Below are 60,948 nucleotides of genomic sequence, written 5' to 3'. Positions count from 1 at the left end.
GGCAGCAGAGGAGAGTGTGTACCTGCACTGGGGGTGGCAGTCTGGCATTTTGGTCCAGCAGTCCCTCTAGAGGTCAAATGCAGTGTCCAGCATGGAGGGTCCAATGGGATGGGAAGGACAGGGCAGGCAGCTGGGAGGCTGTGTACTCCTTAAGCATCAACTCCTCTTTGCATGTGCCCAAGCCCTTGGGTGCGATATCAGAGCTGCCTTTATTATCTCAGGAGGCTGCTGTGAATGGCAGCACTTTTTTTTGGCAGGCTCCTGATGAGGTTGTGCCGCTAGGGAGGAGTCAGATTTGCTGGAGAGAGAAAGTAAGCACAGATGAAGGTGCAAGCTTTGGTAACCCAGCAGTCAGGACAGTCATCTGGGGAGGTGTAGCCCTGAGCTCTGGTTCCAAAGAGAAATATGCAGAGATGTGAGGAAGGTCTCATTTATGTGCAGCTTAAAGTGCATTTTACTATGACATATTGGACTCTTTCACTTCCCTGTGGTAGTAAATTGTGCTTCACAGGCAATAGATGTAATTGCATTGCACTAAATTATATTAACTATTTCAGGTGGTTTGCTCTACTTCATGCTTGGAATGACAGAGCTGAATTACTTTCTGCAGTATGCACCTCAAAAGAGAAGAAAATTTGTGATTATTGGGGGGAAAAATTGGGGTTTTTTCAACTGTAGAAAAAATGTTGAGACAGTGGCAAATTTTAAAGTATTAGCATTTATTATTTTCATATGATTTTTAATACTAGCTGGGGTTAGTTGCAAATTTAGTGATTTTTCCAAATGCAAGAAGCTGTTCTTCACAGTTCATTTTTTTTTAACCTAGATTGTACTCAGTCTGCACTCCAGCCTATGAACTGGGGCTAGCAGCATTGCACCTGACAGAGAAATGGATGGGTTAATTTTTAAGTACCCAAAGTGAAGAGGTTGTTTTCTTTTCTCTCTTCTGAGAGCTGGACGTTGTTGTTCATATGCAGCCTTGTTTAATGATTCAGGTGCAGCTTTTGTGCATCCAAAGCGGGAAATTTACTTGATGATGTCAAAAGTAGAGCAAGAAGAGCTTAGGAGTACCTGTTCTGTATCTCTGCCATCTGTGAAATTCCCATTGCATGAAATACTTATTGCCTACCCAGCACAGAGGACTTTAAAGCATATAAATACCTCCTTCTTCTATACAAAATTGTGATGTAATTCAAGAGACTAGTTAAGTGACAACTAAAAGAGACCCACAACAGAAGAACTAGGGTAAGGGCAAATAATATTAAGCAAAGTAGAGTAGGAGGAGGATAGAGAGGGAGTGTTGAAGATAGAAAGGCTGGGCAAATGGACAGTGGGAACATGGGAAAGGGCTGGAAAGTGAAAATAGAATGTGAGATCTGAAAGAGGGGCATACAAGATGATACTGAGAGATGTAAATGTTGGAATGGTAAGTGCAGAAGGGTGTCCTTGCCTGGAAAATTGGCCAATACTTGCATCTTTGGTTGAGAATTATAGGGGTGCTCCCTCTCAGACATTAATAAGGGGCATTTGCAGCTGTGTTGCTGATGTGAGGGAGCAGGAAGTAGGATGGAAACTCTGAATAGAGCTTGATCAAAAGGTGTTGTCAGATAAGACATTTCCAGGTGATGCAGGTAAGTTGATACAAGTTTGTTACAAGCATAAAATTATTCAAAAGTAATAGAAAAAGATCAAAGCTGGAAAGAAGGATATGGTCTCATATTTTAATTTCTTGCCCAGAATATTTAAATCTTTTCAATTTTCAGACTTGTTTTGTAATTTGTCCTCTTGTCCAACTCTCTTAGACATTAGGTGTATTCACTTTAAGGAAAGGATGAGACAGTTATATGTGAAAGTTTTAACCAATTTGGGGAACACAGAAAGATGAAACTTCAAGAGATAAATGAGATCAAATATAGCTCGAAAGAAAAGAGGAGAAACTTACTGAAGGTTTCAACAAAAACTACTGAGGAAAAACAAAGTGAGATCAGTCTGGTACGGATGCAGACAGCTAAACTGCCTGAACCTATTGTCTTACACACAAAGGTCAGGTTAACACTGACTATAAAGCAGGTTTGAATGAGAGACCATGACTTCATTTTTGCAAAAGTACTGTGTCTAAGCATATACAAAGCCTCTTGAATAACTGTTCTTTGCCATTCTATTCTCTGAGCATTTTATTCTTGAGAACCACTGTAGCTGATCAATACAAAATATTCTGAAATATAAAAAGATGGTCTTAGACATTGGATGTTACTAATAACATTTTTAATTGAGGGCCTTTGATGTTTCTGTAAGAGAGCCCATGCAACTACAGCACCTTGTTCCTGTGCCTTTTCAGCCTTCCAGCATTTTCTTAAACAGCATCTGACCTCCAGATCTCAGATTCAAAGTCTTCAGTACCCAAAACTGAGCAAACCAGTCAGTTCACCACATAGAATTAGCCACAAAGTGTTGGGGTCTTTTGGGAAGAGACGAGTTCTCTGTCTTCTGCAACTTCTCCTTCTTAAATACCCACACTGAATCTATGTATCCCTGGCATTCTCACGGCTAAAGGAGAATGTGTACACCTGTGTGAGGTTGTACATACTGGAATATCTATAGCTTCATGCACATCTCCTTCCTGTCTCTCAGAGAAACATTCCTGCATCTGCTGTCCTGCAGCCAAAATGAGGCATCTGTTAAACCATTACCCAGACCTGGCACATGTACTATTTTAAAAAGAATGTTATGGCACAAGCAGTGGAGTGCAAAAGTCATCACAAACTATGGTCCCTGTGGCGCTCTAGCCATCTGCTTGCTAATTATGTATACCACAGCCTGGCTGTTGCACAGAAAACAAACATTGCTGCTGGCAGGTTTGTTCTGCCATATAATTACTGCGACTGGCACAGGCAGAATTCCAGGAAAGTTATGTCTTTTTCTGCCCATTGCTGTTGCCATTTTTGTGTGTTCCCCCTTTAAAAGATCCACCTGTTCTTTGTGCCACCTTGTACCTTGTTCTAACCTGCTTGCATCTGCCTTTCCCAGCCTGTGCTAATCTCTCTCTCTGAGAGTCAAAGCACATCACATTACTTAAGACATGCTTGCTATGTGGCAACAACTTTATTCATATTAAGCTAGTATTGATATACCAGTTGGGTATTTAGCATCTTTGTGCATATTGAGCTAATGCTGATATGTCAGTGTTGTATTTAGCAACTTTTCTGCAACCTTTCATAAAAGTCATCTATGTAATAAGGCAGATATGTTCACTGCCTGGGGAAATGAAGCTGTTCTTTGTGTCAGATTAGATCTCCAGGTAACAGTTAATTCAGAGCAATCAACACTCCTTTGTGGTCAAAGCTCTGTGAAATACCAGATTTGCACTCATCAGCACTTTTCTCCCGACTGCGTTTCCCTGTCTGTGAGCTCACCCCTCTGCCCAAGTACTTGTTAACAGGGGACTGAATTCATCTGTTACAGACAGGCTTGAGTCAGAACAACCTGTGGAATGAGCAGTGAGGCAACGTCACAGACTGGGCTGGTGTTGCACTGCTGGCTAGTCATTCTCTTGCACAGGTGCACAAATGTGGTGACTTTTTACTAATGAAAATTCACCTACTTGGGTGCTATCACACACAGCAACTGAAAAGAAAGGTGAGCATCTAAAACTCTCTGTGCATCAGGGAGAAGAGAATATGGACATCATTCTTAGATTTATGTATATTGAAAAAAGCTACCTGCTGTCATAATATTATTTGGTTTTAAATGATATATGAAGATTATAAACATGTCTGTATGAGTTACACACTCAACTTCAGACCCTATTTAATAATTTCTGCAGGGAGAGGTATCATTTCTTATTCAGGGTCCTTCAAGAGTATTACATTATATTTGTCACATCCCAGAGCTTCTAGTAGTCCTGTTGTCAGTGTGTTCTTATTTATGAATGGATACCCAAAACAAATTGATTGATCATGTACTCCTGTTAGAGCTCTGGAAAGTTCATTTTGTCCTTCGGAGTGGTCATCAGGAGAGCCTGGTACTATTCTATCACAAAGTGAAGAATCTGTCTTCCATAGTGGCCACATTCAATCACCTTGAAAAATTGATTAGAGAGCACCCTTTATAAACCAAGCTGTTTCTCTCGTGAAGACCTTTTCATTGCTCCCATGTGAGTAAATTAAACTACATTAGGAAATGGTTGGGACTTGTATTATGGTTACCCCTAAGGTAAATTTTTGAAAATTCTCTCTAATATATTTTTGCCCCAGGCCAGTCAACAGTGTGCTGAAATGCCCCCAGGCATGGCTGAAGAATTAGCACAGGCCAGATGCTGTTCGCTACAGGCTGTGCAACTATGCTCATCTGGATTTGGAGATCTCACGTAGTACAGATGAAATCTGTAGTGTTTCATGAACCTTTAATTCACTCTGCAGAAGCAGCTTTCCATTTCAGGGACTCCAGTATTCATACGCAAGTCCCACCATATGGCATTGTTACCTTGTACTAGAGAAAGTAATCCATATCTTCCATGCATGCCTTGTGAATAAGAAGTTCTTTAATTTGTGATGAATTTGTTGAAAACTAGAAAAAGGAACTGTGTATGAAAATCCTGCAAAATTTCACAATAAAATCATGGTATGGACTTACAGCCCTTAATATTGCAGTAGCATAGTTTTGTGTTTTGAGGGCATTAAGCAGTCTAATGAAATAAGGTTAGAACTCTTTTTGGGAGCACATGTTGCCAGGGTGCTACAGCTACAAAAGCCACTTCCCATGAAATGACATTTCAGTCAAGTGTTTATTCCTCATTAACACAAATTTTATCATTTCTCAAGGGAACTGTGATCCTCTCAGAAGGCAAATAATTCTGCTGTCAAATACCATTAATCTGAATTGTGCATAAATTTGTTTTTTTCTGTTGTTGAAGAATCAGGGATCAACTGCATACCTGAAGAAACGAGGGGTACATTGTCAGAGAAGACTGACATAGATGGTTCTCTAACTGTGGTGCCTACAATTATACACAAAAGCATCCTGCTAGTTTAGAGCAATGAGCTGATCTGCCAGACAAGATTACCCATCCCAGACTACCCGTAATAAATGCCACCTACCATTACATACCCTGCAATAAGCGGCTGTGCAGAAAAGGAGCCAGACGGGTAGTCATGGATGGGGGATGCCCAGGCAGAGCTCGCCATTGCCTGCAGAAGAGCAGGGCTGGGAAGCTGGGCAGGAGCACAGGAAGGGCAGCAGGTAAATGTTGCAGACAAGTCTGCAGGAGGAGTAATGAGAAGATGGGGGTGGGCGGGGGAAGGGGAAAAATATTGCTGTTCTTTCTGTAAATTCTTGGCTTTGTTCTCCTTCTCACAAAGAGCTGGTGTGACAGGGACTGGGACCCAAAGGTATTGTATGCAGGAGCCCTGAACTAAGGCAGGCCTAGGGGGTCAGGACCCTGTGGGGAAGGCTTTCTTTCTTCTTTCTTCTTCACTGTGCACTCTTGTAACCATTTTCAATTTTTAATTGTATTTTTTTTGCTATTTGGGAGCTATGTTTTATTTCATTGCCAGAGTTGTTCAATTCTAGTACGGCTCATTTTCTTATGCCTTTTTCTGTAGAAATGAAAAGTTGCTCCCTACAGTTTGGTTTTTTTAAAGTGTAAATGCTCAACCACTTACAATACCAAACTTCAGCATTTTCACACCAAACCAAGAACCTTCACTCCTTTAAGCCTCACATTGTAAAAGTTTCCTCACAGTCTGCAGATCTCAAAAGTGGGTATGATGAACTTGTAGCAGAGTTACCAATTCCAAATATTGATGGCAAGTTTTTGTTTGTTTGTTTGTTTGGGTTTCCAGATTCTCTTATCACACGTTTATTATCTATAAAATTTATTTCCAAGGATACCACTTTATATTTGAAAGTATTAAAAAGGGGGTTTTTTTGATTTGTCAGTATACAATGTTATCTATTATTAATTTTGCCTCTGTTTAGGTATGAAGACTTCAGTAAAAAATATTATTTTGTTGTGTCTATCTGTGTGTGTGTGTATGTACATATATATTTTTATGTGTGTTTATATACAAATACACACACATACTCTTCCCTGTGCCTTCACCTATTTGATAACCTCAGCTTATTTTTCACAAAGTATTGATTCTTATTAATGCTCATTTAAATGTGATAGATTTCATGCATGCAATCTATTAGCTACTATTTAATGCTGCATGTTTATTAATTCTTATGTGCCTTTTGCATCTGGAGAAATAGAAGAAAGTTGTAGCATCTCCTGTTTGCTCAGTCTGAGAATTTTCCAAAATGTACTTTAGCTACAGAATGCTTCAAACCCATCAGGGTGTTAAAAACAACAGTTCAAGATCTTTGGAAGCTTGACATGACGTCAAATAGCCAAGATGTTTTTATTACTCAGCCATAAGGCTCACTTGAACACTAAATATTCCAGAGAGTAGTGCTTTGTGACCTCTTAATATCAGCACTCATGAAGAATGTTTCATTTAACTTCTTCACATCATTTACTTTCCTGATTTGTGACAGAGTAATGGAAATTTGGAGATTAATTTGGAAGCATACTCATTTGCCTGAGTGAATATGAATTTGGATGAAACAGTTCAAGAGTAACTCATCAGATTTAAAATGTGGTTTTCAATTAACAAAATGTGTTTATAATGTAGGATGTGTCTAGTGAACAGTCCATTTAATGAGCTGGTGGCCATCTTGAGATCATCAAACATCACTGCCTGTTTGTTTCCCTTTACTACCTCTTTTTCCAAACTGATAACTCCAACTCCAAAATTATTTTTTTACTGTGTTAATATCCCTCATTGCCTTTATATTTGAATTGATAAAAACAAATAATTAAAAATTAAATAATAAAGTTGGCATGTCAGTGCCATGCCTGGGAAAATGCAGTGACCGGCCAGGCAGGTCACCAAAGCAGAACAGCAGAAAGCATTTAATGTCAGGAGGAATTCAAGAACTGCTCTCCAAGTTATTGCACCATTTGAGTCTACAAGGGGGCTTCTGCATCACAACCATCTGTAATGCCTCATTTTAGACATGGTATACATCCTAAAAAAGCCCAGGATTTTTGGTTTCAGAAAGTGAAGAAAGTAACACTCCTCAGAATGGGCTGTACCAATACTGTCCTACTGAAATATCTGACCCAGCTTGTTACAACAACTGAGAACACACAACTACCATGAAATGCTCTTCATGATATGGCAGTCACACTGATCTGCAGGGCAGATTCTCTCTCCATTATAATTCCCTGCTCCTCTTCCTTCATAGATGTCACCACTTTTTCTTGAGCACTTTGACTACATCACCTTTTTTTTCTTTCAAATGATGGGTACAAAATGCAAACATTGTCACTGTCTGGATTTTCCCAGTAAGTTGGTTCTGAGAGGCAGGAGGTCAAAGACATTGGTACAGATCCTGGTGCTATCAAAAGAACTTCTAAAGTGAGCTATCTATTTGTCATAATTCCTACCCTGGAAATATTTCACCACAAAAGCAAGACAGAAACATCTGCCATCCTTTGAGTATGGTAATGAATCACTGTCACTATTTGCACTTCCCAGTTTTTTCTCTGGAATCTTAAATTCTTTTATGGATTTGTCACTAACAATGATAAGAGCTTCATTCACAGCAGGCTGAATATTCAAATTCATCTGTCATAATTTTATTATGTGGTCATTGTTTTTGTTTTGCTAAATACATTTCTGTTTTCTCCTAAATTACAAAAGATCATGTCTTGTTAGTATTTGATCAGATTTATGACTACATGACATATGGTGTATCTACTGACCATCCTTAAATTCATGACATAGACTTCATAATACAAAATTGCAGTGGTTTCTGCAAGAGAGTGATGCATTGGAAGAAGGCAGAAAGTTCACCGTTAAGTTTGCAATTAAAATTATCTGTCTGAAAGAGTCTGAATTTGATCTGAAACTAGTGCTCTGTGAAGATGAAAGACTAATTTTGTCTCACTTTAAAAGGAAAAGCTTTTGTGATTCAAGCCACTGAATTTCAGACCTTCTATAGACCTTAAAAATTGTTCATCTGTTCCACATCCTTTCACATAAATCATAATTTGTTCATTAGTTAAGGCAGTTTTCAAACAGGATTCACATGAATTCAGCCACAAGAAATTGAGTGGGCTCCTCTCTGCAGTTAAATTTAACTTACATAGTTTTGTTCTGTAAATTGGGTTACTCCAAAACAACAAAGCATCTGATGGATTCTTCCTGTAATTAGAGTTTTTAGTGCTTGCTTGCATGAGATAAAACATCACTTTGGGTTTGAATCAACATTTTAACAAGACAACCTCACATTCTGTAGATGTTACATGCCACCTGCTTCTGAGAAAAATTATTTATCTGAGAACATGATTTCAGCATCACTAAAATGAGTATGTAATGATCAAATCCATGTCCAGATCCCTCTGCAGAGCCTTTCTACTCTCCAGCAGATCAACACTCCCTCCCAAATTGGTTTTATCAGCAAACTAACTGAGGGTGCCTTCAATGCCCTTGTCCAAATAATTGATAAAGGACTGGCCTCAACACTGAGCCCTGGCGAGCCTCACTAGTGACTGGCCATCAACTGGATGTGGCAGCATCAGCACCACCCTCTGGGCCTGGTCACCCAGCCAGTCCTGAGAGCCATTCAGCATTATAATTTTTATTTGACAACAACAACAACAAACAAAAAAACAAAAACTCCAATAAAAAAAAAGGAAAACACAAAACACCAAAAAACCCTCCACAAACAATAGTAAATGCTGGGAGAAGCCTTTAAAAAAAAGGATAAGAAAAATTCCAGCTATACTTAATTTGTGATTTAAGAGTCCCTGATGTAAATCTTGTACCTCATAGGCCTTAATATATTGGTTTTTATTCCATAAAATTTTGAAAACATTTAAATGAACTTATATGTAATTTTTTTCCATACACAAGCTGTTTCATGGTATAGCTTTGTGTTGTCTAAATAATAGTACATTTTTGTTTGTTTTCAATCTGTGTGAGCTTTAGTTCTCTGCTGGAATAGACAGTGAATGATTGTGCCTATTCACCTTCTTCATCCCATTTCTGGCTTCAGACCTCTACAAGGTCTTCTCTATCTAAAGAGAGCAATAGCAAAAACAAACCTTTCTAATTAAATTGATTCCAGAAAAAAACCCCAAAAAACTAAGTACTTAAAGTAAGTAGAAGTAATGGCATCATTGAAACCCAGCTAAATTGATCTTTCCCACTGAACTACTTTTCTTTCACTCTTTTCTTGTCTTTTTTGACTTGTGATATTTTGCTCAACAAATTAAAAATTAGGCTTATGGCTGTTGTTTCTATGTTGTTAAGCTGGAATTTCAGCAAAATTCCTTCTCTGGAAGTATTGTGCAGTTATATGTACTTTTTGCCTCTTCTCTTGCAAGAATGTTCTTCGAACTTTAAAAGCTAGAAGAGATTAGAAACTAATTTTTCTATTATAGATTAGACATCCATATTAGCAGTGTCCTTTACGCTTTGCTAGACTCCAGGATTGTCACTAAATGCTACAAAATGGTGTAATCTGCTATCAAAAATAGCTCCTGCACCAGTACAGATTCGTGTTGGAAATCTCTCATTCTAATCCAGTGTTTGTAAGAACTGATGATGCCTCAGAGAGCCTGGCAGGGCTGCAGGCTGTTACAGTGCAAATGTAAGTTCTTTTGAGATTATAGAATTGTGTCTGTTTCCTGTATCAAACATCATCTGCAACTGCGTAATATTTTGAGTATGAGTTAAGTTTCCTAAATACCATAGTAAGCTTGCAGAAATTCATATTTGTGACTAAGCTGAAATTCTATTGCTTTGGGATATTTCATTGAACTGAATTTATCTTTTATTATCAACTCAGGTCTTTAACTTTCAAGAACATAGATACAGCATTGGTCTTCATGCACAGATTTAAATCTTGAGAATATAGCAAATTGAACAAGTCAATTTAAAACTTAATAATATTAATATGGTTAACTAATAAGATGCACTGCTGCTTTTCTCAAGAGTTTTGTTTAGCATAAAGACTGTTTTATACTTGTCTTGTACTCCAGGTTTAGACCATCATTGACCTGTGCAGTTTCACTGCTGGGCATGAAGGCTGAAACCCTTTCTGCAGGAAGAATGGCTTAAGAAAGACAGAAAATCTGGAACAAAGGGGGCACATTCAGCAGGATATTCACTGATATTTTCTGCACTTACCATGCCAATATGCTATTCTGAGATTAAAAAAATTAAGGCTGTTCTTGAGCAACTGATTTTTACCCTCTTAATTCTCTTTAATCAGATTTAGATAACAAGAATCTGAACGAGGTCCAGTAAGAATAGGAATTCAGCTGTGTCTGTCTGTGTGAGTCCAGTGTAATTAAGACTTTGCACAAGTTTTAGCTAAAACTGTATTTGTGGCTCAGGGGGCAGCCAAATATTCATACTCAGAAAAACACAAAATAAATGTTGCCATTCCATTTTTTCATCATAGACCAATTTACTGTGTGTAAACATTTAAGGCCCACTGTTGACAAATACTTAACTGCAAACAATGAGCAAATGTTGAGAACCTCATTCAAACAAATCTTGATGTAGGTATGCTCTTTTTGAACTAAATGGGTAAGCTTTGATTTTTGACTGTGAAACAGCAAAGAAAATCAAATCTTTTTTTCACTTTAAGGATGTCTCTCATCTCTCAGAAATTAAACCTGTAGTACTTGTGAAGTATATGAAAGGATACAGTGCAAGCTTTTTATTCTATTAGGTGTTTGGAATGGATCTGCTTTTCTCAGTGCTTAGCTCTGCCTCAGAAGTCAATCTCCTTTATACTTTCTTATGTAAGGAAACATAATCTTAAAAGATTTACAAATTGGAACAGGATAAAGAAGTATTGCAAGTTTGACTCCTTGCCTGCAATCTAAAATCCTCCAGCCAAGGAGCATAAGCCTACTTTTCCAATAGAGGTCTGTTCCCCTTTGCCATGTGCTTACTTCTCAACCATGTCCACTCATCTTTGCAGTGAACAGGTTATGGATGACATTCCCACACCGCTGTAATAACATCCTGGAGTTTGTCCTCCAGTCAGTTCACGTGTTCCTAGGTTTCCTTTCACCACCATGTAGCACAGCCTCCAGCTCCAGGATGCTCCCTGCTACCCACTCCCTGCTCACCTTGTCGCCTCTGGCAGCGATCAAACTCTGATCTTTGGCTCCACCTTGTGACCTCCTGGCGTGACCAGCAAAGAGAGAGCGAGGAAATCCTCAATACTGATTCCAGATCTGATCTTGACCTCCCTGCCTCTTTAGAACAATGGAAAAACCCCAGCCAAACAGATTCTTTAGGTCAAACTACTGACTTTAAAAGAAGCAATAGGGCTGAAAAGGTAACTAAAGAAAAATAGCAAGGCTCAGAGAAAAAGAATGAATAAAAAGTGTTGGAAGGAAGTTGGTGGGCAACCTGGGAATTAGCATCTGAATTCCATATAGTCATTTTGGTAAAGAGCAAACTATAGAATGCATAAAACTGGACACAGAGTTGCTTTTTTGTCAAATAAATTTGAAAATAAAGAAAGAATAAGGAAAAATATTTTGGTTCACTGTATAACATGGCAAATTGTTAACATATATATATCTTTATACACACATACACATATATATTTCATATGAAGTTATTTTCCTTCTCATTTTCAGGAAAATAATTTTAATGTAAGAACTGACGACACAATTATATTTTGGTTCCCAGCAGGAAAATATAAACAAGTCAAGTATTAACGTCAGTTTCTGCTTTGTGGGAACATAACTGTGGCCAAAAAGATTTTGAAATAATTTGCACTGCTAAAGCTTGAGTGAGTATCAGTGCATAAAGCTGACAGCATAAACTGGGCCCCTGGAAAGTACTTGGCTTTCATAATTCAGAACAGTTACTGCCATCGATAAAGTACAGAACTGTGGAAGATAATCTCCTCAGCAGACAAAAGGTCAGACAATAAACTTTTGCTTGACATTTTCCAGAAGAAATTCATCATATTAACTCAAGAAATGTAAAAGGAAGGGGTGTTTTCACACTGAATTTCTATGGGGAATATAGTTTCTCTGAATTTTCAGACTTGATTTCTTTTTTAATTTTGATAGGATATGGAGCTAAAAATATTTCAAATCTTACAATTTCCAGTCAATATAGTGCATGTGAAAAATGATACCTCTTGGAGAGTTTATATATTTGCAGTGCTGTAAGAACTGCCAGTGTACCAGTACTGAAATGGAGAATGCAGCTCACCTCAGCAGAGTGAGCATATTCACTGTGCTGCTTTGATACCAGTTATCTATGGATAGGAGCATAGGTTGGGGTCTGACTAATTGTTATTGGTTTGGCCATTTCATTATCTTATGTGCAATCATTGATTTACAATCAAATCAGTCTAGTGCACAGAGAAGTTCAAAATGAATGGGGGTAAAATGTTGATGAATTTCTAATGTATAGCCTAAGTGCTGCTGATATTGTGAGAATGTATTATGTTATAAAATAAAATTATGTGTATCATTGTGCTAGAAGCTTCTCAAAATGTAAAAGAGTGTAAAACAAAATGTAAAAGAAAAGTAATAAATAGGGAAGAGAAAAAGAGAAAGTGAATTACTTTGAACTTCAAAAAATAGTCAGAACATGGTTGGAAATCTAATTTTAAAGTAAAATTTGCCATATACAGAAAATTATTTATAGTCTGGCTTATAATTAGAAGATGAAGGCATATGTATTTTCAACCGTTATCTCTTCTTTCTTGTAGATGAAAGTTTTCATTATTTTGGGATTTTCAGCAGCTATAGCCTTCACAGCTGTTTTCTTTTCTTTCCTTCAAATAGGGAAAGACACCATCTTTGGTAAGTAACAGTAAAAATACACTTTTTTTCTTATGTTGACTGTTAAGCTGAAAATACACGGATACTGCAGACAGTTTAGCAACAGCAGTATAGCTCAACCTCTTTTGTGTGCAAAATACACTATCTGCCCTCTCTGAGAATTATTCCATGGAGGTGTTCTTTTGAAGTGTAGTTTCATAAACTCAGTAAGTAAAACTTTGTATGCCTAGTGTATCTCAATCACTGCTTTGACTAGGAGTGATTTTACTTTCTTAGTGGCATTCATGTGTCAGAGGACATCTTGCCAAGCATGATTGCTGGATTTCTTTCCCCATCTGCTAATCATCCTGGGCTAGAGGCAGCTGCCATATTCCCCCTGGCACCCTCCTGCTGTCCCACAAAGGTGCTTCTCTCCTGTGGATCTGTTGGCTGCTGAGGATTTTAGAGCATCTCAGATTGCATTATTCCTTATGTCCAAAAGATGTAATCTTGTAATTTTTACCAACATTTGCATCTGCTCATTTTAAATCAGTTAAATCTAATAAACTAGAAGAGTAGCAGATACCAGACTGAATTTTAAAAGATATCTACAGAAACTGATTTTACATGAAATTAGGGCAGAGATAGTAAAGAAACAGGATTTCAAACCACAATCTCATATTATATAGCTATATGCTTGATTCATAAGGTTTGGTGATATGATTCCCTAAGAAAGTTTTCACCTGAGGTTAGTGTAGAATCACAAATAAAATAAAATTATATGCAAAAAAAAACCCTTAAATTAAAAACAAATTCCCAAGATATTACTTCTTATGAGAAATATTTTTTGTACCATCACTGCAAAACAGGAGATCAGGTTTTCTTTCCATAGTGGATTCCTTACTTTGAGCTTCCACACAAATTGTTTGGAAAGATGTGATCTAAAGTGACCACATTATGTTATATGTTAGTTAATACAAAATATATCCAAGAATAATAGAATGGTTTAGGTTGGAAAGGACCTTAAAGATCATCTAGGTCCACACCCTCTGCCATGTGTAGGGATGTGGTTCACTAGAATAGGCTGCTCAGGGCCTCATCCAGTCTGGCCTTCAACACTTCCAGGAACGAGGGATCCACAACTTCTGTGGGCAACCAGTTCCAGTGCCTCATCACGCTCACAATAAAGGATTTCTTCCTAACATCTAATCTAAACTTGCCCTCTGTCAGTTCAAAATCATTGGCTCTCATCCTGGCATATAAGACCCTTTCCCTCCTTTTCATATTCTTCCCTAAGGCACAGGAAAGCACAAATATATATTTTATATATATATATATATATATATATATATATATATATATGAAATGTTATTCTTTTTATAGTAAGTGTTCTTGATCTAATGAGACAGTACGAGATAATATTTATTACTCAAGAAACACATATTTGAAGACACAGTATAGGTACCAAATTCATACTTCTTAGAAGAAAAGGAAGAGAGACAATGGAATTTAAGTATAGCAAGTGGATATTCTCTTTTACATCAGAGTATGAATCAATATCACAGGATAAGAAATACTTCAAGCATGCTATATTTCTCAGAGCTAAGCCCCCTAAAAGTAATTTAAAAATATGCTATATTAAATTCTAAAAGAACTATTTATTGTATTGCCTGTAAAAATAAAACTTGGTTTTTAACATAGACTCAAAAAGGTTTTCAGAAGTAGTGGAAATCCAAATTATATCACCAAATGAATCATCTGGATATTTTATTATGCATAGGTGAAAAAGAGAAATAACTACTGCTATACTTAGATACTGAAAATTTTAGTAGAGCATAATTTAGCCTAGGAGAGATTACTCCTCATCACACATTTCTCTTCCTTGAGCCGAGTGCCCTATTCAACAAATAGATTATAGAAATAGCACAGACTGTACTACAAATAAAACCTGCTCCTCTAAGATTGCACTGTACATAAATGATGAATAATTGTACATAAATGATTGTTATTATTTTTTATTATTTGTTTCCTAAGAAAAAGAAGGGCTATTTTGCAAAATTCAGATAAAAATAAAGCAATTGGACTTTAAACATGACTGGTTCTTTTATTATAAAGCAACATGTACACAAAACAGGAATAAGCTAAGCCTCATAATAGCATCATACAAAATAGTGCAGCTGAAGTATTATTATGTTCACATGTATCTTTCCATCAAACATAGGTGAAGAAATGAGAATAGGGTTTTTATGAACTGGCCCAATCTCATGTCTTACTTTTACTTGAATATGTTCTTGAATTCTTCATGTGGCTCAGGCCAGCTCATATTACCTATGAAGGAGGGTCAGGTTTGTCCTGTCAATCCAAGGACTGTTTGATGAAAAATGCATATGAACCTAAGGAACACAGCTGCATACAGAGAACACAACATGTTTCAGCTGGACCTATTATGTTTGGTCTTATATGACATGTTCATAACTGGATTTATATTTCAAGCAAGGAAATCTAAATCCCCAAGCCTTATAAATTATGGAAAAATTTATTTACCACATCTACCTTACCTTTTAGAAAGCTCAGAAGCCATAACACAAATTTCAGGAATAAAATATGGAATGGCTTTAAAGGGAAAAAAATATACCTTAATATTAGAAACTTGTATATTTTCCAATTATAAATATTTTAATAAATATGTTATTTATTAACATATTTTTCTTTCTTTCTTTCTTTCTTTCTTTCTTTTTGTTTTTTCCCTGTTAAGAACAAATTGAAGATAACTGCATTACTAAGGCTATCCAGAAGGGTTCTAGTCTGGTGGATTATGTTTCACATTATGAAATTAAAAGGTAAAAAAAAAGAAGTGAACAATGTATTCAGGAAAAAAGCTTTCATTAAAAAAAAAATTTGATGTTAATCTTTCTGTTTCTTTGAGAACCCATATAATCAAAAAATCACTGCTCCCCTTTGAGGGCTCTGGTCTAGAGGAAGATGACCCTGCCCACGGCAGGGGGGTTGGAACTAGGGGATCTCTAAGGTTCCTCCCAACCCAAACCATTATGTGATTATGTCACTGATAAACTGATCCAATAGGACCTTGTGCATTATCAACACCTAAGCTGCTCTTTTAAAATGTGGGACAAAATAAATTACACAAAAATAAATACAGATGTTTTTCTGAACCAAATAGCTCAAAAATCATACTTTTGTCAACCTATTTTTGGACACATTGATTATGTTTTTTCAGTGCACTGAGACAGGAACAACTCCTATGGCATCAGAAGCCAAACCCTGTTGCCTTAAATTGTTAAAGTGAATTTCATATTTCCCCTTTCATCTACAATAGATGCAAAAAAAGATAAGGGAAAGGAAATAAAATATTTGTCTTGTACTGTGGATAGGCAACAAATTCGGGGAAAGCTTGTTTGTGCTTGAGTTACAGTGTGAGAATGAGCTCTTTCAACCATTTGACTAGATTTCTGTGCAACACAAAATTAATTTCTCTCCAAAATTTGGAACACATCATCTAAGTTTTACAGGGCACAATCCCCACACTGTTGCATAGACTTTTCCTAAAAACTTACCCCTGTGATTTGAAAATGAGTCATGATTTTCAGAGCTCTTTGAATGTTAACTGTTTATATGGACAGAACTTGTCGAGAACTGTTGCCCCTCTGTATGTAGAGACTGAGGTCACTCTTGGCTTTTAGTGATAGTATTTTGGTGGAAATCCTGAGGCATTTAAAATTTAAAAACTTAAGTTTAAAGCTTTCAGTGGCTCAACTGACTCATGTAATAGATGGAGATACTGATATTTATGTCTCACAAGATATTGTGGCAATTATTTGGTCAATATCTTAAACATGATAAAAGCTAAGAGATGCTAAAGATAAATGCTTAACAATGATTATTTCAATTAGGAATTGAAATTTTATTAGGAATACAACTGAGACCACTTGCCCCAGACACCCGACTATAATGCTTCCTTTGAAATACTGTATATGTGGATGTATAGACTTTAAAGAGAATTGGTGCTCAAAAGTCCTATTGATGATTGAGGAAGGGTCTTCGATATTAAATGCTACATGAAAACAAAGCCTACTCACAGCAGTGAGTTGGGAGACCCCTTTTGTGACTATCCTGCACAATGTCTTCCACTTGGTGCTTCAAGCTCTGCTCATGCCAGAAGTTTCTTTCTCATAATAAAGACATGCCACAAACTGACCTCTTGTTGTATGTCCAACAGAAGCGCAGTTTCTCTTTTAGAATTTTCCTTTCAGAACAAGGTCACAAAACAGCCTTCCTCTTTGCTTTCCCAGTGTTCTCTTCAATCAAAATATACCTTAATACCTTAAATACCTTAAATTAAAACACATCCAGGACAGACAGCTTTATTGTTATGAAAAAGTTCCAAAAATGCATACATTGTAAAACCTTTTGTATTTATCTCAATTATAGAAAGATCCATGGAAGTGGTATAGCAACGCCTACCTTACTGCTGGCTTTCTCAAAATTTCCTGAACAAGAGAGTCAAGAGATTTCCCAAGCAGCTGAACGAATGGAAATGTCAATTCAGGTGCTGAAACAAAAAGTTTGCCGGAAGCACAAGCGTTCATTGCATCCAACTGGTAAATACAGTTTATTGACATTGGCAAACAACCCTATTGATATGTTGAATGCTGTCTTTTAGATTAGAATTCAGCTAAGTTCACTTTTATTTTATTTTTCACTTTCTTTTGTTCTTGAAAACACCTCAGATAGGTTTAAATTTTTCTTTGCTGGAGTGTGGGTGGTGTTATTAGAGTTGAGGAGAGCAGTATTTCAGTATTGGCACCCTGTGAACTCATGACTTTGTATTTGTATTGCCTATAAATCAGCCTGCATATCCTCAGTGTTTCAAGCTTCTTGTTTGCAGTGAAATATCTATCTTCCCCAGCAGTTTGGGTTTAGTGCTTGATCTTCTATCACACTATGTCATTGGCATTATCAAACACATTTCCTCTCAACATGTGCATATCCGTCTTTTAAAAAAAATATGTTATTTCCAAAACTAATTTTATAATGCACTGCTGTTGCACATTTATTTCCACTTTAACTGGGTTTTTTTAATATCAAATGGGGAAAGGAAGAGAAAGCTCAATGTTGTCTAAGTGAAATACTTACTGTTAATTAGATATGAATTTCAAGATGTCTGTCTGGTGTCTGCAAGGCTCAAAATATCAGAACCATTGACTTTTTTCTCCCCATAATTTAATTCTGTCACTTACACAAAGTGTTCTATCTTAGTATTAGAACATTTTTTTCCAAGATATAGAACCATTAGAGTGCTGTAAACAAACACAAAGCATTCACCCCAGTTATTATTTTATTTCCTTGCAGAAATATCTGGCTTACTAAACTGACAGGACATTTGTAAAACTAAAAATATACCTTTATCTATATGGATATGTCTGTGCATATATTTACATACACACACATATACACAGATGCAATTATTTTTATGCTGTGTGATTTCAAAAGAAGTTCAATTTCTAAACTGCAGAAGTGTACAAAGTTCTTGTTAATTTTCAGAACTGAAACAATGTTAACAGAATGTGAATAGATACTGTACAGTCTATGTGCCAAAACATAATTGTTTTACATGAATTAAAGAACTAAATTGACTTTAAAGAAAACATGTGAGTCTCTACCTAGGCAGCTCATAACTGGGGAGCTGGACTCTGAGTATAATTTCGAACCTGAATTAACATAGAAGTACAGCTCTATCTGCAAATCTGGCACAAGTTACTAGTACACAATGACAAGATTATGTACCCAGTTTAACAACCTATTCTCCCTCTGCTCTCACTACTGCCTTGTACAGGTTCTAACTGCTCAGCAGAACACGTTTTGAGCTGATTTGGTTCTTGTACCTTTGTTCTTTGTTTTTGTGGCTTAATATTTTGGTTTGAAAAATGGACTAAAGCAGCTTACTTCAGAGTTGAATGGGCAGAACAAATAGATATTGGGACTGGGTGGCATGCATTAGCCAGTGGGGAGACAAGGGCAAGAGTTATATGTTACCTCTACCCTCATCTTTCATCATGGGATGATTGTAGTCACTTTGAATGTCAAGGGTTCTCTGAGTTCAGAAAGGATATTCATAGAAACATAGAAAGGTTTGAGTTGGAAAGAACCTTGGAGACACCCAAGTTCCATCCCCCTGCCATGGGCAGGGCCACCTTCCTCTAGACCATGTTGCTCCTATTTCATGGGTACATCCACCTCCAACTGGCCACAACTATTTCAATACCTGCAGAGGTGAGAATAGGTACCAGCTCCCTACAACTTACACAATAGTGAGGCTTTGTTCCTCATAATCAGATGCTCACTGGGAGACCCATCTTGGATTGCATCAGAAATATATGTATAACATGCTGTCTACTGGTATAAAGGGACTTGATTTTATCAAGCTTCCAAATTCCAGCTAATAATTCTGATTCTCTTCCACTCAACACTGAATTCTATAGTCAGCTGCAGGGTCTTTAAATTTCTGCGTCTTTCCAGTCACATATTTTTCTTCTTTGGCATATACTTTTGTCCTTGAATAACATTTTTTACACATTTGTTTTAAACACAAAGACCAGGCAAGTAAAGGACTACAACACAGGAAAAGAAGGAAGCATAAAGCGGGTCAGCCTCAGATCTCACCTATTGCTGGACCTCTTTCTTCTCATTTTCTATGCATCGGCTAATAAAACCAGCTCTTCCTCTAAGTCTCTGACACAGCCTGTTGCAGCACTTCTCACTAAGAGCTCTTTCCAAGGAAGAGGGGGAATTCTGTAGATGCAGCTAACCATAATGCCTTTTCTACTCTAGTAGATACAGCAAATTTCTTGTCTGGGTTCTTCCTTTCAGATCATTTCTCAGCTGATCTGCTTACTATGATTGCTAATATTTCTGGATGCCTGCCTTATATGTTGCCACCAAAATGTCCAAATAATTGCTTAGCTAATAAATATCGACTCATCACTGGTGCCTGCAATAACAGGTATGTATGATAAAAATTGTGTCCTAAAAATCCTTCCTTCTCATTCTTTAAACCCAAGAACCTGTGTTTACTTTTTCCAAGGGGGACTGGTATTAATCAGTTAACTTTAGCATCAACGTGGCTGTAAATGAGGTGACTGTGAAAGTTCCCGAAGGAAGAACTCATAATTTAAACTTTGGTGCACTACTTCTTGTAAACAGGCTTTCCCTCTGAAAGCTTCTAGGATTATGTGAGGAGCTTTATATTTTGGGAGAACTGATTTAGTAGATGCCTTCTTCTATATAAAATGAAAACTTAATTCTAACCCAGCATTTATTTTTGATTGAATTAGATAAAATTATAGAAAGCAGGAAAACAATATTACTTCCCAAGGAGAAATATTTTCATATTTTCCCACAACTCTAAGAGTTAGCAAGCATGAATCTAAAAATTCTAGGTGTTATTTTTAATTTCACATATCTGTTTGTATCTGTTCAGTGGCTATTTTTTATAGGTAGTATGTACTTGTTGCCTAATCTATTTGGCAATTTTTTCCTGCAAAACCCCACATAATAGATGTGCCTGTCTTTTCACAACCCTCCAATGCAATGAGTGTAAAACTGAGAATGAGGGCCCTTTTAAGTACAAGGGTAAACAATATTTGTACTCTGCAGCCTCTGGATACACAGACCTAAGGTCATAAACTGAAAGGTGGACTGTAAGTTTACAGGTGAAGTGCTACAGAGATGAAAATGGAAGGCCATTATTATTGTGCAGGTTAAGGTACTCTGCAATCTGGTGAATAAAAAGCAGTACAATTCTGCAGTTTTATTATTCAGTGAGTCTGGTTTTATGAGATTAATCTGTTTTGCTACATCACAAGTCATTTGCAAGGAACATGCCTGATAGACTCTTTCCTGAAAGGACGCAACCTGATATGCATCAGTGTTATAAATCTAACTATGTGGATATCCATAATTTCCCCCAGGCATGTTCAGAGTTGCTTTGAATCTGAGCTAGCAGCTAGTACAATATTTGCACTGACATCTCCATCACAGCTTGAATACATTGGCCAAGATTTGTGCAGCTGAACACAGACATATGGATGAAGCTCTTAATGTACAAGAGTGGCTATTTAGTCTTTCTCCCTAGAGATGGAGAGAAGCACTCTGCTATAGGTAAAGGTAAAAGACCTTTTTCTCTTCCATGACTGATAATACCAGGATGTGTACAGGCATTTCAGTCTGATATATCTAAAGCTGTGTAGGGTAAATATGATTCATTGAGTCTGGTCTGGAGTCACTCTGTTCTGCTTTGTATACTTTTATGCTTGTACCACATCGGAACATAAACCCACCACTCATATTAGGTATTATTTTAGACTCTTTGCTCTAAATGTCTGTAAAAGGTGTAAGGCAACAAAAAACCCTCCAAAACCAAAGGCATTGAAACCAGTGAATCAGATCTTAACTGAGTCTAAAAATTTGTGAGCCCCATGAAATACCTCTAGTTCTATTGAAATACATCAGCCTAAAAAGCCCATAACATTGTAATGTAAATAATATATTCTGTGATGTGGGCCAGCTTCGAGGACTCCAGACATTAAATGAAATACCAGCCTGTGCTTCTCCTTGCTTTACAGCTTCCACTTTCAAGCACAAATTATGTCAAGGCCTATGTTGCATTTGTACTTTTGTTCACTCTCTTTGAATACATAGATGTACTGTAGATCACAAAATTCTGCATTTCATGAGTGAAATTTAGAAACAAAATTTTTAGTGGAATGAATTGTGTGTCCACAATAAAAATATTTTAAAATCTATTTAGAAGGGAGCAATTAAATGCTGTACAGATGTTCTGCTAAATCGGTTTGTGCTTTTGGGAAAAATCAGATCAATTGCAAAGGATTTTTTCCTTAGCATTGAGATTGCTTTGTTTTAGTTTGCACTTTCTAGAACAAAGGTGTAGTAGAATAGCATAAACATGACCTTTCATAGAGAATATCAACATAATAGCAGACATTCCCAGCAGAGTTATTATTCACTTTTACTGGTAAGAGATATTCACAGATTTTAGTTTCCTTTCAGCCTAAACAAAATAAATTTTGCCTAAGCAAAATAAAATTGAATTATTTTAAAATTAAGGATAAGGAACAGAAGGAAAATCCATAGAGTTGTTTTTCCCATTTTTTAATCCCAACCAGATAGCATTGATTCGCGTATTTTTTAGTGTCTAGTACAATGAGAGGAATTCAAGGGTGAAGGAATTACAGGTACTAAAGGAAGGGACTCTCACGGTGCAATTACCTTCACCTAATCTTAGCTGTCAGTTATGTATCTACTGCAAGGGTGCATCTTTGGCTGTTCCTGGTAGTGAGAAATAGAATGGAATGATAGGATGGCCCCCAGGAACTGTCTGTCCTTCTGGCTTGACGGACAAGTTGTTCCATAACTACCTTACTTTTTGTACATCTAATATTTGGGGCAAATTTTATCTGGGAGGAATTTTATCTGCAGCATTTCATTGCTGTGTCATTAACCATTCTCTCAGGTGATGCTGATGCTCAGTCTAGAGGTCCAGTACCAGCAGAGATAGGAGTGTGTGTGGATCACCCAATGGAAAGAACGGCAATCCTGACTGAATCCACTGACTTCCAGAAAAAGGAATTGAGATGAGATGAGATGAGATGAGATGAGATGAGATGAGATGAGATGAGATGAGATATGTTTTCTTTAGGTTGGCTACTTCACCTCAATGCAAGCTAAGTGTTCAACTAGCAGCAGACCTATTTTCCAGAAGTGTCCCATGTTTCCAGAAGTTACACGCATGATAGCTCAGCACAACATAAAACATCACAAACTCCAATTATTAAGTTGCCATATGTCATTCCTTCCATCTACTTGAAACTAGGCAGAACATTAAAATAAGATTCAAAATATAAAAATCTGTATACTAAATGGCAGCTTAATACTCCAGGTTGCTTCTCAGGCAGCCAAAACAAAATCCAATCAATCCAATACAATTCCAGTGTTTCACAAGTAAATGAAAACTCCCACTTTCCATAAACAGAATATATAGTAATCAAATTTGACTACTTTATAAAGCTGTATGGTAGCAAAATCTCATTATTTCAGCTGCCTTTTAAACTCAAGCAAGATTCCAAGACATTAACATGTTTAATGCAATAATAAAAAGGCATGTGAGAGGGGTTTTACTAAAGTAGCATTCCAGTGATCTGCTAAAATACAAAAGCAATCAGGAGACAAATCACTGGTTAAGCAGTTACATTAACATTTCATTATTTTTAATTGAGTGAAATAGCACTACACTATGTGCAGTATTTTATGCAATTTCAATAAAAGCAAATCAACTGTAACTAATTTGAATGCTTTAGTAAAGCATACTTCAACCTTCAAGTGTGAATTATTGTTGATAATTAAGTGTATTACAGCACCATATAGCTGGCAAATTGAGTCTCTTCAGTGTGCTAGAGATCAATGAAATATTAATATAATTGTTTAGCATCCTGATAGACATGTAAATGTATGTTTTAACACTATGTATTTCTGCCAACATTCCAGAAATATTTCTGGTTCTTTGTGGCGTATTTTACAAGTTTAGTCAACTGAATGCATTGCAAAAAAAATATTTCTTCCTTTTAGTGTTGATATATATTTAACAATTATGAAATATATCGAACAGGACAAGTGAAAAACAACCAACAGAACCAAATCCTAAAATTTCTGATATTCATGATAGAGGGAAAATTAATCGGGTCAAACCCAAAACTCACTGAGTATACTAATAGATAGAAATCTCCAAGAATCATTTGCTGACCCTCAAATTAAATATGATCTGATTCTTGACACCCTCTTACTTTTACATGTATGACTACACTTTTTTACTCCCCTTCCCCCTTCCAGGTAGGCTGGCTGTGGGATGGCAAACTGGTATGCAATGGTGCCAAGATGTGCTCAGGCAGGTGACACTCAGAGAAAAGCAAGTTGTTGTGAGTTAAAAATACACTACACCTAATGCTGACAACCTGGCAGCATAGTTCAGTGCCTGGGCTTGTGCACAGGTCCTCCCAAAGGGGGACCCAAGAAACTGGTATAGCTTCAACCAGAGGCAGCAGTGCCATTGGATTCAGCTCCCATCTCCTCAGCCCTGGCTCCTTTGGTCTTGCTAAATGATTTCTTCTCTATGACTTGTGTGCAATTTTCAATTAAGTTTTCTTCACCTTCACACTGAAGGGTTTCTTCATATTTTCCTAAGTTTTTATTTCCTCTCTGTTGCTCTAAACAAATATTTTTTAAAGATGAAATATTTTTTTCAAAGGCTTTTGACAGTGTATCTGACTTTATGGGGAATAAGGACACTATCAGGCTCACCTTCACAGCAAATATTTTAAAAATATCAAAAATTTACCAGCTTAGATTACAAACATGAGTAAAATAGTAATAATTCATTAGCAATTTAAATTTTCTTTGTTTTCATTTTGAGTAAAATTAATATTGGCCTACCTGAAGACAAGTATTTTACACACTTTCAAAGATTGCTACAAGAGCATCTTATTGTAATGACATTTTGCTATGTTGCTGATGATTATTTCATATTATTTTATTAATAATAACATAGATTTTTCATATTTTATTAATAAAACCATTTTTATGAATAATGGCCATTTCTATGGTCAGGTATTATATTCAGAACATTAATAGAATATAAATAGTATATATACACGTGTGTGTGTATGTATATATATACACACACACACACACACACACACATATATATATATATATATATATATATATATATATAAGATTCAGAATATATTCAGAGGTTCTGCTGCTGCTCTTGCTTTTAGGGGATTCTTAATTTTGTTTTTCTGCTCATAGGGAACATCCTAGATGGGGAGCATCCAACACAGCTTTGGCTAGGTGGCTTCCAGCAGCCTATGAAGATGGCCTCAGCCAGCCTCGAGGATGGGATCCCAGTGTCCGATACAATGGATTCCAGCTACCCTCGGTTAGGAAGCGTACCTCCAGATCACTTGAAACACTCACACTGGGCCATTATCTCACCTGCCACCACAGTAGAGGAAGTATCTGTGTAAAATACTGCAAAAGTATCTGTGGAGCTCAGTTAAGAAGCCAGGGGCTGTGCTAAAGCATAATTTCAGCCACGTGGTGAGAGGTTTCCTGCCCCTGGCTGGGGTAAGCTCATGGAGCAGTGCAGGGGGCACTGACGTTCCTGAGGGGCAGCCCAGTACTCCAAAAAATGCTGCAGGGGAGAGAGGCAGGACAAGAGCCAGCCAAATGCCTGGCCTGGCAGGCACCAGGCAGCCAGCAGACACAGGGTGATGATTGCTCAGGTAGAGAAAAGGTGCACAGTGGACCTAATTCTGACCTTCCCATGATGAAATTGTAGATACAAGGGAGGCCTACAAGGATGCATGCTGCCATGCAAGAGGGAATGGTCACAAGTTGCTCAAGAGAAAATTTTGTCTTGAAACAAGAAATTAAATTTGTTGTGAGCACAATAAATGTTGGCAAAGGTTTTTGTTGGAATATAGATTCCAGCCTAGAGAACTTCTGGCATATCCCTCATGGGAAATACCCAAGATCTGTCTTCATAGGGCTCTTAATAACCTAATCCCTGCTTTCAATTTAAAGCTGCACATTGTGGTCTCCAGAGTTTCCTTCTAGCCTAAATTTTCCAACGATTTTATGATTCTTTGTTTTAATAATACCACCTTTATTCAGGGAAGGAGGAAGAAAAGAAGGTTGGATGTTAGCTAAACAGGTAAAAAGCATGTAGACATGCTAGCATGTGTGTAGGTGTGTGCATGTATGCCATTCCTCATAGTCTAGCAAGCCCTAACTGAACAAGTATTGCTGTCAAATCATTACTTCATTTGTTAGCTAGTCTAACTCACTGATCTTAAAAAGTATTGCAATATTTATGGATTTTAGCGCCTCATATACTTAAAAAATAGCAGACCTGCCATAGAGGGAAGTTTGAAAAAAGAACATTTGCACAGAGGACTGGGAGAAAAATTCCCCAATGCAGTGTACAATGATTTGGGCTGGATTTACAATTTGTGATTTGTCATCATTGCTTTGAAACCTGACTTTTAATGGACTCAAAGTCTTGTTATTTTAACCATTGTATGTTTAATAAGGATAATCAGGAGAATTTAGTGTTAATGTCACCAGCAACTCATGTTATTAATTAAATAACATTGTCTCTAAGTTGCACAATTTAGCACTCAGAGATGAAAACCTGACATTTACACAGGCAAATTTCCAGTAGATAGTACAAGCTGCCTTTTTCTAGAATCATTAGGGTACATGCTTGTAAAGCAAAACACTCTTAAAAAAAGATTATATAACTGTACTGAATCTGATCATAAATGTCTGACCATCAGCAAGATTCCCTGCTTTGTTTTGGAGTAAGGGTAAAACTAATGTCATAATTTTTTTTCCTCATTTTCATAATTATTCTTTTTGTTCTTTTAGCTATCTAACTATATTCTTTCAAAAGAAACATGAAAATATTGTGAAAGTGATAGATAAGTGTGAGGATTACTATAAAGCAGAACAGTGACAAGAAAATTTTACTAACTTCAAGAAAATGTTTGTGGCCACCAAAGCTATTAAAATACTGATCTAAAGATTTGGATTCCTGATGAGCTGTAGATAGCTTGCTCACAACTATTTCAGTACAAATCCTGATGTTCCTAACAAGTCCCATGTTGTCTGTTGTCCTTACCAATTCTATTTAACTGAACCTGCCTTATACATTTATTATATAGCCCTTATATTTATTACAGGCTCTGTGAGTCAATTTTATGTGCTGCCCTTTCAGTTGCTAGACTTCCAAGGCAGCTGCTACTTGCCAGGGAATATTTTGCAGCATGAGGGAGGAATCTGTGAACAATGATACCCTTAACATCTCCACAAACTGAGTGCTGATTTTGCCCCTATGGTTTTGCTTGGTTATTAAAATGTAGCATGGATGCCTCTATGTGCTCCTCCTAGAGCATCTGTATCTATGTGCATCTTGCACAGAATTGCATCAGAAATATTTTTTTGCTTCTCCTTGCCTGGGAAAAGGAAGCTGAACTTTCAGCTACCATGTGTTTGCAGCCTACCTCATGTCCTGAGCTGCATAAGCTCCTTCATTTACATTCAGAGCTGCTCAGTCTTTCTGAGTATCAACAGTGATTTGAGATTTCCCAGCAAATCCTTTTGTTTAAGGAGGAGAAAACAGAACAAATAGAAACAAAACTTTTAGACAGTCTAAAATAGATATGTGGTTTTCAAAATTCTCTGGAAAGGAACAGATCAAAGATACACTGCTCACTGGCAAGCAGATAGAAAAACTCAGTTGAAACATCCTTGAAACTGCTCGTAGCACCTTGGTCCCAGCTCCTGAACAGAAATAAGAACCTGGTAGAAGATGGATTTTATATTGTTTGGTTTGGGGGGGGGGGGGGGGGGGGGGTGTTGGGTTTTTTGGAGATTTGTTGTTGTTGTTGTTTTTGTTTGGTTTGGTTTTAGTCAAACCATTAGCAACACTCTACAACATAAAGTTAGGGAGGGGTAAGATAGATTTTATTACTGTTGTCCTTACTTTGCAGTGTTCTATCACTTTGGGAGAAGTAAAAACTGTTTGACACTCAAGGTAAATTTGTTCTTTTCTCAGGTTCGTGAAGTGACAAGAAAAATTATTCATGCACCTAATGAGGCTGTTACTGAAGACAGCCTGTATTCTGATATCATTATGGTATGGGGACAGTACATAGACCATGACATTGCATTCACACCCCAGAGCACAAGTAGAACTACCTTCCTAAGCGGGATGGAGTGCCAGATGACCTGCGAAAAACAAAATCCATGTTTTCCAATAAAGGTAAGATGCTAACTTAAATTCTTCAAGAGAAATTCCAAGCTCTAAACAAGTGAGTATAGTCCAGAAACATTAGAACAGACAGTGGTAGAAAAAAAGAATATAGTACAACTATTAAATGAAACAGGCAGACTTTTTTTTTTTTTTGGTAGAAATAATAAGCTATAGTTAATAAAAACATCAATTTTTTAACCTAAGATTTATGTTGCAGAGAAACCTTCCTAGTCTCTCCTAATGTTGTTGTTCTCATGCTTCAAGGTTTTGAGTTCCACTGGGGAATATCGAAAAGTAATAATTTACATTTTCAGTTAGATAAAATGAAAGGATCTTAACATTACTCATTGAAAGCAAAGATACTTCTTCCAGTTAATGCAAACTTTCAAAGAGAGCTATCTTTTCAATGTATGCATAAAAATGATCTCCAGGGAGTTGCTGAAACCTATATACATGACATCTTTGCTTTGAGCAGATGGAAAAACATGAGTTCAAAGCTTGTTAGAGGGCTAGAAGAAACATAAATAGGTATAAATTTAGGATACTAAATTTTTGATCACTTAATTTAAAAGAATAGTCCTTTCACTCAAAAAAATTGAGTAGCAAAGTAAAACCATGTTTTTGTTTCTCAAAGCACAGCCTGTCCAGCTCAGGCTGCAAGAAAGTTGCATGCCCACCACAGCCCTTGGTGATGTTTAAGTCAGAGCAACCTAAATTTCTTTACTTAGCATTGGAGCTTGATTATTGACCAGCTTCTCTATGTACTGCCATGTAGGGCTCCTATCAGAATAGAAAACCTTTCTTGCCTCAGCAAACTGTAGTTGATAAACGTTCTACAGTTTCCTTTTGCTTTAAGTGCCTCATTCCTCTTTCATTAAATGTAGAGGAAAAGATTTGGCTAACAGTAAAGAGAAACAAATCAGGTTGTGTTAAAAGATAGTTTGTCTTCCATATGGTGGGAGAATTCAAAATACAGGAAAGGTTAAGTGAAAATAATGAATGCCTACAATTTTACCACACGCTGGTAAACCTAGTCCCTCTCACCCTGGAAATATGGATGAGAGGGACTATTTTGAAAGTTTGCAAACATATCTTGAGAGAATTCAGAAAGAACAGAGGAGGAACCACAGTCTTTCAGATAGTGAGAAACTGAGGGCACTGAGTAACCTGAATCAACCACAACAGCCCTAATTACTGAGAGTATGCCATAGTTCTGACAAAAATCTCTAGTTTGCTGTGTTTCAAATTTCCATCTCGGGCAAGAAATTGGTTTTATTCTGTATATGTTTTTAACTAATAGTCTTAGAAATATTCCCATTCCCAAAGTCTTACCAAGAGAGGCTAGGACAGACACCCACTCCCTGAGCAGCAGTGCTTTGTATGATGTGAAGACCGATCCATTTGAAACACATAACACAGTATACGGACTCCCTGTTTTAAAGAGTCCACTTTCTGTAGCTATAAAACTGCAAAAGTCTTCAAAAGTCATTTGTGTTTGCAATAAATTCTTTGAAATAGCATGACTAGCATTGATTTTTAAGTGCAAAACCCCCACATTTTTTATTACTACGTGGATTTTTTGCTTGAAAAGAGACTCATACTGTTTCTCGTAACTTGAATGAAATGAGGATCACAGGGACCACAGTGGTCTAATTACTGAACCCTGACTAATTCAAGTCTCGAAATCCCATCTACTTAAAAAAGGAAACAACATAAGGGATCTTTGAAAAACTCCAAGGCTAGCATTATTCATGTGATAGAGGCATTCAGTGCAGAGGGATAAAAGGTGAACAGATTGCCATGGCATAGACTTGCGAGTGCATCTTTCAGTGCTCTAAACAAAGCACAGACTTTGGATTTCTGTCTTGGAGTTGTGATAAGGTTCAGAGAGCATGCTTCAAGGATGCTCTTGAAGGCAAGTTATGTGAACAGGTACTAAATCTATCACTGAGTATTTAACATGTAGCTAAATCTAGCACTGGATACTCCTCCTACTCAGCAGCGTAGCCCAGCAGGAGGACAGCTCAAAGGCTACCTTCAATGTAGCCACGACTGGCCATGGTAGGGGACATACAAAGAAATTCAGTCACAACCCTGAAAGTATTAGATAAGTTCCCCAACTTGTGACCCCTTCACATGGTTACAGTCCCATGAATTTTTCAGCTCCATCTTGTTATTAACCTGTTATTCACAGCTTTGATGGACAGATACAAAGATGTTCTTTTGCTTTTATGTGTTCAGTATTTTGTAACTCCTTTTTCTCAAAGACAGAGAACAGAGTCGGTATAAAAAAAAAAATTAAAATTAAAAAGAAAGGGTTGTTGCAGTAAATGCAGTAAATAGTGTGATCAGAGGAGCTAATTTTTGAACACTGAAACAAAATCTATTACCCTCTAGAACTACTCTTCTTTCAGAATTATTAACTAAATAAATCTCCACATAGTAAATATTTGGAAAACTGCCACAGTCAGTTTTATACATTAATTTTTTGTATGAAGAAACTGTGGCTGGTTTCCAATGGCAGTGAAATCAATAGCATATTATACAACAATGTAGACATAGAGGCTGCAGTTTACACTCTTGCTGCTCCTACAAAAGCGACACCCAAGAGAGAATCCACCCATAGGAAAGGACAACTGTGCCTGCAGCTACACATCCTCTCTGGGGGTTTCAGCAGGGAGAGGAGGCTGCACAGGTTAGGGAATCTGCCTAGAAAATATTCAGACAGTGCAATTCAATGAAGGATCAAAAGCTGCAATAGTGCATTGATATTAATAAGAAGTGTAGGTAAATGATTCATAGGTTCCCAGGAACCATTGTGATTTTCTGTTCTGGACATTTTTATAATAAATATTATAGAATTTCTCTCAGCAATTCTCACATTGAGCCTGTAACTTCTGGTAGAGCCTGAACATTCTTTTTGCTCTATATTTACAGGGTCCCCTAATGGGAAAAAAAACCCCCAAACCCACTAGCTTTAGTTTACAGTTCTTTTATAACAGCCTGACATGCAGAACAGGAGAAAATGTGTCATTCCTCAGATTATTATTTCAGGTTAGGGCTGAGACATAAATAAGCATTACAGAGACTTTCATAAGAGAGCTACTGACTTCATTCAGTATTAATTACGTTGCTGCCAATAAGAAAGACACGACACATACAGTTAGCATGATGCTATCCAGAAAAGCTTACAGTTTTACCTGAGTAAAAAAAGGTGGAAAAGAAACAGTCACAGAAAATTGAGGTGATTTGAAAAAGGTGACATGTAACATGACAGGTTACTGTCTCAGCTACAAAGAGATCAGTCATCTGCACTCAACAACTAGCAAAGTGAGTTTCTTCCTTTATCTTCTGTTACAGAAGCAGCAGCTTGCTGTCAGATGGGATCATGGACTTTTCTCCAAGTTGCATGTCCACAAATAACCATTAATATTTTTCTTTTTTATAAACTTTCAGAGACCATAAGCTAGGTTTTCTTTTAAATCCACAGGAAAAAAAAAAAAAAAAACCTTTACAGGGTCGTTTCCCACAGGGTGAATTCCCAGTAAGCAAGATTTTTCTTTAACCGAATTAACAGTTTAGAGATTGTGGTACACTTAAACAATTATTACCTTTCATTTTCTTTCACATAGAAGAATTTCACCATGACCAGGTTTGACCATGCATATATAAAAACTATTTAAATTAACATGCATACAGGATATGCAGGAATATATCCTGGATATACAGGAAAACTATTGTGGCCAGTCAGGGTTCTGTTGCAATTTTTTTCCCTCTAGAATTACGTGCCACAAACAAAAAAGAATCATGAATTTTAGTCATTAGTATTGGAAAAAAAAATGTTACTCAGTATCCATTTCAGCAGAAAAGGATCTCTTTTTTCACTCAGATTATTTTTAATGTCTCTAAATTATAATGTAAGGAACTTCTATTTTACACATTCAGCCGCTGGCTGCAAACTACTAATCCTATGAAAAGGGAAAGGACAGCATTATGCAGCTCTGCCAGTCCCTTAATGTTCATTACTGCTGTTTTTTTTTCCACTAGGGACCAGAACAGATTGAATTGAAATTGCAGAGGCAGTTAACTAATGATTATTCACTGAACTTCATTCAGTGTTCATATGTTTTGCTGTGAGCCTCACTGTTAAACAGCATAAAGGCATCTCCTACATTCTTTTCTCAGTGATATCTGAATTCTTCCTGGAATGTCTGCTGATGACTAGAAGCAGGAGACACTCAAACACATACAGGGCTATGGCTGTCAAGTTCAGATATTTGTATTATGAAATGAGCTGCCTGCTTACATTACCAGCTGAAGGGAAAAAGAAGCCACACTAATAGCAAAAGACATAATAATGAATGCTAAATAGAAAACACAAGATAGAGAAAATACTTATTTCAAAAATCAGTGAAAAAAAATTACTTGTTTTCTTCAAACGTAACCTACCTTGATTTGCTAAAACCTAGACAATGAAGAAATAATGGTAAAATTTATTTACCAAAAAAATTTAAACCATTTCTTAATGTAAATGGCTTGTTGGTATCAATCTCTACTGACATGAGCTCTCAGTAATAAGAAAATTTTACTTGGTATAATAAGTGAGAAAACGTCATTATATAAAGTTAATAAATTTCATTCCAAAGTTGCTTTGTTACTGTTAACCCCAATTTAATGACTGTTCTATCTTTGCAGACTGATCTCTCTATTATTAGAAAAATGAAGAAGAAATTACATCACCTATGCAGCATTCACTGTCTTCTGCCAAAGAGTTCTGAAAAATGAAAAGAAAGCATATAGAATACAAATAAGGGTTAGCTCAGGTGTCTGTACAAAATATTTATTTTCTCTTAGTCAGATTTTTGAGTCTCATTATTTAATCTCAGTGTCTCAACTGCGTGGGGCTCAAATCAATAAATGAGTGGGAAATCTTTCATTTAGCCAAGTCTATGTTCAGCCTTTGCTTTTTATAAAGATGGTCAGAATTCAGTACTTGTAAGACAACTGTTGCAATAAAATAATGTGGCAGAAGACTTGTGAGGCACTGGCAGAAAACAGAATGAATATTTATATCTATTTTTAGTTAGGAAACTGGATAAGAATTCAGTATTGAAACAAAGCTTTTACAGAGTGCTGCTGCAGACACTGAAACTCCTCATTATGTTTTGATGCATACAGCTAAATCTGCTGTCTCAGTTGCTCTTCAGCAGAACAGAATTTGACCACATGTTCATGTCTTCACTCTGATACATTTTATGATGAATTTTCATTGTAAAGTCAGACTGATTTAGATGTAGATGTATTGCATCAATAGCTTTTGATAGAGTAAATGTTTTGCGGTTTATTTGTCTCTGCTTAAAAAACATTCATCTTTTTCCTTCAGTCTAAAGAAAAACATTCTATACATATTTAGAATATGTCACTCCAGTAGATGAGGTCTGAGCAATGAAAAACTGAGAGAGTGAAGGTAAATATTTAGACAAGACTCAATTCAGCATCCACAGCTGTTCTCACCTCAGAAAATACCCTTATTTTGTATACAGGTAACGACCAATGATACATTATCTGCAGGGATGGATTGCCTGCCCTTCTACCGCTCATCTCCTGCATGCGGCACTGGTGATCATGCTGTTCTCTTTGGAAATATATCTGTGCTAAATACAAGACAACAGATCAATGGCTTAACTTCTTTCCTTGATGCCTCTACAGTCTATGGCAGTACCCCTGCTGTTGAAAACAAACTGAGGAATTTAACAAGCGAAGAAGGCCTTCTTAGAGTAAACTTAAAGTATTATGATAACCATCGGGAATACCTGCCTTTTACAGACCAGATCCCATCCCCATGTGCACAGGACTCAAGTGCAAGTGGAGGTGAGAGGGTGGAGTGTTTTCTGGCTGGGGACAGCCGCTCCAGCGAGGTGACATCCCTGTCTGCCATGCACACGCTGTGGCTGAGGGAGCACAACCGCCTGGCCCGAGCGCTCAAACGCATCAACGGCCACTGGAGCGCGGAGACCGTCTACCAAGAGACGCGCAAAATTGTTGGTGCTCTGCATCAGGTTGGCTGCTTGTTTGCTTATCTGCACTTGGCAATGAATAGCTCACAACAGAACTCACAAAGCTTCGAACGTGCTTCTGTGAGGGGCTTTTGAGATCACACTACCTTTTCTTTTCCACCTATTTCCGTGCTTCAAATACAGAATGCTTAAAGTTTGTTTTGCTTTCCACTTTCTTAAATGCAATGTCTCGGTGCTTAGTTTGTCTAGACACCTTAGTGCTCTGATTTTCATGGCAGTTCCTACTCTGATACATATTTTTGCAGGCATCTCCAATGTCTGTTTTTCTATAAAAGATGCCTTTTCAGATACTTTTTTGCTTGGGTTTTTTTTTTTTGGTAGGGGAAATTTTTTTTAAGTTATGTATGTCTCTGTATTTATATAATGTACAAAATGTTTCCTTTCTCACAGGTATATCATAAATAATAAATCCCCTGTGTAAAAATGCCAGTGAGGTTCTCAATGAAGTAGTAATGCACAAACATCAGGGGCTACTGTTGACAGGAGATAGCAGGAGAAATAAGAGTGGGAAAATACAGAAGAGTCCATAAGGGTGTTTATATAAGGCATGTTTTCTGACTCACATAATTTATTTTTTTTTCAGTAACAAAAGAGACTTTTTTGAAGATAAATTGGGGAAGGATGCAATAAAACTTCACTTTTTTGATAAAACAATTTCCCTTTCTTCTGCCACAATTTTTAGACAGTAGAATAGAATACGAAGCATGTTTTCTTTAAGGAACCACCTACATTATCTAATGCATTGTTACTTGCACTCAAAGCCACAAAGCTTCTGAGAAGTAACATACTTAATTGTAGTCAGTTCTTTTGAAATGTTTGGCATTTTGTTTGCTTAAACCAAGTCAGCTCCTCTGCCATAAATATACCATTTTCATTAAAAGAATGGCACAGACAAGTCAGAATTGTTGTTAATACTTGTTAGAAGAAAATCCAAAAGCAGGCCTCTGTGCATTCATACCCTTCTCATTTGCATCTACAAACATAACATCCTGAAAGAAACAGCTTTGTGCAAGGCAATGCACTGCATGGATCAGCACTGCTCATTACCTCTGCTGCTATCACAGACTAATGAGATTTGCCTGTGGCTCATTAGAAATGGGTTTGAGTTATCTCTAACTGGTTTAGACATTCATTCAGGACAGATAATTGGAGTATCTCTATTAACTGGCACACTAATGACAGCTCTGGTTGAATTTACCTTGAGATTTCCACTATCAAGTTTTATTTCACTTGCTAGACATTTGTAAAATTCTTTTTTTTGGAAGGAATGCTTTCAATCATGAGTCCTGCCTGTGGGTGTGTAATTGTAGAGACTTGAATAAAAAGCCTTTTCTTCTTTCTAGAATAAAGATGAAAGAAAACTATTTAGACCATACTTTTCCTCCTGGATGTTTTTTTGGCACCATACACATCCCTAGTGACAAGTACTTGATAATAGAAACTTGATAAAGTTAGTAAACATAACAATTGTCTGTTGATATCCTGCATAAAATAGATTTTATTTTTTTTTTCTCCATTATAGAGTTTCACTGATAAAGAGTAGTAACTGTCCTTTCTATTTCATGGGAATGACACATGCTTAACTTTATAAAGTATTAATACTGCAGTATACAGTGTTAAAAATACATATTCTTATTTACCTCGTGTTTTGTGCAAAACAAACCCCATTTTTTCATTGTCATTTAATATTTGAAGGAAAAAAATGTTCAATTATGCAACTGCTAGTCTTAACATTACTGTCTCATACATAGGAAGTTTGCACACACCTATGCTGCTCTTTCTGGAGACAGTTTCCCCTGATGTGCCATTTGGATTATGAAAGATGGATTATTTGGCACTAGTCAGATGGAGCAGGACTTCTGCAGATCAATCTGAATCCAATTCTCTTTGATTTATTACAGTACCAGAGAACCATCTCTGAATGAATGCAGTAGCTCCCACTTAATCCCAATTTTAGGTGACAGCTACCTTTAGTTTTCAGTGTACACGTAGGTGCTCATTTCACTTCCTTCTGCATCTGCTTGTGTTCTCTGAGCATCTTGCGTGGTCCAAGGCATGGGTTGAAAGTGAGTGACTTCTGAGACTTACATACATTAACTGCTTGGATGAAACTTGTTTGTGAAATTAGATGATTAGATAGCTCCTCTCCGAATATGAAATTATAAAGAATAAATAGATAAACAATATATATTATAAAATAATATATCTTGAATAATGTCAGAACTCATGTTTATAAAGTGCATAGTTTGGACTATTAACAAAACTATGATAATGTGTTCATTTTTATTAAAAATTGAACTCTCGTAGGATCACCTTTTTCTCAAAAGTTTAGGACTTCAACATCATCTTCATCATCTGTAAATCCTTTAGTATTTTGAGTGAGAGCTGTAAACTAACTATGCATAGCACTTTAATGAATTAAACATCATTGCTATATTTGATAGTTCTCTATTATTTCTGCAATCTCTTCCAAGTGCTGAAGCTTTATTTGATTAGCACTACACTATCTCAGTGAAATACTATTCCTCTGCAGTTACAGCTGGCCAATGGCAATGACAAGACCTACTTTTGGCCTTCCTTATGTTTATGGTGGTTCACATATTTTTGTATTCACTCTTCCAACCTTTTTTTGTTTTCCTATTCCAACCATGGTGCCCCACTCACGCCTACATTGGGGTATACTTGTAGAGGCTTTTAAAAGGAAAATCTCCTAAACCCTATGACAAAGAATTTCTGGATCTTTTGCATTTATCTAATTGATAATAATGTTTAGCTGAAATTCTGCCTTCTGAATGAGAAGATTGTTGCCTTTAACACTAACATCCTGTCTGACTTGCAGTATTCTAGTGTTTACAGGTCAGGATTCAGTTATTTTTTCTGTAAACAGTGCACATGGGATTCACAATATGATGCAAAATCTATATCTTTTCTGACATTCAATGCTGTTTCTATCTGGATACTTATCAAATGATTGGCAGAACTGCTAAGAAATTAGTGTTTTATTTTCTCTGGTATAAAATTAATAGCATTTAAATGATCTTAATTTCTCAGTTAATATATGATTATATAGATTAAAAAGGTCATATTAAAACACCAAGCATATGGGTCTCTGTTTAAAACATAGAGCTCATTTGTCATGATTTTCCACTAAATTAAATTGTTGGAACAATGACTGCCATGAGATAGTAGAAATATTGATGTTACTGATTTAAATTGTTTTCTTCGTGAGGCTTCTGCAGAGATTGGATGTGATGCAATGAGATGATGAATGTAGCCTAAGAGGAGCTTGGATTATCACTAATCTCATAAATGTCACAGCGTTGAGACCACTCAATACATTGCAGGTTCAGACTCAGGATATCCACATACATTCCTTATGCTCCTGCAAACACACATAAGTTAACCTTTTTTTTTTTTTAACAAATAGACTTACAGTAAGCCAGAAACGATGGAGCCATTCATTATGCTAGTTTGTGATTTCTTTGCCATATAGTCACTTTCTGTCTGATTTTATTGACATATTTTGTAAGAAGCTGATTCCTTTGTTTCCACAAGAGAATCTCATTTATTAAAGGAACACTCCACTGAAAGAACTGTGCTTATTTATGAAAGCAAATAAACATTTTATATCATTATATGAGAGAAGGGACTGCATGCAAAATAATTTAACAAAAATAATTTTGGTGCTTGTCAGCTGTAAACATCTTCTTTAAAATTTATATATGTGTCAGTTGTAAGAACCTGTAGTGAGCCTCTCCTTGGCTTCACACAGACAAATTTGGCCACATCCAGAGACTACACAAATGCTAGATTCCATTTCAGATGGGGTTCTTTAGCAGATTCCAGTAGCAGTATCTTATTCTTCTGTATTAGTAACCACTTAGCCTATACTGTTTAAAATTCACCTCTACTTGATGGGGCCTCATTTAGCCTTTGGAAGTTTTTATTAAACAGATGCCTCTCCTAGTGGAGGGTAGGCAGGCATAAGACCCCTCTTTACCCTTAGCCTTTTAAGTTTTGTGTCTTGAAATGGCAACCCCTCTTTCCCTGTCAAGGAAATTAGAAATGAAGATGTTGCCTCTGGAGCAAGTAAAAATCTGAGTTGCCCTTTCCTTCAGGGAGTCTGGCCTTCCTGAGCAGCTTAGCTTGGGATTTCATTTAAAATGAGCCAAAAAATTAGTCATGCCAGGATTTTTGTATCCATGACTAACCTACCCCTCCATAAGGTCTTTGATTGTAAAAACTATATCTAAAATTAGAACTGCTGTCTTGCAAAACCTTTGTGAATAAAGCAAAAGATTAGCTTTTCAAATGACAGTGTCAGTATTAATTTCTTGCAATAATTTTATTTGTTTCTTATGCTGCATTAAAGGATCTGTAAAAGGGATTCTAACATATTGTCTTTTATGTCTTTTGTTTGCTGCACAACCTACCCTGAAAACCTAAACCTCTACTTTCTGAGAAAAGTGATCAAATTGTGGAAAGGTTTGCTTGTCTGTGCTCTGTTCCTAAAATAAAAATTCAAGTTTTTTATAAGGTCATTTTATGCCAGCTAGTTTTTCAATATGCACTATATCAAGTTCAAAACACATTTGTCTATATATTTATTGCATATTATATTGAATCTATGAGGTATTTTATTGACTTCATTATGCTTCATATTTATCTCATATTGCTTTATTGAGTTCATCATAATCTTTAACCTATAATGCATTTTCATTTTATTTGGTACATTAGAATATTTTCCTTTTGTCATGATTACTCCTATGCTTTTCCATGCTACTGTAATACTATTACCTTATAAAAGCATTTGGCAGAAGGTGTTTATCAGTCTTTTCATTCTTGAAGTGTATTTTTTAGAAGTCTAAAAATTGATTTAAGTTTAGTATAAAATGCCTACAAGGGGATTTTGGGCACCAGTATTTTAAAGCCTCATCATTTCAAATAAAAATAAAAGAGGATTTGTGTCACAAACATGTGTCTGAAAATAGCATCTGTTCAAATTAGAAAGCATTCCTGAAAGACATTATAGCTCTTCTTGCTTTCATTGCCATTTTTAAGGCCATTATAATTTGCATTTTTTAATCTCAACACACCTCCTGTGAGCTGGATTACCCCCGTGGTTTGTAAATGAGCAGCACTGGTAATCTCTGCCCAGGAGTCTTTGGTCTGGCATATCTATGGTAAAACCTAACAGGGCCTGAGTACTGCACTGTTCTGAGCTGCACCACCAGTTCTCTCTGGTCATTTGTTCCCTTGCTGCAAAAATAAGACTGATATTGTTTTCCAGGGAATACTGCTCTTACTTATGCCAAATGCTTGGGCATAGATGAATGAAGTAAAAAGCATTTAGCACCTGGGTTTCATGAGTATTCATCTACAGAAAAGCTGAAATATGTTTCTTTTTCTTTTCTTTCAGATTATTACTTTAAGAGATTACATTCCCAAAATCATTGGTCCAGATGCTTTCAATCTGTATATTGGCCTTCATACAGGTTATGATCCCACAATGAATCCTACAGTTTCTAATGTATTTTCAACAGCTGCTTTTCGTTTTGGTCATGCAACAATCCAACCAATAGTAAGGCGATTGAATGCACAGTATTTAGATGATCCTGAGCTCCCAAATCTTCATTTGCATCAAGTTTTCTTTAGTCCTTGGAGACTCATTAAAGAAGGTACGATTTTATTTAAACTGTTTCTGTTGTTTTTTTGTCTTTTTCTTCCCAGAATACTGTAACTTTTTTCAAAGTTGCTTTTCCTGAATTAGGAATTGGAGCATTTATTTAATGAAATTATTTATTTAAGTTGTTGACTGCATTCCAGAGCACTAAAAAGAACTTCAATTATTATTCTCAATTAAATAGTTGACTGAATTGGAAAAACATTACTCTCCAGATTAAACCAGTCTGGTAGATTAGCAATATGAGGATGAGTGATGATGAAGACAGTTCTGGGATTTTTTTGTGTATGAATTTATTAACAGGTTGCAAATTATTTTATACATCAAGAAGATGGAGCTCTTTCATACCTCTATTATTTTTTCTTTAAACTAAAGGAGATTTTTGCATGTGTTTGAATGTAAAAACCTGTGTGGACAATGTTTTAAAAACATAGAAACATATATGTGTTCACATTTGTTATGAAAGTTACAATGGCTTACATATATGCTATAATACCATAATTTTTTTTAAAGGAGGCTTGGATCCTTTAATAAGGGGTCTTCTAGCACATCCAGCAAAACTGCAGGTACAAGATCAACTGCTGAATGAGGAGTTAACAGAAAAACTGTTTGTGTTGTCCAATAATGGTTCACTTGATCTATCATCATTGAATTTACAACGTGGTCGTGATCATGGACTTCCAGGTCTATTGATTTTTCTTGATTTTTTTCTTCCAACTGGTAACTGAAGTATAACTGCTTGTATTTGGGATACAATCATAAGCTTTTAAATAATAGCTTTAGTAATCAGAAAGGTCACTGAAGTCTTTTAAAATGTACATTGCTAATATTCTTAACTTTGATGGAAAGTATATGACAGTTTTGAGATTAACATAGTCTGGTAAATCTGGAATCTAGAGTCTAGAAGAACAGTACAAGTGAGTGGATCTGGGTGTGCTCAGTGTAGGTACCTGAGGCTTGTTCTTGCACCAGCTCCGAGAAGTGGGGCTTTTCTGCCTGAAGCAGCCACTTCCCATCACCAAGCTGTCCCCAGCCTGTGGGATAGGTCAGTTCAGGCACAGCCTCAATGGCTCCACCAACCACAGAAGGTGTTAGATGTCTTCAGGAGTGGTGTAGATGACTTAGGTACACTCTGAATTTAGAGAAATATTACATGTTTGTCACTGGTTTTTGCAGTCAGCCCAGGGTAAGATTGAACTAACAGTCAAGGAGTTAATAGCCCATCAGTCCATGGATATACCTGCTTAGAGAATGACTGTTGGAGCTTAGTTCAGATCCTGCCATAATTTCTCTGATCAATTAAACCAATAATAGTAGATCTTTTTTACACATAACTCTCTATGACTATGATCAGTGTTGTCAAAATCCAGTCCTTATAATTTTTTTTTTATTTTATATGTCATGCCTAACAGACAAATCTAATTGTCCTTTAAATATCATATTTGCAGGTTATAATGAATGGCGAGAATTCTGTGGTTTACCAAAACTGGAAACTCACAGTGACCTGAATACAGTAATAACCAATCCCAATGTCACTGAAAAAATCATGGAATTGTACCACAATCCTAACAATATTGATGTTTGGCTTGGCGGTCTCATGGAAGACTTTATTCCGGATGCTAGAACTGGTCCCCTGTTTGCATGTTTAATTGGAAAGCAAATGAAAGCACTAAGGGATGGTGACCGGTGAGTTTATTATGAGCCAAATGATGTGTAGAAACCCAGTAGCAATGGAGATTTTACAGCCACTTAAATAAGCTTCAAAGAAATCATTCTCTACTCCTTACACATTTTTGTCTTAGCTTTGTTGGGTGAGCTTTTGATTATTCTTCTTTGGTTGGTACACAGTCTCAATTCCAGATGACATGGAATTTGTTTGTTTCTGTGGTACTGAGGTGTCCAGCTGTGCACTCCTGCTGAAAATTCAAGGTGCCACCAGAAGTTAATTGTGGCAGGGGCCAGTAACTCCTGCAGGGATGGATATAGTACTGTGCAGGCTTTATTCCCCCTGAGGGCTGCACTAGGCTCAGGAGCTGAAAGAACCTCAATATTTTACGTTGGCAACTGCAGCAAAGTCAAAAGGGATAGGAAAACGTTGTAATTCAATCTTCATAGAGGGGACAATAAAAACACCATGTACATGGCCCTATGTGAATTGGGACTGCAGAGTATTCCCAGAGTTACCTCATTTGACACAGCATAGGATGTCAGTTCAACCAACCCTGCACAAGTGCCACCAGGACCTTGTGCCAGTGCAACGCTTCATACCAGAAAATCAGGAGGAATGCAGCTTTAGGTCACAACAGGGTACAAGAGGATCTTTATATCTTGCTTCTGCTTGTGAAGCAATTATAAAACCAAACTTTTTTTTATTTCTGCCATGTAGTTGTGGCAGTAATTTTGGATCTCATGAGACAACTAATTTAAAACTGCTCACACCATGCTAGCAGGGATTTTTAAGTACATCTAGTCCTCACAATGACCTTTAAGCTCCTCTTATAAGTTACTCTTATGGAAAATAGCCATTATAGAAATAATCATCCAAGGCAGAATTTAAATCTGAACTTTAAAAAATGTTAATTAATTAGCTCACAAGAAAAAGCAATGCTAATCATAAATGTGATATTTTATTTGCAGAAACTGTATAGACAACAAACATTCTACACATCTGTGTTAAAATATGGTTGAAAGTCCTCTGAACTGTACAGGCATACTTTTTCATGTCTGAGGAAGGAGTTTCTATGGAGGTCTTTTCAGCCTCCATCCTATTATTCTGTACCTTACACTGTTACTTAACATTCAGTGTCTTATAATGGTACCTGCCTTAAATAAACATAAACCTAATTTACTACATTAACTCCAACTTGAGAAAAAGAGAGTTCTAATAATGAAAGCATTCCTCAGTTTCTGCCACTCAGTTTCTGGCCAAAAGAAACCCCCTAAGAGAAGTTAGAAGTATGTAACAAGATGTTATAGTTGTCACATAATAACAACAGAAAAGTGTCTGGTCACATAGAGTGTTGGGTGTTACCTATAACTGCACCAGGGACATTACATACACTAGAAACTCCAATTGACAGATCTGTATTCAGGGATTTAAAAATAATTATTCTAATGTACTCTTTAAGTTCAAATATCAGGACTACCTGGAATTGTCATCTGACTCAACTCTGAATTCTGATAGCCTGAAAAATTTTTTTCAGTAAACTCATAAAAAATAAAAGGTTTTCTTCTTCCTATCTACTAAACTCAGGCACTGTCTTAACCACGTCACCTGAAACAACTTGCTTCTGATCCATCAGTCTTCTTCCTCCTCTTCCTCCTCTGAATATTTTTCACAGTCTCAGCATTTGGAATATTTGGGCAAAACTTCTGAATTTTTGACACAGGGATTTGGTCACCTGATACAGACAGAATGGAGTAAACCAAAATGTTTGTTAAAGAAATCACCTATCTGTTGTGTAGATTTAAAACATCATTTTTCATTTAGGCCTGTAGATAAAACTGAATTTTGCGGTGAAAGTAGAATAGCTTTAATGCACATGAAAGAGGACATGACAGGTGTAGGAGAACTGAGTGGAGAAGTCTTTGGTGGCTTTGGTTATGGGAAGGGGCCCCGGAATCATCAGTGAGATTTCAGGATGCTCTGGTAGTTTAGGAACAGTGTGCAGGTGAGGTGTAGGACAAAGGCTCCTTTGGTTTTTTTCTCCTTCCAACCCCTATATCTCTCCTGCATTTCAGTGCTGCTGAGGTGTGGGACATTTGCTCCACCCCTGGTTCTGTACATTGCCTCCTCCTTCAATGTAGGAAAAGTGGGATGGGTTTTTAAACAAATCAGGCTTCTGAAGATAACTATTGGCCTACAAATATATCCCATTTTCCAAAATTTCACATACACTTACCTTATCCAGCAGGTATGCTCCTGTTGGCAGCAGGATCCGATTTGCCCTAAAAAGCCACCCTAGGGCACTCTGGCAGTCCTCATCCTCCCCAGAACACAAACACAGCTTCCCACAACATCAGACTTCCCATTTGTATGGTACCTTTACAAGCAACTCATAAAAATCTGCATAAAAATCCAAATGCTGCACACGTGCCAGGTTTGCACAGAGTCCACAGTCAATATTGCTGTTCCGTTTTAATCAGGAAAATGTAAGCACAAACTCTCAGATGTTTTAGAAACCTTAGCCATGCACCCCCTCTATTATGGATCATAAGTCCTGTGTTAAACCTAGGTCAGTTTCTACAGTGTGATCACTCTGATACCCATGCCTGACCATCCTCAGGCATGTCACCACCAATCCTGCCTAGTGTTTAGGAAAATCCTAACTGTCCTGGCCTGAGTACCACAGGGAACTCAGCATTGCAGCAGTGCTTGTCACTGTTTAATGTACTATAGAGATGTTAAATCAAACTCTCCAGAAGTATTTTTGCCATTAATGACATGTCTTTATATACAAAATGTTTGTCTTTCCTTTTCTTCTCAGTGTTTTCTTTCCTTTTACCTTTTAATGTATATGTGTATGCATAAATACATATTTTCTATCATGTCACCATTTAATAGGTATACCTTTGTAGCACCAACCGGTTCCTTTGTTCTGACACCACACCCCTGATCTGACAAAAATAATCAGGTCTTGTCTGTTCCAGACAGTCCTCTTTGCTTACTTTTTGATCAAAAACATAATTACTGTCCAACCATTCAGTAAGGGCAAGCAGAATTCAAAATCTTTGGTATGGGGAAATCTATTATGGTCATTCCTCCAATTCTTCTGTAATTTATGCTTTAAACAATTTATGAGTGAACAGCACATATTAGTGTGCATAAGAGTAAGGGTCCAGTCCAATCAAGTCTGTCTCAAGTTTTTTTCTCAGGATTGTAACTTTTTTTGTGGACCTGTTTAATCAATGAAAAGCAGTTCTGTTGGCTTTAACAGAAGACCCGAGTTGACCAGTACATCAGACTCACACTAGCCTTTTTATGACTGGTTCTATATGGTCATGGTGTTTACTCTTATTATTGTTATATTCACCTATTTTTGCTGTAATTCTTATTTTTGATCTTTTATATAAGGTACTGTGTAAGTAAGAATAACCAGCTCTTTGAATCTGATCTTTTCAGAAAACGTTTATATTATTCTTTCCAGATTTTGGTGGGAAAATGATGGTGTTTTCACAGAAGCTCAAAAGCAGGAACTCAAAAAACATTCACTGTCCCGCGTGATTTGTGACAACACAGGAATTACTGAAGTGCCAGCAGATGCCTTTCAACTTGGAAAGTTTCCACAGGATTTTAAGAATTGTAACGATATACCTGGGATGAATTTAGAAGCTTGGCAAGAATTTTATCAGGAAGGTACTCTGTAGTTACCAATCTTTTTGGAGGGGAAGGGAGAGGAGGGGAGAAAAGGGGAGGGGACGGGACGGGATGGGACAGTAAAGAGCAGTTGAAGCATTGACCTTGGTTCTGGCAGATCTTGAATTACTAGTCTGAATGAGACCTTTAGTATTCTAGCACTTAGAATCTATATAGATTCATAGAACATTTTGTCTTGGAAAGGATCTTTATAAGACATCTAGTTCAACTTACCTGCAATGACCAGGGACATATTCAATGATATCCAATTGCTTAGAGCCCTGTGCAATCTGAATCCAAATGTTTCCAGGGATGGGGCATTCACCTCTCGGGGCAACTTGTGCCAGTGTTTGACTACTCTTGTGTGGTCATCACATATCCTCTGAACAAAGAGAGACATAATTCTCTCCCAGGACTTTCCTGGGAAGCTGTGAGAAAGCTCAGAGAAAACAATTCTTATCTCCATTTGCTCCACCTGTTGTTGTGCATATGTGGAATGTGTTATGGAGGTTGTTTACCAAAGGGTGATTTCTTAATTGGTGATGGTGTTTTGATTGATTGACCAATTAGGTCAAAACTGTATCGGACTGTCTGGCAAGGGCAGTGGGTTTTTCAAATGGTAGAATATAATATAGGATAGTGTCGTGTAGTAGCAGTAACCATAAAAAGGTTAATCAGCCTTCTGCAGTCATGGAGCCACTGCTCATTATTCCGCTTTCAGGGGATTGCTACTACAATACTGTTGTAAAAAACTTGTTTCTTATATTTAATCTAAATCAACCCTCTTTTACTTTAAAAACATTACCCCTTGTCCTATTGCAGGAGGTTCTGGTAAAAAAATTTGTGCCAATCATTCTGAAAAGACTTGGCTAAATTGACAGATTGCAAAAAGGTCTCCCTGGAGCCTTTTCTTCTCCAGGCTGCAATAGCAACAACAACAACAACAACAACAACAATCCCAACTCTCTCAGTCTCTCTCTTCAAAGGAAAGGTGCTCCAGACCCCTGATTACCTGTGTTGCCCTATTCTGGACTTGATCCAACAGGTCCATGTCCTTCTTATGTTGTAATGCTAGTTTTGTGAGGATTACAAGTCAAACCTGTGCTATCCCATATAAATTATTTTCCAGAAGTGAACAATTAAAGTCTCGATCACCTTAAAACATGTGAAAATTTTCACTCAAGCTAATGTTTATAGCAGTGATGGAGAATACTATCCATTTGCAAGTACAAGGGAGTGTCATAGTTTGATATGGGATGTCAAGCTTTTAATGTTTTTAAAGCCTGTTTTTAAAGACTTCCTATTTGTAGATGAACTATGTGGAACACCAAAGAGTGTGGAAAATGGTGATTTTGTATACTGCTCAGAATCTGGAAAATCTACAGCGGCTTATACATGTCACTATGGATTTCAGTTACAAGGAGAAGAACAATTAACCTGCACAAGTAAAGGATGGAACTTTGAGGCTCCAGTTTGTATAGGTATATATTATTATTATTATTATTATTATTATTATTATTATTATTATTATTATTATTATTATTATTAATTTCTGAGTTTTATAACAGCTAAATTCCACCATAGCTCATCAGATGTGAATTTACTCCTATGCTTTCTTGTAGTTATTATCCTGGGGTTATAGGTGTAATAACATAAAAATGTGAAACTCTCCCCAGAATTGCTATCTCAATTTCTACCCATCCTGATTCAGCAATCAAGTTGATGGTAGGAAAATGGCACTAAAAATTGCCCAATTAAGCAAAAATCAAGTATATTAAGAGCCAGTGGGAGGGAGGGGGATGAGAAAGTGAGGAAAAAGTCAGCAAATCAGGATTGTACATTGCTTCCTCCTACATTGAATATAACAGCATGACAGAGTTGTCATTTTTGCAGCATTGTTTCAATGGATGCTCTAGATAAAAGTTGAACTCTGCACCACTAGGTCCTATGTCATCCTAATAATTTTAGTAAAAGTGAAAAAAAAAAACATTAATAAGTGAATAAGTGAAATTAAGGAAACTAATAATCACTTTGGGTCCAACCTCCCTCTTCCAAATAGCTGTGGAAAGATTTGCCAGAAGTTAATTATTTCTGCAGGTACAAAAGCAGAGCAGGTAAAAAATCAGCAAAAATACATGTTTCTGGCACATTTTCACAGGAACCCTTTTCTGTTATTTTAATTATTCTTTCATCTTCTCTTTTCCTTTTGCCTTTTACTGTTTAATAGAATAGGTTAGAAAGAGAATGTGGCAAATATTTCAAGACTTTCACTGTTCATGCTATGAAGAATGAATTCTCTCTGTTCACATTTCAAATATGTGTGTTTATAATAGGGGTGTATGTACATATATATGTATATATGTATGCATGTGTGTGTGTGTATTCACACTCCTCTGCTTTATAAGAACATGAGAGAAAACTAAAAAAAAAGCTGTATTTCCCCCAAAAAGCTGTATTTCAGAATATATTATGCACGGTGGTAAAATAATTTGAGTGCAAGTGCTGGAGCTCATCCACAATAAAGTCTGCTTATCGGTATTTCTGTGATAGCGGTATAGAAAGCTCTTCATTCTAATTGTATACCTGGAATGGAAAAAGTCAAATGAAATTTGCAGCTCTTTCCTTTATTCACATCCTATTTATCCACTGAATTCCTCCCACATAAATACCATATAAAGAAATAAAGCTGTTAAATGAATTATAATAAAACCTTTTCAATAGATTAATGTTCTGGCAGTGAATGGAATAAATAAGTTAAATGAGTGAATCATTCCTTGTCCTAGTTTCTTTTAATATGTTCAGTAATGTAAACGAAAGACTGTATATCTGGTATAGGAAAACAAGCTGCTGCATATATTGAAAAAGCAATGCCTTTATTAAAGCAAAACCATCAAAACCCACTTATGCAGATGCTACTTGAGTTTTACAGTAGAAAGCACTTTGTTCCATGCATGTCTGTGCAATATGTTCCCATTCTTTTAAATATTCAGCAAATTAGGGATAAATCAAGCAATATAATGAGGACGATAGAGCTTAGCATTTCTGCAGATGGTTTCAAAATTATATGCTGCTCTGGAAAAGACGGAGTGGCTTGCTGGCAAAAGCATAGGATTCTGAGAGCTGTTAATTCTCGCTTACTAACTTGGGCTTTGACTGAAATCATTTATATTGATTCAGGAAGTCATTTAGTGCTAGAATATGCCACCTTCCTTTAGATTAAGTGATGTCATACTCCTGATAGGTAACTCTTTATTTTGATTTAGTAAACTACTGCTCTCTGAGCAGCAGGGTAGACTGGTCAGATCTGACATGCACTATTTAGTGATGAAGAAGTGTTCGCTACTTAGCAGATAGCATGACATGGATCTGCAGAAGTGGAATGAGCACATTTGAATTACAGTGCAGGAAAAGGTGCAGGTTTTCTTTCCTGGATGATGATTAAGGCAGTTACCATTAATACAAAATTAAGTTTTGAAGGGAGTAATACTCAGAAATCTTCATCCTGAGCAACAGATCCTTTTCCTGCTTCAAAGAATATTATGAAAGTTATTGTTTCTTGAGGGTTCTGAAGTTTTAGATTTTTCCTCCATGTTATTATTTTGACTGCATTAATTGATAACTACCTTTGGGCACAGCTGCTTTTTTGTAATAAAATTTGAGAGAATCAGGCTGATTCTATTTCCAATGATGGAAAGTGGTCTCAGTGACAATGCCAAACTAAGTCAGTAAATACCAGTCAGTTTCTAATACTGATTGAAAATAACTACTTATACTAAAGTAGCAGATCAAACATTGTGGTAGAGAAGGAAAGGAATAAAAACAAAAAGAGAAGACATTGAAGACTTGACTACTTGTCCACATATGGGTTTGCAGTTTTTCAGAGGACCATGGGTCAGAGACATTAAACAAGCTGTCAGACATACAGAACCAATTGGAAAGTACCTAAAATCACACTGGACACCTATGTTTACCCAACTGAATTCAGTTATGCAGAAAGAAGAAAGGTGCAAAAATATGAAAAGACCTCTTTCTTTCTTTCTTTCTTTCTTTCTTTCTTTCTTTCTTTCTTTCTTTCTTTCTTTCTTTCTTTCTTTCTTTCTTTCTTTCTTTCTTTCTTCCTTCCTTCCTTCTTTCTTTCTTTCTTTCTTTCTTTCTTTCTTTCTTTCTTTCTTTCTTTCTTTCTTTCTTTCTTCCTTTCTTCCTTCCTTCCTTCCTTCCTTCCTTCCTTCCTTCCTTCCTTCCTTCCTTCCTTCCTTCCTTCCTTCCTTCCTTCCTTCCTTCCTTCCTTCCTTCCTTCCTTCCTTCCTTCCTTCCTTCCTTCCTTCCTTCCTTCCTTCCTTCCTTCCTTCCTTCCTTCCTTCCTTCCTTCCTTCCTTCCTTCCTTCCTTCCTTCCTTCCTTCCTTCCTTCCTTCCTTCCTTCCTTCCTTCCTTCCTTCCTTCCTTCCTTCCTTCCTTCCTTCCTTCCTTCCTTCCTTCCTTCTTTCTTTCTTTCTTTCTTTCTTTCTTTCTTTCTTTCTTTCTTTCTTTCTTTCTTTCTTTCTTTCTTTCTTTCTTTCTTTCTTTCTTTCTTTCTTTCTTTCTTTCTTTCTTTCTTTCTTTCTTTCTTTCTTTCTTTCTTTCTTTCTTTCTTTCTTTCTTTCTTTCTTTCTTTCTTTCTTTCTTTCTCTGAGTATTTTCTCTCCTGCACCGCTGTTTCCTATTTCATCACATAAGCAGAAAGTGAAAGAACTTGAAAGGCCTCAAGAACAATACGCGTATGTACATTTTCCAATGGATAATTGTTTATCTGCTCAACATTCTGCCAGGATATTTCCATTATACAAAATTTATATAGCATCTTGAAACAACCATCTTTGCAGTGATATCACCAATTATAGTTATACATTTTGTAACCAAAGCTAATCTGAAAATTTGACTCCTCAAAATCATGCCTAGAAGTGTACAGAAGTGTGTCTGCATTATTATTTTCATTATGTCTATAGAGCACAGAATGAAAACATTTACAGAGGAAGTAAAATCTTAGGATAACCACATGCAAGAAGAGCTCTTAAGTTTAGGCTTTGCATTTTTGAAAATTCAGCCAATTTCCATTTGTAGCTTTTGGAGGATTATGAAAACAACCGTTTTTTTTCATCATTTCCAGCTTTGAAACAAACAAACAAAAAAAACCAAAACAACAAAAACCCTCTACTTCGTCCTTTAAAGAGTAACAATAGAGATTTTTATCATTATCTGTCTCATTGAAAATGTACAATGTCTTTCATTTATGAATCCTTGTAAAAAGTGTTTATGAGAAATTAATAATCCCTTTGTAATTTGTAACTCTTATTGATCAGTGTGTACTCATTTTGCAGACATCAATGAATGTGAAAATGAAATTAATCCACCATGCCATCCTTCTGCTATTTGCATTAACACTAAGGGCAGCTACAAATGTCTCCACACTGATCCCTACAAGCTGTCAGAAGATGGAAGAACATGCATTGGTAATGGCTGTGAACCTACTCTCCATTAAAATGTCCTCTGTTCCACTTTACAATGTTGTAAAAATTCATCAGATTACATTTTATTGAAGAGCTGTTAACACATGTGAAAAATCTCCACACAACCATGGGCATGAAGATACAGACAGATTCTGTAAATGAAGGTGTTGAATAAATAATTGTGCTACATAAACAAGCTTTCCATTTCCATTCCTATTGCATATAAACTACTAAGTATTTCCTGACAGTGCATATGAGGAGGGAATCAAATTTGTTTCAATTTCTCCTAGTCAGTATCTAAATTCAGAATCCAAATATTAACTAAGTTCTACCTCACACAATCCCAAACTGTCAACCCTTTCAGAGCTTGAAATACACAAGCAGAAATTGTGTCTTTTCTTGAGGTTTTCTACTTTTCAGCATGCATGGAAGCTGCATGGTAGAAGTTTATGGGGAATATGGTACAGCTGCCCTCTGAAGCTGGGAAATACCTGTTCTGGGAAAAACCTCCATGCAAACGTAAAATCCAAACTCAAGTGAATGGGTATTTGCTTTATCTAAGAGCCCAAGGGAAGCACACAATGTTTAAACCACTCAGATCTTGCAGATGGAGTGCTGTATGCCACACAATCATAAGCACACTGAATCTCACTGATAGCACATGGCGTTTTTCCTATTTCAGCAATTCCTTGGTTATGACGTGGGACTACACTGTGCCTTATTATTAATTGCTCTAAGAAAACACAAGACGATAATACCACAGAGAAAAAATACCTAGTTGCAAACAAACATCTCTTCAATTATATGAGGTATATCCAGTCAGTTTTTCAAGGTCACATGAGCAATCCAGCCAGTGACACCACATTCTTCAAATGACACCTGAAGCAAGACCACATGACTTCATCAAAGGCCCAGGAATGAAGTACAGTGGGAGTCTGAACTAACCAATAGAATATGGCACACCAATAGAAAAACTTCCCCAACAGGAGGTTGCCAGAATGGACCTCCCTCTCTCTTGCTGTAGAAAAAGCAAATGCAAATCTTCAGGGCCTAATTTTTATGAGACTAGACTAAATAGCTATAGTGGTAGCCATGCACCATTCAGATTCATCTGAATCAGAAAATAGAAAAAAAAAACCCACCTTTTTTTAGGCGTTTCTTAACTTTATTATATATTCTTTTATACAATCAACCATGTTTTCATTATTCCTCTAAATTCACAAAAAATCTGCTTTCAGATTAATACTAAGTGTTTAATTCACTGGTGTTGAATGCAAGATAACATGAGGACACTGCATTGGCATATGGCTGCTTTTGCAGTGGGTATGTGCTATGCTTTTCCTGATCAGGAAGAAATAGATGAGTCTTTCTTCAAACAACTGAAAGAATCTTTGTGTCCACAGAGCCTGGCCTTAATGGAAAATTTTACCCACAGTTGTAAGGACAGTAGAGCAGGGCACATACAATCTAAAAGATTTTTGGAGAGTATAGAGAGCTTTCTGACAGAAGTTGATCAAGGAGGAACAAGAAAAGGTGCTCTGGGGGATCTAGTGCTTAAAAATGGAATCACAGAAGGGTTGAGGTTGAAAGGCATCCCTGGAGTTCATATTGCCCAATTCTGTTCAAGCAAGACCACCTAAAGCCAGTTGTCCAGGACCATGTCTAGACAGCATTTGACTCTCTTCAATAGTAGAGACTCCATCACCTCTCTGGGCAAACAGTAACAGAGTTCACTTACCCTCCCAGTCGCAGTTTCCTGATGATACCAACTGTATACCAGTTTGTGCCCATTGCCTCTTGTGCTGTCACTGGGCACCACTGGAAAGAGCCCAGATCCATCCTCTTTGCACCTTTCCTTCAGATATTTATACAAATTGATAAGCTCCCCCCTGAATCTTCTCTTTGCAAGGCTAAGCCCGCCCAGAGCTCTCAGCCTCTTCTCATAAGAGAGATACTTTAGACTCCAATTGTCTTTGTGCTCCTTTTCAGGACTCTTTGCAGTATGTCAATGTCTTTGGTGCACCCACCCAACTCCTGATGATGTTTCATCCAGAGCAGAGGGGAAGGACCCGCCTCTCTTGATCTGCTGGCAATGCTTTGCTTAATACACCCTAGGATACCATCACCCACCTTTACAGGAAGGATGCATTGCTGGCTCACCTTCAGCTTGGTGTCCACCGGGCCCCACAGTCCTTTTCTGCCAAGCCATTTTCCATGAGGAGTTTGCATTTTCCTCATTGAACTGTGATGAACCTGTCAGCCCATATATCTCATCTGTAGAGGCCCCTGGGCAACCTCCTGTAGCTGATCCTGTTTGAACAGGGAAATTTGACTAGCTGACCTCAAAAGGTCCCCTCCAACCTCATTGACTCTTTGATTCTACATTTAGGTAAAGAGAAAACAGGTTTTAACAGTGTTTTGTATGGTTTCTCTGTAAACTGTGGTTTTTAACGTACTAGTGTACATCTCTCACTTTCATTTCTCATATTTTTTTTTAATTGAGAAAAGAGTCAATTAGCTACTTGATAGTAGATTGCTCACAAAAATATTTGTATTAACAAGGGAAAGGAGAATGTTACAGCTGAGTGTATTCTAGTTTATTTAATTTCCATATTTTAAAAAAATTACATAAACCAAGACATTTGTGTTTTTATTTCAGACAATAAGTTTTCATCAAGGTCATTGAGTGGCTTAATTTGTTGGTCTATTGTTTTTGCACTTTTAAGGACATCATTCATAAGGCCTAGCTAATTTCAGCCTATGAAATGCGGTTTTGAGACTTGGTAAAAAAAGGCAGTGAAACACTTTTCTAAACCAACATATTGGTGATAAGACATGAGCAACTGAAACTGAGCAGTAATAAGGATTTGGGAATCTGCAGTATAGAATGATTTAAAATTATGAGAGCACTTCACATTATTATGAGCATTTCAGTCTTCAAAACTAAAAAGCTCTTATAAATTTTGAAGAGCTCTAGTAATGCTAACTCTTCAATACTAAAAATCTATATAACCTTCAATCCTGCTTTTATTGATGGAATTCATCAGTAGCCTCAAGGCTTTTTTTTCTAAGTTTGGATAATGTCTTTGACTCAGATGGAAACTTCTACAGGATAGCATTATTCAGGAAGAGAATTTGTTGAATGGTCTCAAATCAAAGTTGCTCATCCTTTACCACTCTGGCCCATGGTTTGTGATACTTTTAGAAGTAAAGAAAAACAAACCAAACAAACCCCAAATAAAAACAAACAAAAAAAACCAACAAAGCCCATAAAATTCCCAATTTTCCATCTATGCATACTCTAATGACATTAAAAAGACTGTCACAATTTGAATATCTTCACTCTTGATCCACAGTTATTTTACCTCTGGACAAAATAATTTACTCTCAAGATTTCTCAAAATATTATCATTGGCCTCTAATTTAAATTAACTTTAGTTCTTGTTTTGAGTTATATGACAGTGACAGATTGTAACCTTTGGATAAACGTTCTTAACTTTTTGCATGTTTTTACTGCTATGTCAAAGGAACATAAATCCTGAAAATGACACTTCCTTAAACTTTGATGGAATTATAATATTGGATCAACTTTCTTTGCTGTGCTGCAGAATGCTGTAAGAAGTGACTCATCACAGCAGGTGCTTTAGTCTGCAAAGTCAGTTGGTACTCTCATCACTGCACCCTGCAGGGCTGAGAAAGCCAGCTGGTTTGAGATGGCAGAAAACAAGACTTTTGACACTTTTATCAAAACTATAGAAAAAATATGGCTTATTTTGGGAAAAATTTACAACAGGAGGTTTATATTCTGTGCTACTCACGTGATTACAAAATTGATCTTTTTGTATTCTTGATTTTGTATTTACAAGTGAATGGATATTGTTCTAAAGACTTAACTGAGAAACTGAGATAAATAGTGAGGCATATTCAGGGGTGGGTAAAGAGAATAGACTGAAGCAAAATAGTTCAGCACTTCAAATTAAATATGTACCAAACTCAAAACACAGTTTTATTCCATGAATGATGTGCAAAAGCAAAACTAAGTACTTGAATTAAAACAGAATACGAGATAAGTTATAGCAGCATTTTTTAGCAGCTATGATATTATTTTCTGACATATGCCCTTTAATTAGATTGTTTCAATGAAAAATATAAAAACTCTGTTATGGTTTCTGTGAGTGTTCATGGGAATTCCATTGTGCCTTTCAGCATGCATAAGAAAAGTTTTTACATTTATATTTACTTAAAAGCATTGACAATTAAAAAGCTAAGTTACCAGTGTAATCAGTTTTTAAATCTGTACAGCTTTTGGTGAAAAACTAAGAAAGAATTAACATTCTCATTTTGCTATTCTTGATTCTGACTCACAGCCTGCAAATGAAGTTGGTGTACCTCTCTTCAAAAGTTTATCAGTCATATGATTACACCCTTTGGATATTACAATTCAAGAAAAAATGGCAATCAGACCTCCCAGCCTGGAAGGTCATTTTTATTTTGGATGGTTCTACATGGCATCGGAAGCACACACATCTGCCGAGCTGATGGCCGCCTGCCCACTCCCAAAACAGCAAACCAATTTTGCAAGGATACAGATGGCAGCTGAAGATGCATGGCATGTCTGTCGCTGGAGAGGCAAATTCCACCCTCCAGGAAAGTTTTGTTGCTCTATCACCGTGTGCCAGTTTGTACTTTATCATGCTTTCCTCAGAAACACAAAGTGAAAAATGCAAAAGATACTGAGGCACTTGACACAGCAGAATATATTTGTTGCAATGGGCCACATGCTGGATCCCCAGTTTCTGCATACAGTAAAGACAGCCAACCTCCAGCCAACCTGTTAGCCTGGGCTTAACTCAGAGGCAAACACTTCAAGAGAAACTCAACCACAAGCCTGACAGCCTTGTCCAAACCACAGGGCTGAACTCATGCTGAAAACCAGTGGAAAGGCAAAGGTTTGTGTACTGACCATTTCCCCAGGAGGTGTTTGCTCTCTGCTCCGTGGTGCAGCCTCAGAGCTGTGGTTTTAGACTCTGTGTCATTGCAGAGCAATGTCCAGGTGCCTGCACAATGCTTAGAAAGGGGTAGGCAGCCCATCCTCCATCAGAATTTTCATGCTCTTCCCACTGTCGTTTTGGGTGTTTCACACACCTGCTTGCTTATCATGCACATGACCTGCACGCTCTTTCTCTGACTTTATATCACAAAACTGTGGAGTGCTTATCCTGTATTTCCACTCATGGTTTCTGGAGGTTCCTATGTTAATTGTAGTTAATCATTATTTTGCTGATTTGATTGCAGAATGACATTTAACCACAAGGGAAAGGATGACTATTATTTTTGGAAGAATATAGGAAATGTTAATATTGGATGAGTGCTATGAAGGTACCAAGAGAGACTTCAGCCAATGCTCAAAATGAACTGCAGTTTTCTCAGGTTTTTTTTTCCCAGTACTTATCGGTCATTCAGCTTGTCTGAGCACTGCACATTACAAGGGCGCAGTTCCAGATCTTTGATAATTTTTGACATGACTAAAATAAGAGTCTTGTATTCCCTTTCCTTTTTGAGCTCCTAAAATAAAGAATAATGATTGGTACCACTCTCTGTATAGCCAATTAACAGTAAAGATAAACAAGCACAGGCTGAGATTAGGACCCCACGACATGAGCTATAAGTCAAAGGTAGTGACCCATTTGGGTCTTTAAAATCTCACAATCTTTTGTATGAATGGAAAGACTTAGAGCTATGGATCAAAGTTTATTCCGCAATGCTTCAGGGATTTTTTGACATTTTTCACTATGATGGCAAGTAACCAAGATGTCAGCTGGAAAGCATTTAAGAAACACTGACTTCTTTGACAAAGAAAAATACATCATCATCTGTGAATTTCTTCTCTTTTACCATTTTCCAGTCCATGAGGAAATTTGCAAAATTTTTCAGTGTTCTATTATTAATTTTAAGAAAAATACAAAGCTCTCAACTTCTTTGGGTCATTTGGCAGCCCGAATATCTCTAGCAATATCCTTAGATTTTTAACTCTGCCATGTCAAAACTTATACTAGGGACTCTGATCTGCTTCAAATGGTCTCTGAATACCAAGTAGGTAGACTGTTGACCACCCCAAAAATTTATGAACTTTGAAAGTAGGGTTGGTGGCAAGATAGTCAAGTTGTTGCTGGCTATAAAAAGCATGCTGAGCATTTCTGAAAAATTGCTCATGTTAACTTATACCCAACAAAGACAAATGTGACTCTTCATAATAACTAAAATATAAGAAATATGTGACAATGACAGATTTTACCAGAGGGAATTTAAACAATTGTTATGTTTTGGAATTATGCTATTCATAATCAGCTCTGACCCATTTTGACTGTTTCTGAATTAACTTTCCCATTATATTACTCTGACATCAAATAAACTCACTGCATGATGATATTTCATGTGGAACAAGTCCTCACAATGCAGGATTCTGTCATTTTCTTCCATGGGACAGAAATTCTTCCTTTGGGCTGCTCCCAAGTAAAACAGTACTGTTTTCTTTTACCTCTTTCTGGGCTGGTGATATCTGGCTTCTGTCTAGTGTGTATTACACTTCCAAAATAAAAGGAACCTGTCTGTTTAGTCAAAGTAAATACCTTGGGAGTATTTAAGTGAGCTTATTGTGGAGTGATCGTCTTGTGTTTTGTGGTATTTTTACATACATTTTTCTTGGATTATTGCAAACTCTGGTGACAGTTCTCCTTATGCTAAACACAAACCCAAATAAATATATATACCTTCAGTGGGAGAAACCTGGCAACAATAGGAAGAAGAAATTTAAGTGACTCATCTAAGGTGTCTCTTTCTCCACAGAAACTTTAGAAATTTTCCTGCAGGAGACATGGCTATTGATTTCTCACATTTGAAGACACACTGCATAAAACCAAAAGCATAAGTAATTTGCTTTAAAATAAATGATGACACATGAAGTCACTCATGCTTGTAAAAATTGTTCTGATGTTTTTCATAAATGGTGCAATACCTGCTCTTCTTCCATTTTTGTATTAAATTACCAGAACCAAAACTTCCATACATATATGTATATATATATATGGATGTATTCCATATATATGCATGTATACCCATATGGATTGAGATTTTAATTGGTAAAATCTTTCTGTGATTCTGCTCTATTGATTTGCTTAATAAACACGTATTGAATTCTGGCAACATAATGTTGCATGTTATTATACAGTCTGCTAAATGTGTTATTCCATATGCCAGATAAAGTTGGAGAACTGGATTTACACCAGATTATTTTAGATTTCTGACTGCAGCTAAAGTCAGTCCCTTTGTGGGATTCTGGGGGAAATGGACTCTTTTGGGGTACATCTCCTCTGTTACTTGTCTGATTTGCATCAGTTGTCTACATGAGGATGAAGTCAATGCTCCATAAGCTCACAGCACCACAAATCTAGACATATAATGCACAAATACCTATATTAAGCTTAATGAACTTTGCCAGGGCATGAGGGGTCTGGAGGCTGCTTGAAGGTAGTTGCTGGAGATGTTGGAGGCTCCCTGGGCTGGCAGGGCAGGCCATGTCCCACGTCCCGACCAAGAGCCAGGGGCACCGTGGCAGCCCCAGCCCAGGCACTGGGCACTTCACTAGGGACTGGGGATGGGACAAGTCTGGATGAGACATGAGCCTGTAAGTGAGGTTCATGTTTCACATCAATAGACGACTACCATGGGCATTACTGTGCAGCATCTGTAGCAGAGTGCAGGAGAAACAGAGTGCAGGGAAACAAGCAGGAGGGGCTCAGCTTGAAAGCAGGTCCCAAGCTAAAGAAATTTCAAAATGCATGCAAATGTTAAGTACAAATTTTTTTTCTGAGAAAAATGTAGGGGGTTTTGAAATCTTTATGCAATCTTCTTTATCTTGTCAATCTGAGGTTTCTCCCTGTCAAAATAAAGACTGCTTGATATTTAAAAGCTGAGACACCTGAAAGCTGTTTCCAGGTTATGCTAATTTGTGCTGCATCTTAAATATCTGGAAATTTTTGTTTAAGAGAATGTTTTATTTAACTAACTTGTCACTACAAAAATCTGATAGACAAGACTGAAATTTGTTTAAGAAAATTAATAATTAATAATTATATGTCTACAAGGTATTTTTCTGCAGGCTCTAGAAACACTTTGGAGACTGCTAGCCCAATCTGAACTAGAAGTAGGACTCTTACTCACTATACCTCACTATACTTCTAAGCAATTACAGCAATCTTTCCTTACTAGGAAAGCTATGAATGAGATTTTTATTTTTTTATTTTTTTTTTAGAAAAGGAAGCAACACAAATTCTTCAGTTTTAATGGCAGAACAGAATTAGATTTTCAGTACACTAGAAATTTAGAAGCAGCAACAAACAATACTTTGAAAAGTATTGCTGAGACATACTTACATTTTCACTAAGAATTTGTGATAAGGAAGCTGGATATTTATTAAATATGTGAAATATAATCCTTTTATGCTATCCAGTTAGCCTATATGTATGTAAGATTATTGAACATGTGGACATCTGACTCTTTTCCCTGCTCTTGACACCCAAACTGCTTTCCTGGGTCCAACAATATCAGATCTACCCTCATATCCACCATGACTGAACTATATTCCCACATTCTTGCACTCATCCTAATTCTATCTTATTATTCATGATAATGCTCTTCAGATATATATGCAAGAAAAAAAACCTAAAAAATACAGACATATATATATATTTCAAAGAGTTTTCTGGTTTCTCAAGAAAATCAATTTTTTCACATAGTAGCAAAAATTCTTTAGTAGTATTATTAAAAACAGGAAGAGTACTGTGACCATAAGGTAATGTTAACAACAAGCCTGGATTTACTCCTGCTTTCCTGTCCTGAATCAATTGTCTTTGTTTCACTTCTCTGCCCTCTTTCTCCTGACTACGCTGTCTGCAGCATTCCTTCAATACAGTTCAACAGAGAAAAACCCATTGCTTTAACACTGATGTATTGGAAACCTCTAGGCATTTACAGGTAACCATTTTTTTTTCATAAAGATTGCTCTCCTAATTTGCCTTTCATACAAGACAGGAATTTACACAAACTGGAATTTTCCATGCTCATTCCAAAGTGAAATTAAATTTACTGTTGATCATTCCAACAGAAAATCTTGGTTCATTTTCATCAGGCAATATTTATAAAAGCACATAGGAGTCCAAGGGCTAGATCAAGTGCAGCAATCAAGCAGCCAAGCCTAGGCAGTCCTGAAACCTCATTTCCTGGCTGAAGGAAAATGCATTTCTGCACCCAAGATTTAAACCTTAGATTCTGACCCTGACATGAGTTTTCCTTCACAAATAGCTGGTGTCTTTTCTTTTGCAAATGGACCCTTATCCCATAACAGCTTACAGGTCAGAGAAAATAAGATTTCACAGGGACTCTACAGCTGCATGCAACTCACCCCAGAAGACCAGACCTGATGCTGTTAAAGTTGCACCATGGTGGACTGATATCCAGGGTTAGTGGTATAAGAAGGTCTTGATTTTGTATATAATTTTATTTCTGTTTTTATTAATATATGAGATTGATTGCTTACATAACATTTTAATTTTTTTTCCCATAAGCTTGCTAAGCTTGGTAGGCTTTGTTACATTGCCCTCCCTTTGCAGAAAAAAAGCTGTGATAAGTGGACTCTTTATCAAAATAAATCTTTTGGTGGTCCTGCAGGAAGTGCAGACTGCATCTTCATTACGTGAGAGAAAAGGATCAATGTAATAACTCCTGCACTGATCTAATTTGCATGTTTGACCCATTTCTATGATCCCTGTGGATAATAGCCAACCTGCTTCAGGAGAATTGTATAGATGATGAATTAACATTTGCTTATCAGCATTCTCTGATACTATTGTGTTGAATCCCTGCCTTAAATTCACACAGCATGGAGAAAAACACCACTGCCAAGAATTTATTTTGTACCTAATAATTATTCTGTGACTGTAGGTGCAGACATGTGAACAGGATTTAAATTCACCCTTTTTTTTCTTTTTGGTTTTCATTTTTTTCTTTCTTTTCCCAAATTGCTGCTGAGGATTCATTTTGATTTCAGAATGCTATCTGAACTGCTTAAATGTCCATAACAAGTAAAGCTATGTTTACCATATGGTAAACCATATATGGGGGTTTTATTGTTTGTTTTACAGTAAATTACTCTGAAAGGAGGAATGACTGCAAGGTGTTAAAACTGATCTGTTTCCTTGCCTGTGCACACGTGGGTGTTTTCCTGTGTGTACACATGCTCTTTGGCAAAATACTTGTCAATTTGTTGGAGTAAGATGAAGAAAAGAGAAATCTGAAGGATTTTAGCAAAGTATTTTGAAAGCATCTTCTCTGCCCCACTTAACTGATATAAAAGAGTTTTTGAAACTCTTTTCAAAAGCTAAGACTGAAACCTGAACTATGCAGACAGCCACCAGCACTGACATTCAGCTCTCAGAAGCTTCACAAAAGTACTCCAGTTACTCTGTGCAATTTTCCTTTTTCTTTTAGTGTTTGAAAGCTGATTTAAATAATATATTTCTT

General features: G+C 36.8%; 1 protein-coding gene across 1 annotated transcript; it reads left to right on the top strand.

Moving 5' to 3' along the window:
* Window positions 1–3,240: 3,240 nt before the first annotated feature.
* Window positions 3,241–57,472, top strand: TPO (thyroid peroxidase). The gene is made up of 15 exons (XM_064412048.1): window positions 3,241–3,636; window positions 12,808–12,901; window positions 15,615–15,699; window positions 17,309–17,478; window positions 19,748–19,880; window positions 24,761–24,890; window positions 27,573–27,779; window positions 33,314–33,829; window positions 39,267–39,525; window positions 40,044–40,214; window positions 40,979–41,216; window positions 44,678–44,886; window positions 46,197–46,367; window positions 50,242–50,373; window positions 54,738–57,472. The coding sequence occupies exons 1-15, from the start codon at window positions 3,586–3,588 to the stop codon at window positions 54,746–54,748; spliced, it is 2,577 nt and encodes an 858-aa protein (XP_064268118.1). The 5' UTR covers window positions 3,241–3,585; the 3' UTR covers window positions 54,749–57,472.
* The last annotated feature ends 3,476 nt before the right edge of the window (window positions 57,473–60,948 follow it).

The sequence above is a fragment of the Passer domesticus genome, chromosome 3 (assembly GCF_036417665.1).
Source record: "Passer domesticus isolate bPasDom1 chromosome 3, bPasDom1.hap1, whole genome shotgun sequence".
NCBI classification, from domain to species: Eukaryota; Metazoa; Chordata; class Aves; order Passeriformes; family Passeridae; genus Passer; species Passer domesticus.
Note: the sequence above shows the minus strand (reverse complement) of the source record. Positions and strands in the feature narration are given on the sequence as shown.

Bases quoted from the DNA above. Each gene is read 5' to 3' on its own strand.
- TPO (XM_064412048.1), top strand. From the start codon at position 3,586: ATGAAAATTCACCTACTTGGGTGCTATCACACACAGCAACTGAAAAGA. The intron at 19,881-24,760 runs GTATGTATGATA...TTCTGCTCATAG, and splicing joins ACTGGTGCCTGCAATAACAG to GGAACATCCTAGATGGGGAG. The intron at 46,368-50,241 runs GTATATATTATT...CTCATTTTGCAG, and splicing joins TGAGGCTCCAGTTTGTATAG to ACATCAATGAATGTGAAAAT.